This window comes from Pelobates fuscus, chromosome 3 (genome assembly GCF_036172605.1).
Source record: "Pelobates fuscus isolate aPelFus1 chromosome 3, aPelFus1.pri, whole genome shotgun sequence".
NCBI lineage: Eukaryota > Metazoa > Chordata > Amphibia > Anura > Pelobatidae > Pelobates > Pelobates fuscus.
Window position 1 is genome coordinate 235,082,039 of NC_086319.1, and position 72,089 is coordinate 235,154,127.

The window sequence follows — 72,089 nt, forward strand, 5'->3', positions numbered from 1 at the left end:
TATGGTATTATCAGTGGTTATGATGTTTTCAGTGATTATGGTGTTTTCAGTGATTATGGTGTTTTCAGTGGTTATGGTGTTTTGTAATTGCTGAGAATTATCTGATTTCAGTGGATTCAGTTACTGTTATTAAGAATTCTCCTCACAATTTTGACTGCTAATAATAAAACTGAATACAAAGAACCAGTTGGGGGGGTAGGTAGGCACAGAAATAGGAGGGGACAGGCATCTGAGAGCCAGAGACAATTAGAGCACAGGGGAACATACCAGCTGCACCAGTTTTTGCTAAAGAATTTAGTTGAGGGATGGTCAGATGGGTCAGATTCCATTGGGGATGGACAGACCAGTTTTGATAACCATCTAGTAACACAAACTGTGTTAACAGTCAAAAACTGGTCATTCTCTACTACATAAGGTAGTCCCCAAAATCACACACATTATATCCCTTTTTAAAGTTATTTAGCATACATTCTAAGGGATCAACAATCTTTAAATCGGCGCTGCCATACTTAGCAACGGAGCGTCTAATTCAAAGAAACACAACAAACACACCTACAACAGTCACATTTGTTTCCCTGGCAACAGCACCATGTGGCACAGTTACTAGGTCAAACTCATACAACAAAACATACAGGGAATTCCCGTACACACACAGCTGTTACACCAGTCACTAAGTAACTAATACTGTGCCCTTTGGCGAAACTATACAGTCACCCACGCTATAATTCTCTATATATGAATTACCTGTCTATAACACACGCCAGTAACATCGTCTTTTACAAATAGCGGTTACAGTACGGTTAGCATAAGTCAAAGCACAATTTAAGGTCACAATACAATTATTAGTGGTTATGGTGTTAAACATGCATTAGACGACAATGATTAGTACTTATATACAATGTCAGTAAATATACAGGGTTATGGTACCGTGCACTATGATACAGCAACACACTATTAACACTCTCGCTAGACGGCTGAGCTCGCGCTATCTAACAAGATATACACTTTACTAAACAATCTTTAACACATTTACAATCCCAACTAAACTATTGGCCAGTACCTTGAATGGACTACCTAAAACTATATACATCCGTTTTGGTTAGCCACACTGCCCAAGCACCACATATAGCGAGCTAGAGGACCGAATTTACACAGACGCCTCTTAGTCGATTACTATCAAAAATCTAGTGGGTTCCAAATTTACACGCCTTCCCACTTAGCCAAGATAGGTTGAGAGCTAGCGAACCGAATTTACACAGACGCCGCTTAGTCTCCCGGTCCCTCCGACCTAGCGAACGTAATATACACCCTAGAACGCTAGTCTAGACAAGACACCGGTGTCCGGCTAGGGCTATTTACACCAGAACCCCGCCTGACTAACCAAATCAAACGGTCTTACTAAAGAGCGTTCAATTGAGCGGTGCGCCTTCGCTCCTTCCCTCCGACAGAGGGGGCAGATTCCATACACAGATTTAAACCCCTTTTGGGCCTACCGCACAATCGGTATACCCCTAGTGGGTCTGCCGTCTAAAACAGCAGTTGTCTTACCTCCTCGTTCCTGAACCTGGGTTCACACTCATCGACGGGGACACCCCAGCACTTACTACGTAGAGGCCGATGATCTCCTGGACAAAAGACCAGTGGCGCCGAGACGAAGGGAGGTCCACGCAGAAGTTCAGGGGTGCAGCCGTAGAGAACGTGGGCAAAGATAGACCGTCTCACGCCTCTGCTTCTCAGCTACCGTTGAACGATGAGCTTCCCGGCCCAATGCACCAAATGATACCGGAGAAACTGACGGAAGCCAAGCACAGAGAGATGGACACAGGTTTCTTCAGGAAGGAAGAGATTCTTTATTCGATTCACCGACCGGGGCTCAGAGGGACTTATGTCACCAAAATACAACAAGATCTGAGCCCAGAACTGACTGTGTAAATGCATGATATAGACATATAGCTCCTTCTATAGTTAACTCTACCCCCATATACTCTTTACACAATCAGCTGAACAAAGCCTAACTTCCCTTACCTATTAGACCACATGGCTCACCCAGAACAATGGAGGAGGGGAAGTGTTTTCAGTTTCTGCATTCCTGCATTTGCTCAATATGGTGTTGATTGTATCTTAGCTACGTGTAACTAACTAACTGATACAACATTTACACATATGCCACATGGCAATCTTGTCCTAGTAAATTTATTTTTACTGAGATTCCACCACAATATTACTCAATCATATGGGGTGGCAAGACATAGCCTTACATATTACATGCGACAATATATGGCGCAATGACTTATGGGGCTGGCATAGATTTTTTTTTCCAGGGCTGCTTTGTATCCCAAGTCCGGCCCTGGGTGATATTCAGTGTTTTATTCAGCATTGTAATTTCCAGATAGGTGATGGTCTACAACTTAACATGTACTGTAGTTCCATAGCTTTGCTTACACCCTCTCTACATACAGCAACCATTAGGGCTATTTACTAAACTCCGAATTGTAGTGAATTTTAATCCAAATGGCAAACTGATCCTAAAACACGCAGGCTGTGACCAGAGCTGAGTATTATTAAACCCATTATGTAATACTCTGATAACCATCGTGCTGCCCCGCTCTATTATGTAATATATGGGCTATGTCTCGCTATCTCTCCTCCACTGTGCGGCGGACTTTGCTCGGGGCGGCGCCTTGAGAGGAGGGTCTTACAGCGGGAGAGTGTAATAAGGCTGACAGGCTGCAGCCAGGTTCGCCCAGTGTCGGTGTAACCGGAGCGTCACTGTATGAGCGCCATGCAGACCCGCAGCACCTTCCCCGGGGGCCCCGGAAGACTGGCCGTCCTACAGCGGCACCTCGTATCCTTTACACTGCGCGCGGGGCATGCTGGAAGCGGCGACCTCTGTGTTCTGAGCCCAGAGTGCTGCTTGTAGATAGGACATGGGGAGATAGGAGGTGGGGGGATATAAATAACACTGTATAGCAGCTGCTGCATGGGGGGGGGGGGGGTATAAATAACACTGTATAGCTGCTGCATGGGGGGGGGGGGGATATAAATAACACTGTATATCTGCTGCATGGGGGGTATAAATAACACTGTATAGCTGCTGCATGGGGGGGGGGGGGGGGGGGGTATAAATAACACTGTATAGCTGCTGTATGTCAAGGTGATGTTTTTACCCCATGGTAAATATAGAGTCAGTGATTGTAGTAAATGGTTTCCCAGCAATAAGCACATTTTAGCTGGGTCTGCCAGCTGGCCAGGCATTGTTTACATTAGATATTGAGGAATACCCCTCCATTGGCGGCCTGTTACTGGAAAGCAGTCTGTTTGCAGTACTATTCGGAGCTATTTTTATGAAGGTAGCTATATTTGAAATGTACTTTATATCATGTCTGTAGTAAACAATCCTGTGCAGAGCATCTATGGCTGAGATCACTAGCTTCTGTTTAAGCACCATGGGAGCTGTAGTTTTACAGTATTTGGGGAATCTTTTTGGATACCCCCAATTAGACAGTCATCTCCCCCCAAATACACCACAGAAAGATCACTTTAGAGATCGGAGGGTTTTTTCTTTTTTTTTTTTTCTGATCTTTGAAAAGTATTAGATTTTGTTCCAGACTATCAGTCAGGGTGATTTATTCCTGAATGCTGGTGTGTCTGTGCAGGTTGTTATAATTTCTGTCAATTGCATTACAGCTACCAAACCAGGAAGTAACCAGCAAATATGTACATCTATACAGAAATATACATTGCTTTAATTTAGGGCCATCTGGTTTTTTTTTTCCAGATACCAATTTCAGAGTCCGAAATTAAAATAACTTTTGTTGTTTTTATAACATAATAAACTTTCTCTGTGGTGTGTATAATGGGGGTTATTAGTTTAGGTATAGAAAAATGCAAATTGATACACCGTATGTAGGTGAAAGGACAACCATGACAAGTGTTACAAAGGGCAGCAACACTGGGTGACTGTTAGGAGTCAGTTATAGGAGAAAGGAAATTGTTGTGTTTGACCTTAATGTAAACCGTATGAAATCCAGTCTCTTACCTTGTACTTGATTTTTATACAGGTGGCTGGCTCATGGACTTGGTACCCGATTTATTTTCTAGATAACATGAAGACTCTCATACACAACAAAGTTTCTCTATCTGCGTCATACATCTGAGTTCTGTGATCATTTAGAACCTGATTTCAGAAATTCATAAACAGATACTGTTAGAGGCATTTGTTGAGAATAAAGGTTCCTAGTCAGAGAATTCAGCTGCAAATAGTCAGTTTGAGTTGCAAAAAGGTTTATAAAATACTAAGGTGCATATGTAGAACAGTTCATGGCCTAAATGAGATTCTGAAGTTGGAAGAGGGACATGAAACTGAAATAGTAATTAAACGTTAATCAAGGGAGCAAAAAGCTTTGGTTGTGTGTATATGGGGCATATAGGCGTAGGCAAGTATGCTAAAGGGACAAGAAAAAATAGCACACACTCAGAAATGTACAGCTGTAACAAACAGATGCACAGAACTGAGTATGACTGGAAAGATTAAAGTAGTCTCACGTGAAATGAAAAATACTGAATAATGCTGGATATTATGATAAAAAATAGAGAATATCTAAAGCCCCTATTTAAATATAATGACCAAATCTATACATATAGTACAAAGACAGTCCAAACAAAGCTTTAATAAATCAGGCTAGATACTGTCATAGATATATACAGTAGGTATACCCAGTATAGAAAGGTAAAAGGAGCAAGTGACAGATGTGTATATATACAATCTAACTCTACCACAAAAAAAAAAAAAAAAAAAAAAATAGAACAAAGAGTCAAACACATATATATCACCAGCAATATTCCTAGTGAATATATGGACAAATATAGTAATCTCAAAATGTCCATATAAACAAAAAATATTAAATAGAGGAATGTGGTGAAATATGTATAAAGAATACTCGTATACAGACGTAAAAATCATGAGAAACGAATAATGGATATCGTGGAGCTTAGAATGCCCACGGCATATCTGTAAACATGGATAGTATACAGAGTAGATAGAAGGAAACAATACACACATGTGGGCACAGCTGTTAGAATGAATGCTGCCTAAAGACCACAATGTATCCAGTAAGTAAATATACTCAGTAAACTACCTATACTGAGTATATTTACTTACTGGATACATTGTGGTCTTTAGGCAGCATTCATTCTAACAGCTGTGCCACATTTATGTATTGTTTCCTTCTATCTACTCTGTATACTATCCTGTTTATAGATATGCCGTGGGCATTCTAAGCTCCACGATATCTATTATTCGTTTTTCATCTTTCTTTACCTCTGTATATGAGTATTCTTTATGCATATTTCACCACATTCCGATATTTAATATTTTTTGTTTATATGGACATTTTGAGATTACTATATTTGTCCATATATTCACTAGGAATATTGCTGGTGATCTATATGTGTTTGACTCTTTGTTCTATTTTTTGTTTTTTGTGGTAGTTAGATTGTGTGTATATATACACATGTCACTTGCCCCTTTAACCTTTCCATACTGGGTATACCTACTGTATATATCTATGACAGTATCTAGCCTGATTTATTAAAGCTTTGTTTGGACTGTCTTTGTACTATATGTATAGATTTGGCCGTTATATTTAAATAGGGGCTTTAGATATTCTCTATTTTTTATCATAATATCCAGCATTATTCAGTATTTTTCATTTCACGTGAGACTACTTTAATCTTTCCTGTCATACTCAGTTCTGTGCATCTGCTTGTTACAGCTGTACATTTCTGAGTGTGTGCTATTTTTTCTTGTTTGTTTATACTATTTGGGGTTAGGCCCCTGGAGACTCCACTAGGTACTGGGTAGGTTTGGACCCGGTCATTGATGCCTATTTATTTGGGCGTTATATGTTAGAGGCTTGCCTCCCCTGTTCACTGTTTTTTCTCAAGTATGCTAAAGGGGATCGATTTACTTAAGGGAAGGGAGGTGAATTGTTAAGGAAATTGCAATATTTATGCCAATGTAACGACCTGGAAAAAGTAGTTAGATATTTTTTTTTTTTGGTCCAGTTTGGCTATACACCCTGTTCCAAGTTATTATGCAAATTCTATTTAACCTCCCTGGCGGTATGATTATGTCAGGAATTTTGTACCAAAAGCGTTACCATTTTTTTGCATGGAAATTTGGTGTTATGTATTGTAGGCCAGTAATTACTTTCTTAAACCTGACCAAAAGTACTCTCAGATGTGATAAAGTTCGAAACATAAAATCATGAATTATAATCTAATAAATAATATAATTTTATTCAATAATGTAATAAATAATGAAATTTGTCAAACAAAGAAAATTCAGTAAACATCCTGGGTGTGGTAAATTTTGAAACATGGGACTGCACATAGACCGACATCACAATCAGGGCAATGGAATCTGGTTTCCTTTCGGATTTTTTTTCCATTGCTATCTCGCTTTGAGCAGCAAACTACGCACATCCTTGTAGGTGCTGCCTTTTTTGCGGTTGGCGGGATGTAATCCATAAAGTGACGACCAGTCAGGCGTTCTGGGTTGACAACGTCAACAGCACGACGTCCAGATCTGTTCACGGCCACTGATGCCGTTTGGTAGTTCACAAAAATCTGCTCCGCCACCTTCCAGATAAAGTCAGAATGAACAAGAGGCTTGTCACTCTTTCCTCTGTGCAGTATATAGGCATTCCAGAGGCATTGTTCCAGTAGATGCCTGAAGATTTTTTTGTAATATTTTTTTTGTTGATTCCGCATAGCCGGATAAAATGTCATCGCCTGATCAGCTCTATCGACTCCTCCCATGGTGTTGTTGTAGTCAATCACAAGTTGTGGCTTCATGACATCTTTCCCACCTCTTGTGTGGACCATGGCAGTGGAGGTGTTATGCACTGTACTCATTAGGCATACGTCTTTTTTGTCACGCCAACGCATTGCCATCATCTTTCCTTTCTGCCAGGCAACCATTTCTCCTGTTTTCAGTTTTTTCTTGGCAAACATAGATGGCAGGTCACGTCGGTTGGCCCTAACGGTTCCATATCCATCAGTCTTGTGTTTTATCAGAAACTCGTACAGCTCAGGCGATGTGTAAAAGTTGTCCGTTGTCACACAATACCCCTGATTCAGCAATGGCTCAAGCAGTGTAAGGACTGATGACGTTGCCATCCCATAGCCGCTGTACTTGGGGTTGAATTGTGTTCCTTTACCGGTGTATATGACGGAATTCCATATATAGCCAGTGGCAGACTCGCAGAGCATATAGGATTTTATTCCAATCCGTGCTCTCTTGGATGCGATGTATTGAATCCAGCTGAGGCGTCCCTTGTAAGCCATCAGACTTTCATCAATGCTGATGTCTCTATCTGGCACATAGGCCTGCTGGAAATTTTTTAGGATCATTTGGTATACGTCCCAGATCTTCTTGAGTTTTGGCGCTGGATGTGTGGCTTCGTCAAATTCCTCGTTGTTGGTGAAGTGCAAATTCTTCATTATGAGGGAAAATCGGTACTCTGACATGATGGTGCCAAAAAATGGGGTTGCCAGCCATTTATTGGTAGTCCAGTACCATTTCTGCATGGGTTTCCCCACCACCCCCTGAAGAAGTATTAGCCCCAGAAACTTCCAGATGTCCTCTTTAGTCACCGGTTCCCATTTTCTGTTCCTGGAAAACTTGCTATGCAGAGTAGCTGATTGCTGCTCGTTGTAGCGATTTGTCTCCGTGACAATCTTTTCAATGACGTCATCTGTGAGAAATAATTTTAGGTATGCCAAAGGATCATTGTGCTCAACGTCTACCTTCATCCCAGGTGATCCAGTAAACGGAAATCTTGGCGGCGGTACCTCATCCATACCGCAATCAATAAGGCACCAAGTGCGCACATCACTGAGCTCGGGTGCAGAATCGTCGCTGTCGCCACTTCTCTGGTCACTGTCAGAGTCGGATGACGAATCTTGCCACGAATCGCTATCGCAGTCGCTCAATTCTGCGAGGGGCTCTGTGTCGCTGCCGATGTCACTCATCTGATCCAAACCCGCTTTGGAGATGCTAAAGTGACGCTTTGATGCCATGGTAAAAAATGTATTTTATGGGCAGAAATTACAGCAAAAAGGGCAGGCAGTGTAGGGTGATCAAATTTCAAATCTGAGGTGATACTGTGTCAAATCTGAGGTGATACAATGTAATCTGACAGGATTTCACTGTATCACCTAACTTTATGTGTGTGTGTCACTTTTATGCTTGAAACATTTGAATTACCCGCCCAGTTCCGCCCCCATGAGCCTCTGCGGCTCACAGAGACGGAACCAGGAAGTCAGATGGAGGCATCCGCCGGGGCTCTCACCGGCAATCACAGCGTGGGGACATCGCTGGATCGCAAGGAGAAGGTAAGGAGACTCCGCTGCCAGCTCTGTTATCTACCCCGAGCATGACTCGGGGTTACCGCTTCTGGCAGCGAAAATTAACCCCGAGTCACGCTCGGGAATACCGCTAGCCTGGTTAAGTGCCACAAAGATTAAATATTTTGTTTTTCAGTTTAACTCATGGATGGCATTGTGTCTCAGGGCTCTTTTGATCACGGAAAACAATCTTGGACACCTGTGATAATTTGATTGCCAGGTAAGCCCAATTTAACCCCTTAAGGACCAAACTTCTGGAATAAAAAGGAATCATGACATGTCATGTGTCCTTAAGGGGTTAAGGAAAAACTGCTAAAGGAGGGTGTTCCACGTTATTAAGCAGAGCACCGTTTTCATGCAATATGGGGAAGAAAAAGGACCTCTCTGCTGCCGAAAAGAGTGAAATAGTTCAATGCCTTGGATGAGGTATGAACACATTAGATATTTCACAAAAACTTAAGCGTGATCATTACACTATTAAGAGATTTGTGGCGGATTCAGAGCACAGACGGGTTCGTGCAGATAAAGGCACATTGAGGAAGATCTCTGCCAGATCCATGCATCGGATCAAGAGAGCAGCTGCTAAAATACCATTACATAGCAGCAAACAGATATTTGAAGCTGCTGGTGCCTCTGGAGTCCCATCGACATCAAGGTGTAGAGTCCTCCAGAGTCTTGCAACTGTGCATAAACCTTCTATTCGGCCACCACTAACCAATGCTCACAAGCAGAAACGGCTGCATTGGGCAGAAAAATACATGAAGACTAATTTTCAAACAGTCCCGTTCACTGATGAGTGCCATGCAACCCTGGATGGTCCAGATGGATGGAGTAGTAGATGGTTGGTGGATGGCCACTCTGTTCCAACAAGGCTGCGACGTCAGCAAGGCGGTGGTGGAGTCATTTTTTGTGCCAGAATCATGGGAAGAGAGCTGGTCGTCCCCTTTAGGGTCCCCAAAGGTGTAAAGATGACCTCTGCAAAGTATGTGGAGTTTCTGACTGACCACTTTCTTCCCTGGTACAGAAGGAAGAACTATGCTTTCCGTAATAAAATCATCTTCATGCCTGACAATGCACCATCTCATGCTGCAAAGAATACCTCTGCATCAATGGCTGCTATGGGGATAAAAGGAGAGAGTCATGGTGTGGCCTCCATTCTTCCCTGACCTCAATCCTATTGAGAACCTTTGGAGCATCCTCAAGCAGAAGATCTATGAGGGTGGGAGGCAGTTTACATCCAAACAGCAGCTCTGGGAGGCTATTCTGACATCTTGCAAACAAACAACATAGTTGATAACATGAGAATTATGCTGACTGTTATTTACATCAATTATTTAGGTAAATGAGAAAAATATTATTTGCATAATAATTCGGAACAGGGTGTATGGGCCTAGAAATTTGCAACTTGTGGGCTTATTCACAAATGTCAGAATAGTTGTGAATTTAAACTAGATTTCAAATTTAAGGCTAAAATAGCCAAACTGGAAATATTCTCCAAATTGGCTGTGCTGCATTTTGCTACTTTCTCAATGCAGTGCCCCTCTAGGGCAACGCATGCACAGAGCAGGCCGGACTGGCCATCGGGCAAACTGGGAAAATGCCTGGTGGGCCGCGTTGACCATGCGCCGAGGCCATCATGGGAGATCACAGGATCTCCCCTGCAGGGCCAGTGCTATTCATGCGCCGGCCCTGCTGTGTGTCTTCGTGGTCCTGTAGGGAGATCAGGGATCTCCCTCACTGGCCCACAGACATTAAAATGGGCAGCCAGCAACACGGGAGGGAAAGGAGAGAGAGAGAGAGGACCCAGTGGAGCTGTAGCCTGCAGCTCCTCCCGGTTCTCCTTTTGCAAGGTCGGAGTGTTGCCGTGGTTACCGTGGTAACGTTCCGATTCCGAGAGTGAATTCTAGCCAGAGGAGCCACCGGTTAGAGTTCACTCCCCAGTAGGACCACAAGGGCCTCACCACCGGACCACCAGAGATTACAAGCAATATCCCCCCTCCCTGAGCAAAGGTAAGAAGGGAGGTGGGATATAAACTATATTTTTTAATTAAAATAAAAAATACACATGTATATGCTTTAATCTCACCACACTGTAACCTAAACACACATACACTGCACCCAATCACACACTGCAATCCGTCCTCCCAAACACACACCTCACACACACACACTTACGGCACCCCCCCCCCCTCCCCACAGAGCCCTTCACACATCACATTCCAGACACGCATTACACCCCTTATAGACACACTAAATCCTGTACAAAACTCTGGATCCTCTATACACACACACACACACACACACACACACTCTCACTACACACCGAGACTGACATTTACACAAAACGTTACACCACCATCAACTCACTCTACACACACAATCCCACAAGCAGGTTCCAAACAGACATTATAATTTCCTGATCCTCTTGTCCTCTGGTATCCCACTTATGGAGACACCAGAAACAAGTCACAAGCAAACACAGCGCAAGCATGTTAATAAACTTGCTTGCGCTGCGCAGAACAAATACAGGGCCCTTTTCTCATGCAACAGCTCTTCACCAGGGCTACTGCGCATGGGCTGCCCTTGAAAAGCATTGACCCAACATGTCCACTTTGAGAGGGGGGAATGCTTGTCATTGGTGATGAAAAAAACAAGCTCTCTGGCCAAATTCTTTTTCCAGTCCGGCCCTGGCACAGAGCCCTTGTGTAAAGCTTTTACATGGGGGAAAAAATGCTTGTGGTATGTGGTATGCTGTTTGTGGTATAGTGTGCTTGAAGAGTTGTTTGTGCAGGAGGGTAATAGGGCTGTAGTGTGTGTGTGTGGCAACTAGTCGCTGCAGAATGTGTGCCATGTTGTGGATACAGGCTGTTATGTATTTTTGTGTGGAACTGGGGCTGTAGTGTGTTAGAGGAAGGTAAGGGTTGCAGTGTGGGGAGATAGATGTATTATGTTCACATACTTTATCCTCCCTTGCTTTCCAGGGAGAGTATACATTGAAATTTAGTGTTCCAGTGTAGTGATGTCGCGAACATAAAATTTTCCGTTCGCGAACAGCGAACGCGAACTTCTGCAAATGTTCGCGAACCGCCATAGACTTCAATAGGCAGGCGAATTTTAAAACCCACAAGGACTCTTTCTGGCCACAATAGTGATGGAAAAGTTGTTTCAAGGGGATTAACACCTGGACTGTGGCATGCCGGAGGGGGATCCATGGCAAAACTCCCATGGAAAATTACATAGTTGATGCAGAGTCTGGTTTTAATCCATAAAGGGCATAAATCACCTAACATTCCTAAATTGTTTGGAATAACGTGCTTTAACCCCTTCAGGACGGAGTCAATAGTACACGTTCTGATCAAAACAAAACGTAAACAAAAACTGGAATTTGCGCTATATGTCTGTTCAACCGTAATTCACCTCTTTCATATTAAATGCACCCACACTTATTATATATCATTTTGTTCAGGAGAAACAGGGCTTTAATTTCATATAAAATATTTGTATATGAAACAATTTATTATGAATAAAATAAAATAAAAACTGAGAAATTTAAAAAAAAAAAATTTAAATTTGTCGTTCCGCCTCACATTTTAGCTGTAAATGTCATAATACTGTTAGGTTTTACTGCAACAAAATGCACATATTTGTAATCAGCTATGTCTCACAAGTACAACAGTACCCCCCATTAACAGGTTTTATGGTGTTTTGGAAAGTTACAGGATCAAATATAGAACGTTCCATTTTCAAATTGAAATTTGCCAGATTAGTAATGTTACCTTTGAGACGGTGTGGTAGCCCAGGAATGAGAATTACCCCCATAATGGCATACCATTTGAAAATGTAGACAACCCAAGGTATTGAACGTGGGGTATGTTTAGTCTTTTTTAGTAGCCACTTAGTCACAAACACTGGCCAAAGTTAGCGTTCATATTTGTTTTTGTGTGAAAAAAGCAAAAAACTAATATTTGGCCAGTGTTTGTGACTAAGTGGCTACTAAAAATGACTGGACATACCCCGTTTGCAATACCTTGGGTTGTGGGCTTATTGTTTGATTGTTTAGCATCCAGAGCAAACCATATGTTGCACCTGCTGGAGGAGCTGACTGATGGCCAGTAAGCTGGCATCTGTGACAGTCTGTCTCCTACGCCCGCAGGGTACCGCTCACACACCTGTTGACCATTACCACTCTTAGTCCACCTTGCAACGCTCCTATGTATGTAATTGCATACTTTTGGGCCTAGCCACAACCCATTGAGGGTTATTCACTAAACTGAAAACTGAAGGATTGGCATGGAAATTCTCTTGTCAATTCTCTGCAGTTGTTTTGTGAATGATATTGCCATATTCTGCTGTTATTTCTTCAATAAAAGAAGAAAATTGTTTCAGTATTTATTACATTTGTAAATACTGCTTCCATGTAACATTCCTGATAATGAGGGACCAGGGAGTACTTTAGGTAACATATATACCAAGGATATAGTCCACTTGGTTCCCTGGCATCGGCGCGTCTGAGCCGGCATGACTCTCTTGGTTCGTATTCCTCTCATATTATTGAGGTGTGTAGGTATATATAATCAAGTGTTTTGACCAAGGACACTTACTGGTCTGACGAGGATGCAAACCTGGATTTCCCAGTTCTACGGCAGTGACATTACCAACTGAATCTCTGCTCCCAGATGGAGTAACAGCAGATATAAGCAAGATGATCATAAAAAGCTAGCAGTCTTTGACCACCGGACAAGATTACCAATTATCACCCAGACAGTATGCTAGCAGTGGTTAATGAGGTGCTGTCCACAATCCCAACCAACACCATCAATGAGTCAAACAAGCTCACATATGCCACAGCATTGGTAGCCCTGCAACTGCTTGACTAGATCAGGGTGAAGGAAAAACAATGCTGTAAACCAATCCAGTACTGGAAGAAAGAAGCCTCCCAAAACAAAGAGGTCCAGTGGCTACGAGACCTGAAAGCAGACCACTGCATGCTACTAGAACAGGAACCAGTCACCATCACAGTGGGGGATATTCAACAATGAGTATCCCATACAAAGAGCCCCAGGACCTGACGTGATCCATACCTACTGGATAAGCAATGATCTTCACTTCACCTGTCAGTGTTTTTAATGTTGTGGCTGATCAGTGTAGAGTTAAGATAGAGATAGATTGATCTATCTATATATATTTACACGTGATACTCGAAAAATTTGAATATCGTGCAAAAGTTCATTTATTTCAGTAATGCAACGTAAAAGGGGAAACTAATATATGAGATAGATGCATTACATGCAAAGCAAGATAGTTCAAGCCATGATTTGTCATAAGTGCGATGGTTATGGCTTACAGCTCATGAAAACCCCAAATCCGCAATTTAAATAAATTAGAATATTGTGAAAAGGTGCAATATTCTAGGCTCACAGTGTCCCTAATCAGCTAAGTAAGCCATAAAACCTGCAAAGGGTTTCTGAGCCTTTAAATGGTCTCTCAGTCTGGTTCAGTAGGAATCACAATCATGCTGACCTGACAGTTGTGCAGAAGACCATAATTGACACCCTCCATAAGGAGGGAAAGCCTCAAAAGGTAATTGCGAAGGAAGTTGGATGTTCCCAAAGTTCTGTCTCAAAGGACATTAAAAGAAAGTTATGTGTAAGGCAAAAGTGTGGAAGAAAAAGGTGCACAAGCAGCAGGGATAACCGCAGCCTGCAGAGGATTGCCAGGAAAAGGCCATTCAAAAGTGTTGGGGACTTTCACAAGGAGTGGACTGAGGCTGGAGTCAGTGCATCAAGAGCCACCACACACAGACTGATCCTGGACATGGGCTTCGGATGTCTTATTCCTCTTGTCAAGCCGCTCCTGAACAACAAACAACATCAGAAGCGTCTTACCTGGGCTAAAGAAAAACAGACCTGGTCTGTTGCTCAGTGGTCCAAAGTCCTCTTTTCTGATGAGAGCAACTTTTGCATCTCATTTGGAAACCAAGGACCCAGAGTCTGGAGGAAGAATGGAGAGGCACACACTGCATGATTCTTGAAGTCCAGTGTGAAGTTTCCACAGTCTGTGTTGATTTGGGGAGCCATGTCATCTGCTGATGTTGGTCTACTGTGCTTCATTAAGTCCAGGGTTAACGCAGCCATCTACCAGAAGATTTTGGAGCACTTCATGCTTCCTTCTGCTGGCGAGCTTTATGGAGATGCTGACTTAATTTTCCATCAGGAACCTTGGCACCTGCCCACACTGCCAAAAGCACGAAAGCCTGGTTCAATGACTGTGGCATTACTGTGCTTGATTGGCCAGCAAACTTGCCTGACCTGAACCCAATAGAGAATCTATGGGGCATTGCCAAGAGAAAGATGAGACATGAGACTGAACAATGCAGAAGAGCTGAAGTCCGCTAGTGAAGCATCCTGGTCTTCCATAACACAGGCTGATAGCTTCCATGCCACGCCGCATTGAGGCAGTAATTGATGCAAAAGCGGCCCAAACCAAGTACTGAATCCATATGCATGCTTATACTTTTCAGAGGTCCGATATTGTTCTATCTACACTCCTTGTTTTATTGATTGCATGTAATATTCTAATTTACTGAGATTGTGGATTTGGGGTTTTCAAGAGCTGTAAGCCATAATCATTGCACTTATGACAAATCACGGCTTGAACTATCTTGCTTTGCATGTAATGCGTCTATCTCATATATTAGTTTCCCCTTTTAAATTGCATTACTGAAATAAATGAACTTTTGCTAGATATTCTAATTTTTCAAGTATCACCTGTGTGTGTGTGTGTGTGTGTGTATAGCATAAAGTTTACAATTCAGTTTATTTCTATACAGTTGGCGGTCTAGCGAATGTTTTTTGTAAGTAGGCCATTACCCCCTCTCCTCACCCTATTAAAGTTATTTTCACAAGGCATTACAACTTACTGATTGGCTTTCATACCCTGCTACTATAGTTGATGTTAAATTAAAATAAAGAAGCCCATGCAGTTCTGGTTTGTTTGTTTTTCCCTTTAAGATTTATAATCTGTATCACAAAAAAATTCAATAACCTTGTTATTAGTACTTAATTGACCTTAATTAATACCTCAGGTTGCTGTCCCAGTTTCTGGTCAAGTCTCAACTGCCATCTACCCAACTGACTTTCAGTAAGTATGTCCCATGTCTTACCAGTGTGTATGACTCTTGCCACGCATGCGCATTCAGCTGATGACGGAAAAAGGAGGAGGAGGAGAGTCCCCAGCGCTGAGGGAGCCCGGCGCTGGAAAAAAGGTAAGGGATTAACCCCTTCCTCACCCTAGAGCCCGGCGGGAGGGGGGCCCAGAGGGTGAGGGGGACCCAAGGACCCTATAGAGCCAGGAAAACTAGTATGTTTTCCTGGCACTATAGTGGTCCTTTATCAGGGAGTCAGAAAAAAAACGCCTTCCCAGCAACTTGAGCAGATGCCGTGTTAGCCTCGTGTCATGGGGGCCCGAGTGCTGGGCGACTGGCTACCCTAGGGCCCATCCCCAAAGGCAGCCGGCTGCGCCCATTGTGGGCGGGCAGCGAGGGAGCGCTTTTCTCTTTGCTCTTCTTGCTCTGCTACCTTGCAGCAGCAAGATAAGAGCAAACCCACACTAGACGCCTGGGAAACAACCCACTCCAGCTCTTCCAAGGTAGAGAGGCCTGATGGACTGTCAGAGTGTGTCAAATCAGTTAGGATGTGTGTGTATGCCAGTGAAAGTATGTGTTGGTTAAACACTGTGCGCCAATGACTTTGTGTCTGTCAGTGAGTGTATGTCTGTGTATGTATCATCAGTGTGGGCATGTGTCTGTCAACGTTTGTGTTGGTATTAAACAGGAAGGGGTGGGGCAACTTTAGGTTAATGGGTGCCTGAGTTTAGTCATGCCTAGGGCAGCACAAAACCAAAATAAACTACTGAACACACTGTTGTGTTTAATTATTCTGACACATAAAAGTAAATCGCAATAATGATAGAATACAGTCCTTATGTGGTAAAAATGTTCATAACGTAGCAAGACTGACTAATACTGAGATAGAATACTCTCTGGGCCTGTCACATTTGTATTTCGAACACGGTAGTGTACCTTAAGTGCTTTTTTTTTTCCAGATAGTAAAATTTTAAAAGTTTACTTTCACTTCAGCTCATCAAGGTAATTTTGGTAATCTTTTTGGATTTTTAGGATTTATGTGGCTTCTAATTATTAGAAGATTGAGATTGGGAATTACAGTAAAAATAATCGTGACCGCAATTGTAGTTTGTACTTTCTACCATAATTTTGATCTGTGCTCTGAATAATCTCTCACCAGATACACGTTGAATAATAATGTCCTGACTTTGGAACAGAGACAGTTCTATGAAGAGAATGGTTTTCTAGTCATAAAAAACCTGGTTTCACAAGAGGATCTTGCGCGTTTCAGGTACAGATTTATATTTCATAATTTTGTTTTCAATTTGATGCTCTAAAATCATGTAAATTATAGGAAACCAGGCTGACCGCAACTTGAGGAGCTTTCGCTGTGAGAACCAAGTCAAACTCTATTATCACAGCTAAATTCCTATAGGAGCGCAGTGTTGCGTTGCATGTTCTTTTAGTCCTCAAAGTTCCTCTATGAGGAGTATCGGATTGGACTTTAAGAAGCTTTGGCGTGACATTATATATATATATATATATATATATATGATCTCTGTCTTTTGACAGTTCTTTTCTGCTCCCTATGGCTCAGTATCTAGCCTGCTCAGTGCATCCACCTGAGAGCTAACACTCATTGACTATTTATACACAGACACTAATTGCAATTTAAAAAGCCACAAGTCTGGGAAATTAACCTTTAATTGCCATTTTAACCCGTGCGTCATCTTGTGTGTCTGTAACAAGGCCAAACATTCAAGGTTATGTAAACTTTTGATCAGGGCCATTTGGGTGATTTCTTTTATCATTATGATTTAAAAAGGTGCCAAATAACTGTGCTAATAAATGACTTCATATGATCACTATCCTTCAAGAAAATGCATTGTTTTGCATGATCAGTAATAGTTTTAAAATCAATGCCAAAATTTCACAATTTCTGCCAGGGTATGCAAACTTTTGAGCACAACTGTACCATTCACTGTCCTCTGCACCAGAAGGGAAAATGCAAAGATGGCCCACGGTGACAGAGGCTCTTTAACCCCTTAAGGACGGCGGGCATTCTATGCCGTCCTTAGGGAACCGGCTCTAAACGCCAGAGGGCAGCATAGAACGCCCAAGCCATCCTTTCTACTTACCCTGTCGCTGGTGATCCCACCGGCGATCGCGGTATGGGTACTCACCTGGGATCCCAGGGAGGCCTTTCTCCGTCCTCTTCGGCCCCCCTGGGCCATGTGATCGCGAGGTCCTTGCGAGGACCTCACGATCACATGGACGGCATAGCCAATGACAGGTAATGACAGGTACTCCCCCTGCTGCCTGGAAATAAAATGAAATAACGTTAAAACAGTGTAAAAATAAATATATATACATATATATACATACACTGTCTAAGTGTATTTTAATATTAATATATATATATATATATATATATATATATATATATATATATAACATATGAAAAAAGCTAGCACTAAAGGACTTCAATAGGTAAAAAGTAAAAAAACTTTTATTCCAGTGTGTCAAAAAAGCAGGGTCGACGTTTCAGTCCACCGTTGTGAACTTTCTTCAGGACATAAAATACATTGTACAATGTTCAGTTTAAATAAGGAAACTAACTTACCCAAGCACCTTCACCTGTGTGCTGGCGTGAACCGCTCCCCTCTGCGCATGCGTGGCTATCTGCTCATCCCCTTCCGGTATCAAAGTGCATATGAATCCGTCACCATGGAAACGGGTAAATTGATCGAAAAAAACAGTGGTCTATTTAAACTTGCCCTTATATTGACTTGGCAATTAGTCAGTATCAATACTGCAGCTAGATATTAGTAGCTGCAGAGACCTAGTAACACCCGGTGAAGCTATGAATAACTTACAAAACCAATCGTGATGTACGAAAACAAATAGAAAAATGTGTGTGAAGGCATATTAGTAGCCTGTCGTGTGTCACGATCCATGTAAATAGCTATATTATACACACCTATGACTGTATTGGTGGTAAGGTGTAACATGCTGAACACAGGGGTAACTGTAAATTTACCCAGAGATATATAAAGGCAAACGTGCTAAACAGTGCTCATAATGTGAAAGCCTTAATGTTGTGGTAACTTCTTAAAGTGACGTGCAAAAAAACAAGCTTATATATATTTTTTCTATGTATGTATATACAAACAGAAGTAGCGATTCAAAGTGACTTATGCATGAAAAACAAACATAATCTATATTCTATCTAATCAATATATTATAGAAGGGGAGGCATATGGCTACCGAGGGGTGGTATGGCCAGACAATGTGACAAAGCAAACTACCTCTAAACATATAAGTAATGGTAACTCTATATTCAAAAACAAATGGTTGCCTAACACACATCCATGTGAGTCCAAAAGTCCTAGATACTAGTCAAAGTCCTAATTACTATATAAGCAATGCGGACTAATGTATCCACATATAGGAACTGTATTGGACAAATAATTATTCAATACATATCTAAATGAAAACCTAGGTTATGGTCAGCATCCTATTTATTAACTGGGATTATAGTGTAAATTCACTTATCCCCATAACTGGGATAATGGTACAAACTCGCATACCCCCAGGGGCTGATTTATTCATTCGAGGGGACTATATATATTTTAGTTACCAGGACTCAAAAATTGAACAATTTATCAACTAATGATCCCCTACATGGTAATTCACATAAGATCCTAGATGGATACTCACTCTAAAAGACGTGTGTAAAAAAATAAGCAAACCATAGTAGAAAAAAAATAAAGAATAACAAAATAACTGATGAAGAAAATAAGAAGAAAAAAAGTAGAAAAAAAATAATAATAATAATAAAAATAAAAGAAAATATAAAAAAATGACTTATCCAAACCATTAAGTACTTAAATAAAAGATATAAATGTATCTCTCTCTCTCTATATATATATCTATCTATCTATCTATCGTCTACGTGTATTTTAATATTAATATATATATCAAAATACACGTACAATGATATTGATTAAATATATACCCAGGAAATCTCAATGTATCTTTCCTGGTAAAATATTTTATAAATAAATAATATATATCATTTATATATATATATAATAATAATAATAATAAAAAATATGTAAATACGTAAAAAAATAAATGTGTAAATTCGTTCTATTTTAAAATGTTATAGATATATCTCTATATAGATATATATATATAGATATAGATATATTTATAATAATTCTACGGATTTTATTAATTACAACTAGCGGGACCTGCCTGACAACCCAGGCCAAAAGTCCAGGGAATTTAATTTGCTAGCACTATAGTTAACCCTGTAACTTTCCAAGACACCATAAAACCTGTACATGGGGGGTACTGTTTTACTCTGAAGACAAATATTAGTGTTTCAAAACAGTAAAATGTATTACAACGACGATATTGTCAGTGAAAGTAAAACATTTTGCATTTTTCACACACAAATGGCACTTACATGGACAATATAATTGTTGTGATACATTTTACAGTTTTAAAACCCTAATGTTTGTGTTGAGCGAAGTCTCCCGAGTATAACAGTACCCCTCATGTACAGGTTTTATGGTGTTTTCAAAAGTTACAGAGTCAAAGATAAGGCTTGCGTTTCAGTTTTTTCACATTGAAATTCGCCAGGTTGGTTATGTTGCCTTTGAGACCGTACGGTAGCCCAGGAATGAAAATTACCCCCATGATGGCATACCATTTGCAAAAGTAGACAACCCAAGGTATTGCAAATGGGGTATGTCCAGTCTTTTTAAGTAGTCACACTCGCCAAAATTGGCGTTCAAATTCGTTTTTGGCATTTTTCACACACACACAAATATTAACACTAACTTTGGCCAGTGTTTGTGACCAAGTGGCTACTAAAAAAGACTGGACATACCCCATTTACAATACCTTGGGTTGTCTACTTTTGCAAATGGTATGCCATCATTGGGGTAATTCTCATTCCTGGGCTACCATACGGTTTCAAAGGCAATGTAACCAATCTGGCGAATTTCAATGTGACAAAACTGAAAAATTTAACATGGTATATTTGACCCTGTAACTTCTCAAAACACCATAAAACCTGTACATAGGGGGTACTGTTTTACATGTGAGACATTGCTTAATAAAAATATGTGTATTTTATTGCAGTAAAAGCAAACAGTATTATGACACTCACAGTTAGAATGTCACGTAGAACTAAAACATTTTTTTAAAATTCTTATTTTTTCCCATTTTTGTTCATATTTTATTCATATTAAATTGTTTCATACCTAAATATTTGATGTTAAATGAAAGCCCTGTTTCCCCTGAATAAAATGTATAATAAGTGTGGGTGCACATAATATGAAAGAGGTGAATTAAGCCTGAACAGACATATAGCGCAAATTCCAGTTTTTGTTTACGTTTTGTTTTGATCACAACGTGTACATTTGGCTCAGTCCTTAAGGGGTTAAAGTGGTACTGCCATGTGTTTGTTTCCTACCTTTCTTATATATATTATATCTTAATGATTATTACCCATCCCCGCCATTTTTATATTTATAATAAATGTTTCCTTGCATTGGTTCTCAATATCCAAGTACTGCTGTTTGTTCTTCTCAAACTGCAGACAATGATCTCTGCAGTTTGCCCTTCTGTGTGATTCTTTTGACCAAAAGAGCTTAGTAACTGAAATGGAACGTGGCTTATGCTTGGGCCAATTGACAAAAAATGACAGAGAGATCACATTCCCCATAAGAAAAAGTAGTCCCTACTAAAAAGCAAAGATGAATTAATATAACTAAAACCAAGGGGAATTAGAGGGACAAATTTAAAGCCGCTCTGAAATGACCTGACCGTCATATTCTCATGTATGTAATGTAATGCAATATGGTCCTCAGAGGAAGAACAGAATAATAATTGACAATTGAAGATTATGTTAGCTTTAGTGTACTAATAATCTTAATTGTAGTAATGACAGGAGGCGAATATTTGCATATCTTTCTTTACTGAAAACTCCAGCAGCATAGTAACAGTAACAACCAATGAGAAAAAAGATATGCTGCCCATAAAAGGGTCTGTCTATGACATCATTTCCTCTTTCTTTGAGGCGAAAAAATAACAGTAAACATATAAACAGATCAAGTTAACAATTCAATAACATGGTAGTAGAATAAACTTTGGAAGATCCATGGTATGGCTGTGTTGAAGGTGATTCTTTATCCCGCAGTAGAGATTTTCACGCTGAAAGGAAAAGAAAAAAGTGAAAGGTTTCTGGCGTGGCATTATGTCCGCATATCAAAACATTATTCTGAACACTAATGGCTATAGGATGGCTAGTATACAGTTAGACATAGTACTGTATAATACAACGTAAACCAATATGACAAACCCGTCATCTACCTGATGAAATCTGATAGGTTATACAATTCATACATGGTTAATAACTAGTGTCTAGATCAGACCACATATATCGACAATCGTCAGTATGCTTACCTGAGCACTAATCCCTGATCCCGTCAGATCCGAGGATAACCTGGGTGGGGTACTATAGGGTGGGAAATATTCGCCTCCTGTCATTACTAAAATTAAGATTATTAGTACACTAAAGCTAACATAATCTTCAATTTTACCACATGACAGGAGGCTTCATATTTGCATTTTTAAAGCTTAGAACTAATTAGTGTGAAGGAAGCATGAGATGCATGACGGAAGTAGAAAGTCCTGAAAGTGCTTTCTCGTGACCAGTCTGCGCAGCGCATGATGTCGGTTAGGGAGGCGCCCGCCGTGAAGGCTTGGGATGCAGCCGCCCCTCTGACCGAGTGTGCGCCGAAATGAGCATCAACCCCTGCCAGCGCTAGTAGCCAGCGGACCCATCTAGCCAGTGTGGTCGGAGACACCGGTCCGTGAGGTCGTACGTAGGAAATCAGCAGTTGGCCCTTCGAATTGTTTCGGAGGGGGGCTGTGCTTTCCGTATATCTCATCAGCGTCCTAACTACGCATAGTTTGGGATCCGATCCGAAGTACGGGTATGATACGGAGGTGGAGTCCGATTTCGTCCGTCTTGTAATGGAGAAGGTAACCCCTTCTGGAGTGAGGGAGAAGCCGTCTACGTCGAATGCTCTAACGTCCGATACTCGTCGGAACGAGACGAGGCATAGCAACAGGGTCAGCTTGGCTGAAAGTTGTTTCAGTGACAGATAATGGTTATCTGGCCAAGTCCTAAGGAAATCCAGCACCACGTTTACCTGCCAGAAATTAGAGTATTTGGGTGCTGGTGGTCTCGTTAGTTTAGCGCCCCGTAGTAATCGGCATATTAGTGGATCCTGGCCCACTGGTCTGCCTTGTACCGGGACGTGAGCCGCTGAAATGGCTGATCTGATCACGTTGAGGGATCGGTAAGATCGCCCTAGCGTGAATAGATGGGCTAGGTAATTAAGGATCAGCGTGATAGGGGCATTAAAGGGATCGGAGTCCCGTTGCATACACCAATCACTCCAGGCTGTCCAAGCGGATATATAGGATTTCCTGGTGCCTGGAGCCCATGAGTCCCATAGGAGATCTTTAGTCGATTGTGATAGGCCGTGTACTGCCCAGGAACCCCTGAAATCGTCCAGGCCACCAGTTCTAGTTGTCCGTCCAGGATGAGGGGGTGTGGTTCTCCCCGAGGCCCTGTCAGAAGTAGTGGGAAGACAGGGAGTAGTAGGGGGTGTCCGTGGGACATCTCCAGGAGATCTGGAAACCACGGTTGGCTCTGCCAAAGGGGGGTTATCAATATGAGAGAGATCCTGTGGGTGCGTACGTATCGTATTACTCGTGGTATCATGGAGAATGGTGGGAAGGCGTAGGCTCCTAGGGTGGGCCAGGTCTGTAGGAATGCGTCTGCGGCTTCGCCCTTCGGGTCTGGAAGCCAGCTGTAGTATCTCGGTAGTTGATGATTGGTCCTGGAGGCAAATAAGTCTATTGTTAGCGGGTATGCCCTTTGTTGTAGCTCTTGGAATATCTCCTTGTTGAGTTTCCAATCGCTGGTGTCTCGCCAGTGGCGTGAGAACCAATCCGCCGTCAGGTTGGAGATTCCTGGTAGGTATTCCGCCTGTAGTGTGATGTTCCGTCGTAGGCAGAAGCTGTAGATGTCCTTTGTGGCTTCTGTCAATGCTCGAGACTTCGCTCCTCCCAGGCGATTGATGTATTGCACCGCAGAGATGTTGTCCATGCGGAGCAGGATACAGCAATTCGACTTGTCCTTGGCCAGGCTGCGGATGGCGAAGGACCCTGCAATCAGTTCCAGACAGTTGATATGAAGGTTGGTCTCCTCCTCTTGCCATGGGCCTCCCGTGGAGGCGTCTGTGCAGTGGGCTCCCCATCCCCACAAGCTGGCGTCCGATTCCACGATGAAATCCGGGGACGAGCCGAAGATCGCCTTGCCATTCCAGGCTTGTATGTGCAGCAACCACCACCGAAGTTCCGTCCTTACTTCCGACGACAATGGGATCCAGTGGTCGTATGAGTGTCCGGTGCGGAGGTACGCCGCCTTCAGCCGTTGCATGGCCCTGTAGTGTAGCGGGCCTGGGAAAATCGCCTGTATGGAGGAAGAGAGTAGCCCCACAATCCGGGCGAGCATCCTGAGTGGTAGTGTGTCCATCCTCAGAACCCGTCTGATCTCTTTCCTTATCGAGGCTATCTTTGCCGAGGGGAGGCGTAGGACACAGTCTTTCGAGTCTATGTCGAAGCCGAGGAATTGAATTGACTGGGAAGGAGAGAGCGCCGATTTTTGTCTGTTCACTATGAAACCCAAAGATTCCAGCAAGTGAACGACAAATTTCGTCTGCAATCGTAGTCTGGAGGCCGATTCGCAAAAGATTAGTAAATCGTCCAGATATACGAGACATCGTATGCCTTGGGTTCGGATGTGAGCCATCACCGGTCTCAGGAGCTTCGTGAAGCACCACGGGGCCGGACTGAGACCGAATGGCAGACATGTGAACTGGCACGTCCGTCCTCTCCACAAGAAGCGGAGGAAACGTCGGTAGTGTACGTCTACTGGCACGGACAGGTACGCGTCCTTGAGGTCCAGACGTGTAAACCAATCGTCCTTGATGAGGAGGTCCTGTAGCAGATGGATTCCCTCCATCTTGAAGTGTCTGTATACTACAAACGAGTTTAGTTGCCGGAGGTTGATAACCGGTCTGTAGTCTCCAGTTTTCTTTTTGACCAGGAAAATGTTGCTTATGAAGCCTCCTCCCCCTGGCGCGTATTGTACTGCGCCTTTCCTGAAGAGCGTGCGGATCTCTTCGTCTACCAAGTGTTCTTGTTCCTTTGACATGTGGATCGGAGGAGGGGTTCCGATTTGAACGGGATCTTCGAAGAAGTCTATGACGAAACCTCGTACTGTCTGCAGTACCCAGGGGTCCTTGGTAATCAACTCCCAGTTCTGAAAGAAAAGGGACAGGCTGCCTGCAATAAAATGTGAAACATTTTGGGATGTATGTGAACTCACCATTGGAGAAGCGGCCGCGTCCTCGGCCTCGAAATCCTCTAGATCTCCCAGTTCCTCGGAACGCATAGGGTCTCTGCGTCGTAGATGGGAAGAAACTTTGGGATTGTGTGAATGGTCTGGAACCTGAGGACCAAAATCGGCTGGTGGCACGGTTCCGCTGTCGACCAGCCCTTCCAAAAACACCTCTTGTCGTTGGTGTATGAAAAACTTGTTTGAGAGATGTTTGGGCTTTATTCAAAGTGGTGAATAGGTTTACGTGTTTTTTCAATTCTGCGATGAAGGCATCGCCAAACAGTTGTCCTTGGGCTTTCGGCCTGAATTCCTTCGCTCCGAGGTCCAGGAGCTTGTTGTCGATGCGGATTAAAGCCGATTTGCGCCTTTCTGTGCATAATGCGGCGTTAGCGTTGCCCAGTAGGCAGACCGATCTCTGAGCCCATTCCCGTATGATATGGGGATCTAGTTGGGAGCCCTGGCTGAGGGCTAGGTCTGCGAAATAGAGTATTTTTGCGATGGGGCCGAGTAAGTCCAGTAATTTATCTTGTGCCGCCTTCATTCCTTTCTCCACCCCTTTACGGGGGTCTCGGCCTGAGCGGGACATGAAGACCATCACTGTATTGTCGAATTCAGGCGTAAGTGCCACCTTATCGGGCAACAGAGGTCTTGGGCATTCGGCCCGGAGGCGTGCTCGCACTTCTCGTTCTAGCGGTCTGCGTAGCCAGAAGTGGATGAACCTAGTCAGGTGTTCAGGTAGGTTCCACTCGGAGGACCGCGGGTGTCGGATGGTACGTGGGTCAAAGAGTGGATTCCCTTGGTCGTCCATAAACACCCCGTCCCCGGCCAGATCGGTGAGGGTATCGTTATCCTTGCCACCGTCGGTGGTGTCTAGGAAGGTCTCTTTAACATATCTCGAGGAGGTGGGAGGTAGGTCCTGCCACTCCTCTTCCTCGGAAATTGAATCATCCCCTTGCCACTCGTCAATCACATCTAGGGTGCGCGGTACGTATGATTCCTCTTCGTCAGAGGATTGGAGTGGTTGGGGTGCGGGCAGTTGCTGGCCCGTGTTCTTGCTCCGTTTAACTGGTATTTTGCTCCTAGTCTTAGTGGACGGGGGGCTCGCAGTCTTGCGATGTCGTTTCGACTTGGGTAACTCCGAGCCCGAAGTTTCCATCCGTTCTGGGGGACTCATGTCGCCCTGACTTAGGGGTCTAGCCTTCAAGAGGGCTTTTTCCACGGATGCCGCTACTGCAGCATTAATCATGGCTTGAAAATCCTGGCCGGATTGTGTATCCTCCATGATGTTTAGATTGATTCTCGTTCTGTTGGGCGATAATAACAAAAAATCAGTGGAGGTAGTGGAGAAGAGTCAGTACGTGTAGTGACAGACTCTAGGTACAACTGGGGGCCGCCCAGTTTTAGTGAAATGTTTAGAGAGGCGTATATGTATGGGCTGTCGCCTGGTAAGAGGCCGCCTTCAGTATGAGCTCAGTGGTGGTGTATAGGTGGGTTCGCCACAGTTGTACACCAGAGCTGTATGCACTTATGTAAATAATCAGGTCTGGATGTCAGTGCAGTAATTTCACGTGCATATATTCGGGGTTTACCCCGGGTGGTGTGCCGTGTCAAACAGAGGACACCCACGTTAGATAATGGTCAGTGACCTTGCATGCGTATCTGGGGGGTCACCCCAGGTGGCGTGCCATGGAAAAAAGCCCAGAGGACACCCACATAAATTTGTACAATCAAGTACAGTGATATACAGTGACCCTTGATGGGTGTTATAATGTAATATGCCCTTGGAGGGAGTAGTGATACAATATGACCCTGTGCAGGGTATGAAAGTATTATGCCTCTTATGGTATTATGATTAGTAGCATGCCATATGTATATCCTTGTGAAGTGTACAGAAGGTGACATCCGTTTAAAACAAAGTAATTCCAGGAAAAAAACTTTATATTTAATATAATTGTGCAAAGAGGTCCTTTGGAGGGTCCTAATAAGGATGATGATGAGGGAGAGAGCGGAGATCGGGTGATTCCCGATCCGCTGTACTGAATGGAGAGGCGGCCGTCGAGGATCTCGCGATTTGCGAGGTCCAAGATGGCCGCCGGCCGCGTGAGCCGCCGACCGCGCTAAACTGCTTGCGGTCGCGGGAAGAGGAACGCGGTGGTGACAAACAGGTACAAACAAACATAAGACACTACCCGGTCTCCCCTACCCGTCCCTATATAATACCCCGTGTGTAGGTAGAATCGGTCCGCGCGGTGAGCGCAGCACGGGCAGCCGTGCCGCCCGCGGACCGTCAGACAAAATGAGCAGGAGATTTATAATGACAAAAACTAAAATACAGAAGTAGTACGAAATTATAAAATAATGAGGGGGGTCAGGGGACAGGAAAAGAGAGCCAGGAGTGGAAAGGTTATGAATAAAAGTATAATGTAGATTAAATAGTACATATAAAATGACAGAGGGAAAAAGGGTACTCTGACCTGTAGGCTGGAGCAGCAAAGAAAGAGGAAATGATGTCATAGACAGACCCTTTTATGGGCAGCATATCTTTTTTCTCATTGGTTGTTACTGTTACTATGCTGCTGGAGTTTTCAGTAAAGAAAAATATGCAAATATGAAGCCTCCTGTCATGTGGTAAAATTGGCATCAGTGGGGAAATGCTAACCAACCAGAAACGGCTGTATGAGGTTTCCAGTACCTTTTGTAAAACATCTAAACAGAAATGCAGAAAAAAATCACCAGAGCTAAAAGGCTGTTTTTAATAAATAAAAAAAGTAATTCTCTTTATAAAAAAAAAAGTCACCGGCTTTTAACTCACTAATGTATGCTATTCTCACAAGATGTCCCCCCCCCCCCCCTCCCCTCTCTATTAAGTAATTTCAGTTTTTTTTATTTTTTATAATTTATATATTGGAAGATCACTGGCTAAACTAAACGTATAACCATTTTCAGAATTCGCAATGAGAATGTATTTGATTACTTTTACAGAAATGAGTTTGAAAGGATTTGCAAAAAGGAGGTGTCTGCACCTGGACTAGTGGTCATGAGAGATGTGGCTATTGCCAAATCTGAATATGTTCCAGATCAAAAAGCTATCACTAAAGTCCAGGACTTTCAAGAAGTTCCCGAACTTTTCAGATACTGTAGCTTACCCCAGGTAATATATGTGTGAAGCAAAGAATATTTTTGTTTATTATTATGGAAGTGCTTTTTTTTTTTTCTGGTTTGTCTATCTGTTAAACCTAAAAAAAGTGAATTTTCTTTTTGTATGTGTGTGTGTGTATATATATATATATATATATATATATATATATATAATATATATACCGTATATACTCGAGTATAAGTCGAGACCCCTAATTTTACCCCCCCAAAAATGGGAAAACTTATTGACTCGAGTATAAGACTATGGTGGGAAATGAAGCAGCTACTTGTAAATTTCTAAATAAAATTATATCCCCCCAAAATTATATTAATTGAATATTTATTTACAGTGTGTGTATATAATGAATGCAGAGTGTGTGTGTGATGCAGAGCCTTGGTGGGGGGTGGGCATTTTTATTATTTTATTTTATTATTATTATTTTAATATTGTTTTTTTTAATATTATTATTTAAATTTGTATTTATTTAGATTTTTTTTTGTCCCCCCTCCCTGCTTGATACATGGCAGGGAGGGGGGCTCTCACTCCCTGGTGGTCCAGTGGATGGGCTGTGTAGGAGGGGGTTGGCAGAGAGCTGTTGCTTACCTTCACAGCAGCTCCTGTCAGCTCCCTTCTCTCTCCTCCGGTCAGCTCCACTGTAAGTCTCGCGGTGTGAGAGCCGCGCGGAGCGTAACCCGTGGCAACGCTCTGACCCCGCAGCTCTCGCGAGACTTGCAGTGGGGAGCTGAACGGACCGGAGGAGAGAGAAGGGATCTGACAGGAGCTGCAGGAAAGGTAAGTTACAGCTCTCTGCCAGCCCTCAACAGGACCGCCGGGCTTGTAATAAGCCCAGCGGTCCTTGTCTGTATTATGGCAATGTAAGTTGCCATAATACAGACACTCACTCGAGTATAAGACGAGTGGGGTTTTTTCAGCACAAAAAATGTGCTGAAAAATTCGTCTTATACTCGAGTATATACGTATATTGAATATAAACGTGAAGAAATGCGGTTTCCCATAGAAATGCATTGAAAAACAATTTAATCTATTCTGGAGGTCAGAATTTGAGTCAAAATGAGCTGGCATGGAAACCAACCCACAATGCAGAACACACAATAAAATGCATGCAAACGACAAAGCTCAGCTCCCTACCTTTCCACAGCTTGAGAAATGCACCAAAAAGTCCCAAAACAACTGCAAACAATTTCCAGAATGGCTCCAAAACTCGATGCAAAATCCGCTCCAACACCTCCACACTCAACGCCACGTGCTACCCACAGGCTCCAGCATGCAGGGGGAGGTTCTATAAACCTCCCAGGTGCAATGCATCCAGGGGAAACTTGCTTTGTATTGCGAAACAAATTTGTAAACTGAGGCATTATTTTCAATGGATTTTCATTTGTAAACCGAAAATTTTGTTAACCGAGGTGTTATGTTAACCACTGTAAAATTACATCACCCAAGAAGTTAAATTATGCTGCCCTTTAGTGCAGAACACCCAAAAGGGAGTGAAAAGTATAACTGATTGTACTTCAACCCCTTTGTTTGGAACTGCTTAATGAAGTTGTTAGGGTGCCAGGAGGTCCCTAGAGGCACTTTTACCTTAAGTAATTAAACCATTCCCTAATGTACTTTTTCCAAGCCAGTTTTGTGAATGTGGAGTTACTGACTGGCTCAGAACATCAGCTGGCCGCTCTCAGTGGCGCCCCTACCTGGCGCCACTCAGCGCTTGCTGAAACAGTCAGAAGCCAGATGCCACCGGGGGGGAGCGGACATCGCCATTCGGGTTTAACCGTTCGAGAATGGTTTAATTCCTTGAGGTAAGAGTGCCCGTAGGGGCCTCCTGGCAACATAACAACTTAATTTAGATTACAAGTGTCCCTTCAAATAAATAAGTTGTACCTAAAACAAACATGGACATTTTTCCAAATCTGATATTTTTGTCTAAATTTCATAATTGGGAATTCGTTATTTTACAATTCTGTTTAGTGAATAAATTACTATAGCATAGATAAAAACATTCAAAAGATATATTCATGTAAAATCTGACATCTATATAATATAGTTAATCATCTTTATAATAGTTTTAGACGGTGTTGTTACCATTCAGCATAAATTTCCATTGTGTATCTTTAGGCTATATTGAGGTGACATTTGTCTATTGAGATTTCTTTCTTTCACCATAACATTTGAGCTGTTTGTTCTTTAGGACCCACATAATTTCCAGAGGATATATCATGTGCCATCAGCTGCAGTTTAGATTTCCTTTTTATGAAAGTAAAAAAAAATAATTGTATATACAATCCTAGGAATGTTCAGAGAGTATTTCTATACATGAATAATAGGTATTATCAACGTTTCAGTTTTCTGCCAAGACTTTTTTATCAAGAAAGTCAGAAGTATCTGCAAAAAGCTTGTAGTGTCACAGAGACCTGTTATTTAAAGACATTCTAAGTACCAAAGTCACAATATGTTAAGGTAGTTTTGGTGCATAGATTCTGTCCCTTTCTTACACAACAGCAATGTTTACATTTGTCCAAGAACATGCCTCTATTGGCTGTCAGCCACACAGCCACTAAAGGCACTTCTACCTTAGATTTTTGAAAGTCTTCATGTCCAGTGTCCTCACTCAATGTATGATGATGCCGAATGCCATTAATGGTTCTCCTAGAGAAGCATTGGAATAAACATGCCTTGCATGTGCAGTAGATCAGCAATACTTCTCTACGAAAAGCATTCCCTGATAATGCTGATCATGATTTTCTATTTGTGAGTGACGCAGATGATGTGAGGAGATTGTCCTGGAACCAGGTTTTATTATTATTATTTTTTTAAACAATGGGGGAGGGGGCTGAATCTAAACAAGTAAAAAGAACACTCTAAAGGGACACTATAGTCACCTGAACAACTTTAGCTTAATGAAGCAGTTTTGGTGTATAGAACAGGCCCCTGCAGCCTCACTGCTCAATCCTCTGCCATTTAGGAGTTAAATCCCTTTGTTTATGAACCCTAGTCACACCTCCCTGCATGTGACTTGCACAGCCTTCCATAAACACTTCCTGTAAAGAGAGCCCTATTTAGGCTTTCTTTATTGCAAGTTCTGTTTAATTAAGATTTTCTTATCCCCTGCTATGTTAATAGCTTGCTAGACCCTGCAAGAGCCTCCTGTATGTGATTAAAGTTCAATTTAGAGATTTAGATACAATTATTTAAGGTAAATTAAATCTATTTGAAAGTGAAACCAGTTTTTTTTTTCATGCAGGCTCTGTCAATCATAACCAGAGGAGGTGTGGCTAGGGCTGCATAAACAGAAACAAAGTGATTTAACTCCTAAATGACAGTGAATTGAGCAGTGAAATTGCAGGGGAATGATCTATACACTAAAACTGCTTTATTTAGCTAAAGTAATTTAGGTGACTATAGTGTTCCTTTAAAAATACATTTATTTATAACATTTGTGTCCCTGCATTGGGGATAGGCATAGTAGGCAGGTAATTATTATTTGATGTTTTAGTATATATTCAATGTAAATTTGGTGGTTCAATATATAGATGTTTATATATAATTATTAATTTTTTTTAACCTAGATTATTAAGTATGTTGAGTGCTTCACGGGTCCCAACATAATGGCTATGCATACCATGCTTATCAACAAGCCCCCTGATGCAGGTATGTATATATATATTTGTATATATTGTGTCTATTTTTTGTAGTAACCTACACTAGTCCTTGGCAGCTCCAGATCTGTGTTGGATTCATTGTTCTTTGTGAACTCTTCTCTAACACATTATGATAGACTACTATTTTTATGGGAAATAATGTAAAAATATTGCATCAATAAGGTCTCTGACCTAGGTATGTGAAATGAAAAGCCTTATCATGCACAATATTGTTTTTCTTGACAAGGTAAAAAGACTTCTCGTCACCCAATGCATCAGGACCTCCACTACTTCCCATTCCGTCCAGCAGAGCATGTGGTCTGTGCTTGGACAGCCATGGAGAGGATTGACCGAAGCAATGGATGTCTGGTGGTGCTTCCTGGGACACACAAGGATACACTTAAACAACATGACTACCCAGAGTGGGAGGTAACATATATAGTAGATAACTGTATGCAATGCCATTACAGATTGTGCAGCTGTAGTCCCATAAACAAAAACAAGCTTGATTTAAAAAACCCACACATGTCAAAGGTAGATTACTCAAAATGACTAAGGAATAATTCCTTATAACAGGGGTTCTCGACCCAGTCCTCAAGGACCCCCTACCAGTCCAGGAATTAGGGATTACCTGGGCGTGTCTAAGGTTTTTTGAGAGAAAAAAAAAAAAAACCTTAGACACACCCAGGTAATCCCTAAATCCTGGACTGGTAGGGGGTCCTTGAGGACTGGGTTGAGAACTCCTGCTTTATAATGTACGCAGTTATTCAAGCTGCTTTGAAAAACACATGGCAGGTGAATGTAGAACATTCAGATTGTGAAATATTTTCCATGACTTCCTGTTTGTAAAAGTAACAAACAATTTTGATATAAATATACTTTCCAAACATTCCAGAATTATAAATAAAAACCTTCAATATTAAAATGAAAAAGTTATCTTCTAGAAAATTCAGATAGTTGATGATGAACAAATCAATGGTAAGTGTTTTTTTGTGGATTTTTGTTTTTCTTTCTTTGATTTCTGTTAAAAATGTAGAGAGAGAAAAAAAAAAAAGATAGATAGATAGATAGATGGAGCACTACAGGTCTGAAATCCATTCAGGTCAAAACATCGATTTATATTTTGCACAGCTATTTGTTGAAAATACAATAAACACCATTATTGCAAGGATTTAAGACATGGAGTGCTCCCTATACTTTAATTTTATATATATATATATATATATATATATATATATATATATATATATATATATATATATATACGCAGGATTGCACCTAGGCACAGTAAATATATATATTTTTTTGTATTTGGGAGGAGTGCCAAGCATTTTGTAATTGGTGTGTGTGTGTGTGTATATGTATGTATATATATATATATATATATATATATATATATATATATATATATATATATATATATATAGTTTAGAAGAACAGATACACTGCTCAATCAATTAGTCATTTGTTAAATTATAGTATAGAACAAACAAAACGCTATTGATAAATGTGAAATGCTACTACCTGTTGAACTGAATTTCCTCCTAATAACTAATAATCCAACAAGTGCAATTAACCAGTACAGTAAAGTGTCAATGTCCTCAGACATTTGGCATAGTCCACTATTATATAGCCCGGCTATTCTATATAGTGCCACTCACAAGGAATTTGTTGGTCTCAGTGTGTGCGTCTGGACAAGTTCTTCTGTAATTTGCAGGGTACATGCTCAGTTTGTGAACTGTTGCTGCTCAATTCAATTTGTCTATACTGATAGACTTCCCCTAGTGTTATGTGGGTAACCAATTGTCTCTATAACATATAGGGTTATTTACTAACCTAAAAAGTGTTGGGAATTCAAATTAAATTAACATTTTAAGGCCAAGATGGTTGAACTGGAAGGATAGCTGGCTTGGATAATTGTTCCATTTTAATTTCTTGGCCATTATCACTTTAGTACATAACCCTTTTAGTGTTTCTAATTATCTGTAAGTGGCTCCTCCTGTTGACCAGTGGTGACCTCAACCTGTCCGATTTTAACTACTTTTGGAGATAGTAAGCCTGAGACTGCCTATTTGTGCCTGTCCTGTTAACATTGCATGTTTTAAATGTGGGCAGTGTGTTTTCTCTGAGCTGGATACTGGACAACCTTTGGTCTGATCTACAGCAAGATTTAATATTTGCATATCTAGGCTAGATAGCATTTTAGATCACAAAATATTTTTGGATGTATTGCTTTTGTAATACATTTTTATGGAAATTCTTGCTAATCATTTCCTTAAAGGAACCAAAAAAACTTGAGTTTTATTCTAGGGATCATGCAGTCTCGCTGCTCAATTCTTTGCCATTCAAGAGTTTAATTACTTTGTTTATGCAGCCCTAATCATACTTCCCCTGGCAGTGACCCACCCACCTCCCTATATACTTCCTGAAAAAAAGTCTACATTTTTTTAGCTGCAATCATTGCATAGTGCGTTTCATTGAGAATTTCTTATCTCCTACTCTGTTAATTGACTGCTATTGCCTTTTGTACCTGTTCAATGAACAGAGCCGAAGTAAACTTCTAATTTAAACTCAATGTGCTCAGATCTATTTGAAAATTATGTTTTAGGGATGCACCAAAATTTTCGGCCCAAAATCGGCTTATCCCATTTCGGCTGAAAATGGGTCAAATCTGCCAAAAATAGAGATACGCAATTCCTATCACGAGACGCCAGGACATGCAGTCCTGGGCGCCGGGCAGGTAGTTTTTTTTCTAGTTTCAGCCCTACCGCGGGCTAGTAGCACAGTGACGTAGGGCAGAGTGGCTTGTCAGGTCCTCGTGTCATGACCAAGGACCCGACATTAGGAGGGGGCCGGCGGCTTGCCCCATGTGCCGCCGGGTGAGAGGCCCCTCTCGTCTGCCCGGGGAGAGAACCAGCACAGTCTGCAGCTCCGCCGTGTGAGCTGCAGACTGTGCTGTATCTCACGATCTTTGGCCAATCAGAGCGTTGACGCAGGTTACCACGGCAACGCTCTTACTTCTGGAGCTTGCAAGATACAGCAGTCTGCAGCTCACACCCGGCGGAGCTGCAGACTGGAGAGACAGCCCAACCGGACCACCAGGAAGCCAGGACACTGGACCACCAGGGAAACAAAACAAAAAAGTATTTCTAACCTCCCTCAGTCACTGTCACCAGTCACCACCTCCCTCAGTCACTGTCACCACCTCCCTCAGTCACTGTCACCACCTCCCTCAGTCACTGTCACCCCCTCCCTCAGTCACTGTCACCCCCTCCCGCAGTCACTCTGCCACCAGTCACCCCCTCCCGCAGTCACTCTGCCACCAGTCACCCCCTCCCGCAGTCACTCTGCCACCAGTCACCCCCTCCCGCAGTCACTCTGCCACCAGTCACCCCCTCCCGCAGTCACTCTGCCACCAGTCACCCCCTCCCGCAGTCACTCTGCCACCAGTCACCCCCTCCCGCAGTCACTCTGCCACCAGTCACCCCCTCCCGCAGTCACTCTGCCACCAGTCACCCCCTCCCGCAGTCACTCTGCCACCAGTCACCCCCTCCCGCAGTCACTCTGCCACCAGTCACCCCCTCCCGCAGTCACTCTGCCACCAGTCACCCCCTCCCGCAGTCACTCTGCCACCAGTCACCCCCTCCCGCAGTCACTCTGCCACCAGTCACCCCCTCCCGCAGTCACTCTGCCACCAGTCACCCCCTCCCGCAGTCACTCTGCCACCAGTCACCCCCTCCCGCAGTCACTCTGCCACCAGTCACCCCCTCCCGCAGTCACTCTGCCACCAGTCACCCCCTCCCGCAGTCACTCTGCCACCAGTCACCCCCTCCCGCAGTCACTCTGCCACCAGTCACCCCCTCCCGCAGTCACTCTGCCACCAGTCACCCCCTCCCGCAGTCACTCTGCCACCAGTCACCCCCTCCCGCAGTCACTCTGCCACCAGTCACCCCCTCCCGCAGTCACTCTGCCACCCCACACCAAGTGTCCTACCCATATTACATCCCTAGCCCACCCCACACCAAGTGTCCTACCCATATTACATCCCTAGCCCACCCCACACCAAGTGTCCTACCCATATTACATCCCTAGCCCACCCCACACCAAGTGTCCTACCCATATTACATCCCTAGCCCACCCCACACCAAGTGTCCTACCCATATTACATCCCTAGCCCACCCCACACCAAGTGTCCTACCCATATTACATCCCTAGCCCACCCCACACCAAGTGTCCTACCCATATTACATCCCTAGCCCACCCCACACCAAGTGTCCTACCCATATTACATCCCTAGCCCACCCCACACCAAGTGTCCTACCCATATTACATCCCTAGCCCACCCCACACCAAGTGTCCTACCCATATTACATCCCTAGCCCACCCCACACCAAGTGTCCTACCCATATTACATCCCTAGCCCACCCCACACCAAGTGTCCTACCCATATTACATCCCTAGCCCACCCCACACCAAGTGTCCTACCCATATTACATCCCTAGCCCACCCCACACCAAGTGTCCTACCCATATTACATCCCTAGCCCACCCCACACCAAGTGTCCTACCCATATTACATCCCTAGCCCACCCCACACCAAGTGTCCTACCCATATTACATCCCTAGCCCACCCCACACCAAGTGTCCTACCCATATTACATCCCTAGCCCACCCCACACCAAGTGTCCTACCCATATTACATCCCTAGCCCACCCCACACCAAGTGTCCTACCCATATTACATCCCTAGCCCACCCCACACCAAGTGTCCTACCCATATTACATCCCTAGCCCACCCCACACCAAGTGTCCTACCCATATTACATCCCTAGCCCACCCCACACCAAGTGTCCTACCCATATTACATCCCTAGCCCACCCCACACCAAGTGTCCTACCCATATTACATCCCTAGCCCACCCCACACCAAGTGTCCTACCCATATTACATCCCTAGCCCACCCCACACCAAGTGTCCTACCCATATTACATCCCTAGCCCACCCCACACCAAGTGTCCTACCCATATTACATCCCTAGCCCACCCCACACCAAGTGTCCTACCCATATTACATCCCTAGCCCACCCCACACCAAGTGTCCTACCCATATTACATCCCTAGCCCACCCCACACCAAGTGTCCTACCCATATTACATCCCTAGCCCACCCCACACCAAGTGTCCTACCCATATTACATCCCTAGCCCACCCCACACCAAGTGTCCTACCCATATTACATCCCTAGCCCACCCCACACCAAGTGTCCTACCCATATTACATCCCTAGCCCACCCCACACCAAGTGTCCTACCCATATTACATCCCTAGCCCACCCCACACCAAGTGTCCTACCCATATTACATCCCTAGCCCACCCCACACCAAGTGTCCTACCCATATTACATCCCTAGCCCACCCCACACCAAGTGTCCTACCCATATTACATCCCTAGCCCACCCCACACCAAGTGTCCTACCCATATTACATCCCTAGCCCACCCCACACCAAGTGTCCTACCCATATTACATCCCTAGCCCACCCCACACCAAGTGTCCTACCCATATTACATCCCTAGCCCACCCCACACCAAGTGTCCTACCCATATTACATCCCTAGCCCACCCCACACCAAGTGTCCTACCCATATTACATCCCTAGCCCACCCCACACCAAGTGTCCTACCCATATTACATCCCTAGCCCACCCCACACCAAGTGTCCTACCCATATTACATCCCTAGCCCACCCCACACCAAGTGTCCTACCCATATTACATCCCTAGCCCACCCCACACCAAGTGTCCTACCCATATTACATCCCTAGCCCACCCCACACCAAGTGTCCTACCCATATTACATCCCTAGCCCACCCCACACCAAGTGTCCTACCCATATTACATCCCTAGCCCACCCCACACCAAGTGTCCTACCCATATTACATCCCTAGCCCACCCCACACCAAGTGTCCTACCCATATTACATCCCTAGCCCACCCCACACCAAGTGTCCTACCCATATTACATCCCTAGCCCACCCCACACCAAGTGTCCTACCCATATTACATCCCTAGCCCACCCCACACCAAGTGTCCTACCCATATTACATCCCTAGCCCACCCCACACCAAGTGTCCTACCCATATTACATCCCTAGCCCACCCCACACCAAGTGTCCTACCCATATTACATCCCTAGCCCACCCCACACCAAGTGTCCTACCCATATTACATCCCTAGCCCACCCCACACCAAGTGTCCTACCCATATTACATCCCTAGCCCACCCCACACCAAGTGTCCTACCCATATTACATCCCTAGCCCACCCCACACCAAGTGTCCTACCCATATTACATCCCTAGCCCACCCCACACCAAGTGTCCTACCCATATTACATCCCTAGCCCACCCCACACCAAGTGTCCTACCCATATTACATCCCTAGCCCACCCCACACCAAGTGTCCTACCCATATTACATCCCTAGCCCACCCCACACCAAGTGTCCTACCCATATTACATCCCTAGCCCACCCCACACCAAGTGTCCTACCCATATTACATCCCTAGCCCACCCCACACCAAGTGTCCTACCCATATTACATCCCTAGCCCACCCCACACCAAGTGTCCTACCCATATTACATCCCTAGCCCACCCCACACCAAGTGTCCTACCCATATTACATCCCTAGCCCACCCCACACCAAGTGTCCTACCCATATTACATCCCTAGCCCACCCCACACCAAGTGTCCTACCCATATTACATCCCTAGCCCACCCCACACCAAGTGTCCTACCCATATTACATCCCTAGCCCACCCCACACCAAGTGTCCTACCCATATTACATCCCTAGCCCACCCCACACCAAGTGTCCTACCCATATTACATCCCTAGCCCACCCCACACCAAGTGTCCTACCCATATTACATCCCTAGCCCACCCCACACCAAGTGTCCTACCCATATTACATCCCTAGCCCACCCCACACCAAGTGTCCTACCCATATTACATCCCTAGCCCACCCCACACCAAGTGTCCTACCCATATTACATCCCTAGCCCACCCCACACCAAGTGTCCTACCCACACTACATCCCTAGCCCACCCCACACCAAGTGTCCTACCCACACTACATCCCTAGCCCACCCCACACCAAGTGTCCTACACACACTAAATCCCTAGCCCACCCCACACCATGTGCCTTACACACACTAAATCCCTAGCCCACCCCACACCATGTGCCTTACACACACTAAATCCCTAGCCCACCCCACACCATGTGCCTTACACACACTAAATCCCTAGCCCACCCCACACCATGTGCCTTACACACACTAAATCCCTAGCCCACCCCACACCATGTGCCTTACACACACTAAATCCCTAGCCCACCCCACACCATGTGCCTTACACACACTAAATCCCTAGCCCACCCCACACCATGTGCCTTACACACACTAAATCCCTAGCCCACCCCACACCATGTGCCTTACACACACTAAATCCCTAGCCCACCCCACACCATGTGCCTTACACACACTAAATCCCTAGCCCACCCCACACCATGTGCCTTACACACACTAAATCCCTAGCCCACCCCACACCATGTGCCTTACACACACTAAATCCCTAGCCCACCCCACACCATGTGCCTTACACACACTAAATCCCTAGCCCACCCCACACCATGTGCCTTACACACACTAAATCCCTAGCCCACCCCACACCATGTGCCTTACACACACTAAATCCCTAGCCCACCCCACACCATGTGCCTTACACACACTAAATCCCTAGCCCACCCCACACCATGTGCCTTACACACACTAAATCCCTAGCCCACCCCACACCATGTGCCTTACACACACTAAATCCCTAGCCCACCCCACACCATGTGCCTTACACACACTAAATCCCTAGCCCACCCCACACCATGTGCCTTACACACACTAAATCCCTAGCCCACCCCACACCATGTGCCTTACACACACTAAATCCCTAGCCCACCCCACACCATGTGCCTTACACACACTAAATCCCTAGCCCACCCCACACCATGTGCCTTACACACACTAAATCCCTAGCCCACCCCACACCATGTGCCTTACACACACTAAATCCCTAGCCCACCCCACACCATGTGCCTTACACACACTAAATCCCTAGCCCACCCCACACCATGTGCCTTACACACACTAAATCCCTAGCCCACCCCACACCATGTGCCTTACACACACTAAATCCCTAGCCCACCCCACACCATGTGCCTTACACACACTAAATCCCTAGCCCACCCCACACCATGTGCCTTACACACACTAAATCCCTAGCCCACCCCACACCATGTGCCTTACACACACTAAATCCCTAGCCCACCCCACACCATGTGCCTTACACACACTAAATCCCTAGCCCACCCCACACCATGTGCCTTACACACACTAAATCCCTAGCCCACCCCACACCATGTGCCTTACACACACTAAATCCCTAGCCCACCCCACACCATGTGCCTTACACACATACACACTATATCCCTTTCCCGCACCTCACTATATTCCATACACACACTACTAAACCTACACAAATCATTTGGGGGGAAAAGTCATTTTCGGTTTCTGGCCAAGGGCATCCTGAATTTTCGGTTTCAGCCCAGAATTTGCATTTCGGTGGATACGTAATATATTTTTTTCCCCATGAGTGTTGTGTGAGTAACAACCAGGGAAGACCCGGATATGGCTGTAATAACAGAAAATTACTGAGAATTGAGCATGTAGATTGCAGGGGCATCAAATGTACTTATTAAGCAATAGTTTAGCTGCTTGGAGTGTCCCTTTATTCACCCAACATTATCCTTAATATCTAAATATTACCTTTCTTTGCATCACTGAAGGGAGGTGTGAATAAGATGTACCACGGGATACGGGACTATGATCCGAACAACCCTAGAGTGCACCTCGTCATGGAGAAAGGGGACACAGTGTTCTTCCACCCTCTTCTCATCCACGGGTCTGGAATGAACAGAACTGCTGGCTTCAGGAAGGTAAAATGTAAAAAAGAATATAATTAGTAATAATAAAGTCCTTCTGTCATTCTGTGTTCGCCATAATGAAGATCTTACATCTTCTCCCACATGACCATCTGACCTTTCCCCACCATGTACATAGACATTACATTGCATTGTTCATTATATTAGTGTAACCGTAACTAGTTAGAAATGACTGAGGAAACACTACAACTCTTCATCTCTGTGATGCTCTTACAGTTGGATACCACTATTATCATAAACACATTTTAAAACATTGACTACTATACATAAATAAATGTAACATTTTTATTTAGGTAGTAACATAGAAATTACATGTCTCATGTACATGGTGATAAACTTATACTTTTCATAAAACTCCTGTTTAACCCCTTAAGGACCAAACTTCTGGAATAAAAAGGAATCATGACGTGTCACACACGTCATGTGTCCTTAAGGGGTTAAAGTCAGTTTACCTACTGATTTAACCCCTTAAGGACACATGTCATGATTCCCTTTTATTCCAGAAGTTTGGTCCTTAAGGGGTTAAGGAAATTGGGCAAAATATTAACTTTTTATATATATAAAATTTTTCTTTTTTTTTACTTTTACTTTGCAGGCAATTTCATGCCACTATGCTAGTGCAGACTGCCATTATATAGATGTGAAGGGCACAACTCAGGAGAACATTGAAAAGGAAGTGGCAGAAATAGCATTCAAGCGTTATGGACTGGAGACTGCAATTGATTTAAAGGTAAGGTAGAACTTTGATCCCCACAGGAAGCCAATTTGGTGCCAAAGAGATCATGTAAAAATTCCTATACTTCTGACTTAACTAATTTTCAAGGAACACTGGTATCATTTGATTGCATAGATTAAAACCCTGTATGCACTCGGAAAAAAATAAGGTACTATAGTGCTAGGAATACAATTTTGTATTCCTAGTCTATAGTTTCCTTTTAAATAGGGCCCTGGAACGAGGGACCTGTGGCAGGGAGGGGAGCAAAGCCAAGGGAGTGGGCCTGGACTCCCAAATGTATTTGCATATGCAATCAAGAGTACAGCACGCACACATACACACACATACACACATATATACATAAAAACACAATGTGCACTATATCAATAGCAGGTCATGTTGTCAAATCCCATAGATATTAAAAACAATTCATAAAATATTAACTTCCATAATACACACCATTTTTGTGTACTTACATTTTTTTAATCTGCCTGCTGAAAAAATGAGCGAGCGCGTGCCTGCACACACACACACGCCCCTCACTCCAAGACACCTTTTTTAAAAAGTCTTCAGGCATCTAATAAAGTATAGCAGCTCTGCATCAAGCTGGTTTATCATGTGCAGCTCAGTGTGTAGATTCTATTTAATTTGGTCATGGTAGGAAACCAAGAGGGCTGCACTCACCTGAACATGCGTACATTATATTTTAGGAACCTTATCTTAGTCTCTCCCATCTTCCCCTCTCCTCACTGTCTGACTATATTGTATAAAATAATGATGTCTCCTTCTGAAAGCAGCGTATTAGAATATGACATTAGAAAAGGCACAGTTCTCCACTTTCTTACAATCCATTTAAGGACAGAAGATATGTATCTCATTGACATCCACCGGTCCCTTCCTTACTACCAGAGAGATATAGTTACTGGTGGTATTTTATTGTTGCCCAGATTGTGGCGAGACCTGTTCCACAGTGGATGCTGGTTGCTGCTATTCAATGTAGTCTATACCCAAAGACACTAAAGATAAATACGTACGTGGAATGAGGCAGAACAAGAGAACATGTTCACTTTCATCTAGTCTGCTTACACTATTTATTAATAATCTTGTGTTCTTTTTTTTTTTTTTCTTCATAGGATGCCTGGATGGCCAAAGGGCGTATTGTTAAAGGCGTTCGAACAAGCCTTTAAATGATAATCTTGTAAAAGAGAGAAAGCATCCCCTATAAGGATTCAAACTGTGTAATGACATATACTTAATTTGCTACTGACAAAATGACAACCTGAAATTCACATTTAATTGGATCTTCAACTGTTGCAATAGTTAACTGTAAATTAACTTAAAATAAAAACTGAACATGCATTCTAGGTTATCTGTTTAATAAATGATGTATATTTTTTCTATTGTTTTCGTTGGTTTCAAATTTCCAAAATAGCTTAGCACAATAAAACATGTTGCTTGGCTGTTCTCAAGTCTGGAATTGGCCAAACCATTTTGTCAAATAAATATTTTTCTAATTACATAGTTTATTTTTTTTTTTCTCTTTCACATTATAAATTAAGTAAAATGTTTTTGGTATTCATGAATCCAATGATTTTGAAAAATTGAGAAAGAAATTGCAAAGTAGATATTTTTCCAGCTTGACTAGTCTTGGCCTACAAGTTGCAGTTTTCTTCTCAGTTCTCCACAATATTGTAAGTTAAGTGGACACATATTCCGGGCACAAACACAACAATAAATTTAGTTTTGATATTTTTAAAGGCTCACTTCAAGCACTCGAATGAGTTTGTTCTTAGGGGCTGATGTCATTAGTTAGATTTATATGGCTAGGAAATCGAGAGTGTACTTGATCTTGGATATTGTAAGCTTTTGCTTAAAGCGGCACGGTCATGCCAAACTTACCTTTCCCCGATCGATTCCTCTTCTTTCCTTCTGTCAGGATATGTTCATCATTTCTTCCTGTCTGCTCTAGTTTTCTTTAAAACATAAGACAAGGTAGGGACTACTTTGTCTTATGGAGGTTTCCTACGCCTGACCATCTATGACCAGCGGAGGAGAAAAGTTTACTTTGTTTCCGGCGATTAAAGCAATTTCCCCACAATTGTCACCTTTGATCCGTGATCTTGCGATTCTTCTTGTCCGTTTTCCCAAACGTCCTGTCACTTAGACAAAACTCCGGCAAAACTACCGAATTTCGTCCTAACAGAATGACAACAGTTTGTCGGATCGGAATTTCATTCATATGAATAAAACTCCAATCCTATTCGTGCTGTGGCTGCATCTTGCGGCGGCTTAGTAGATAGCTCCCTAATTCCCACAGTATCAGGGAGCTATCTACCAAAAGGCTATCCTCCCCTGCGGACCCCACCCCTGAGCAGCAGGTGGTGTCCCTAAATAAGTAAGGGGGGGATCTATTGTCCTCCCCTGCAGCCCCCATCCTTGAGCAGCTGGTGGGGGCCCTAGATAACAGTAAGGGGGGGACCTTTTGTCCTCCCTCCTGGCCCCACCCCTGAGCGGCAGGAACAAGTATTATAGATCCATAGAATAGTAATTCCAGCAGGCAAAATAATCCAACAATATCCCAACAGTATTCCCAATAACTGGACGACACACAGCATCAGGAGCAGAACTGAAATCTTTAATCACACAACCTTCTTATAAAGGGTTCTCCCTTGCAAGGGAGGGATTTACAGTAACTAGTACATTATCCAATAGTACAGTACAGCCTCCCATACCTCTCCTCCCCTCAGTGTGACACATAATCCACTTATAACACATACTTTTACTCCGATTCTGGATGTACCCCAAAACAGCCTGGTACAGTTATTTAAATGGTATCCCCTGGTAGCCCTGATCTGGGTGACCAACATATCCAAAATTCACCCAGATCGGACCAGGGGTTCGGGAGATAGGTGGAGGGTGTAATTTGACCGACCGCAGGTGGTATCCGGAAAGGGTTCCATGCATTTTGGCCCTGCGATCGGTCTTCGTTCGGGAGATAAAATACATAGAAAATACTGCCATCCACGTTTAACTTTCCCTTTATACGAATCCCCTCGTTCGGTACCTTAAAACTACCGAACGGGGTTTAGATTAAACTTCCCGTTCGGGAGTTATGGAGCTCTGGAGGTCTCAGCAGTGTTCGGGTAATCGAGTGTCCGATTTGAGTTCCAGACACTCGACGACCAAACACCGCTGAGATTTTCATGCGTAAGATGGCCGCCGCCACGTGTACGCATACCGAATGTCTGCCACCCAGATACATCCATAAAGGGCCTATTAGCTTGCGGTCAGAGGTGTGAGCACTTAGTAGCCGACACACTTCTCTGAGGGGTGGTCCATTAGTTCGGTAGTTTCCATTTGTATAGAGTACAGATGGAAACTACCGAATAACAAAGGATTAATGCATATAAGTACCATAGCAATGGGAAAAGGCCACATGAATACAATAACAAATACAGTCACATATGAATATTACAGGACAGGCTTAATACATTCCGCTACACTGCTCCCCCTTGCCCACAAGGCGGCATACACAGTCTGGTCCCACACGGATCGGCTTGGGGATGTCCAGGGTGCTCACTGATCATTTCTCCAAATCAGTTTGTCGTGACAACCCGTCAGCGTTTCCATTTTGCTTACCCGGGCGGACTGAATGTTAAAGTCAAAAGGCTGCAGCGCCAAACTCCAGCGCAGCAGCCTGGCATTGTCCCCAGCCACCCGGTTCAGCCAGACTAACAGGTTGTGATCCGTGAGCAGGGAAAAAGCCTGTCCATATAAATACGGCTGTAACTTCTTTAGGGCCCACACCACAGCCAGGCATTCCTTCTTGATGGCGGCGTAGCTTACTTCCCTGGGTAACAACTTTCGACTGATGTAAGCCACGTGGTGTTCTCCGCCATCGGCCCCGACTTGGCTCAGTACTGCCCCCAATCCAAACATAGAAGCGTCTGTGTGTACAAGAAAACGTTTAGTTGGATTGGGAGCTACCAAGACAGGGGCATTAACAAGTGCATTTTTCATTTGTTGGAATGCCTGCTCACACTCCGGGGTCCAGGTTACTTGGCGGGGAAGGTTTTTTTACGGGTCAGGTCCGTGAGGGGTTTGGCTAGTGCGCTGTAATTCGCGACAAACTTCCTATAGTACCCCGCTGTACTATAAAAAATGAAAGTGTAGGTACACTGGAAACAGATATGGGTCTGTTAGTTAATGAAGACGAGAAAAAGGCAGGAATTTTAAATAACTATTTTTCTTCAGTATATATTAATGAGGCTCCTATGGCAAGAGATAGGCAAATGATTGCTGCAAAAAACTTGCAGATAACTTGTGATTGGATAACTCAAGACAAGGTGCTACAGCTGTTAAAGAAAATTAATGTAAATAAAGCTCCGGGGCCTGATGGTATTCACCCGCGAGTACTTAAGGAGCTAAGTGGGGAAATAAGTGAACCTCTTATTTAGTTTTTCAAGATTCTTTTGTTTCAGGTATTGTACCAGAGGATTGGAGGAAGGCAGATGTCGTTCCTATATTTAAAAAGGGTTCAAAATCCTTAGAACAGCAGAAAGTTAACTGTTAATACTAAATAGCACACAGTACCTAAGGTTTATAAGTGTCCCTTATAAACACTCAAAAACAACTGTGACAAGAAAAAGAGAAAAAACCAAAGGTACAAAATAATGTCAAGGATACAAAAAGTAATGTGAATCACCAAAAGTGATATGTAAATAAATATAATACCAGCTGGGGATATGTAGAAGTGTAAAAACTCAAAATGGTATCTGCAAAAATATATATAAACAGCACATAGGGTAATATTGTTAGAGACCACTGAGCAGTATGTGTGGTAGAAAACTCACAAAAGTAAGATGGATTCAGGCATGTCTCCCTCTGTATTTAGGGAACTGGATGATATGAAAAACCTCCAGCGATGAAATTCAATAGAGGATGATGGCAAATCTTCTAATATACTCCAAACAGAGAAGAGAAAATAGTGCAGATTGTATAAAAATAACAAATTTATTTGTATATATTGCACTTACAGTGTATCAAAGTAAAAACAGCATGTCTCCACACTGGGTGGTATAGGTAAGCAGCAACTGGACCAATCAGGGTACAGGATACAAGATCAGGAACCGCAGTAGCAGCACCAATCAAATTACAAACAAAAGTTTGGATTAAAAACGAAAATAAAACAATTCCAACGCGTTTCGTCCTTCTCTGGACTTCCTCAGGGATGTGTAGCTGTGGTAGGAGTGGGAGTCTTCTTAAATATCCGTCTGATAATTCTCCAAATGACCGCCGGTGTTGGCGTGCGTTCCACTGTGGAACGCATGTTACTTCCGCATGACGTCACTTCCGGTTTGACGAATACATCGAAAAAAATATTTCTTTTGAAAATGATAGCTTGAATAGCAGCAATAGTATTGCATAAAGACATGGGACCAGTATAGGTCCTATTTATCCATCAAAATGACCTTATATATAACAGAGTTTATACAATAACAGAATAGATTGGACATTGGGCATATTTGATATATGTATCTATATATTCATTATTACATACAATATAGTACTATCTGTAAATAAAATAAATTCATGTAAGAATTAGTGTAAAAAATTTAATTCGATTAATTAAATATGATAGAAAAATTATTATCTTTAAAGATACAATTGATATCCAAAGATATATTTAAAGGTATATGTACTACATATTACAAATATGAAAACCCATCAAGTTTATTAAAAGATGGGGATATTTTTGAATGTAAAGGAGGATTTGAAAAATTTGAAAATGGAAAAATTGGAATATGAAGAAAAATTTGAATATGAAGTAAATTATGAAAAAATAATATTTGATATTTAATATTTAAAGGTACATACAGATGATATAAATCACTTCAAAGTTGCTCAAAGTCTTACAATTTAAACCAAATGTAATAAAGCCTCATCCAATAAATAGGAAATATTTCTGAAATGAGAAACCACAATTAATCATCCAATATAGACAATATACACATATGAAGAACGAGGGTAATGAGAATACGTAAGAGAGAGATATTTAAAAATAGTAGAGAATATGTAATTACATATTCTCTACTATTTTTAAATATCTCTCTCTTCTCTCTCTTACGTATTCTCATTACCCTCGTTCTTCATATGTGTATATTGACTCCGACCGCCACAGACGGACTTCACCTACCGAAATTCCTCACCCCCAGCAACTGACCCACCTGTAAATTAGGTCTCCCTCACACGACCTAGGGCTATAGTTGCCTATTGTTCTGACGACCTTGACGGGCTACAAGAACAGCACCCAAACTACCCCCCCTCATCCTACCCCCCCTCCCTCACCCATCCCCCCGGACTCCCCCTCTCTCACCCTCTCTTACATTCCTCCCCTTCCCAGAGGCCCGAGGCCTGGCTCCCCCCCCGGATAGCCATGGCGACCACCTTCTCGCCTGCACCTTTGCCCCTACACTCACACAATGTACGCGGCCTTAACGCCCCTGAAAAAAGGCGACACCTGCTGAGATCCCTATGGTCTCAGAAGATCTTGATAGCATTTCTGCAGGAGACACACCTTAAAGGGGACGATGCCCCCCAGGTACGGGACAGACGGTTTCCCCTGAGATTTTTTTTTTTTGTGTCAATCAGTTTTTATTTAGTTTTCAAAGGTAACAATAAGAGGTACAGTAGATACAATGCTTGTTCTGTACAGTGGTGACATTGGTAAACAGTTAAACTTGAGGCTGGCAATCTGTACACATTAGTGGGGTAAGTTTAATGACGTGCAGGTTCACTTAGTAAATCGTTTCTGAAGGTAGGTCGAGCTCTGACAGGCAAGTACACGGTACATTGAAGAGTAACCCTCCAGACCTGGTTTCAACCCATCTCCCCATGCGTCAGGTTTTGTGTGGGCTCAAAGATTAGAAACCGTAAAGGTATAAGTGTTCCTATGCTGATGTTCTAGTGAGTGTGTGTGGCACAATTTTAAGGTAGGATTCTCCTAAGGCAGCTTTCGGTTTAGCTCTGGTTGTGGTTTGTTCATACATGTGGACAAACGCCTGAGATTGTTATCCCGTGTTCTGCCCAGTCTCCGTCCCTATAGTAGTTAGCTTAATCCCCACATCGGTCTGGGTATTTTGTCTCTTGGTTTGTCCGTGTCCGGTGTCTATGAGGGTTAGCCTGACTTCTATCAGGACCGTGTCTCGACCCTCCTCCCCCATGGGGCCTATCGAACCTATCGGTACATTAAGTGTCAGGGTCAGTCCTGTCGGTGGGAGGTGGTAGCCTAGGCGTTCCTTGCTGCGGTCGTGTCCATCTCCCTGGTCGGATTCCAACCTGTCGGGTTGTTCCGTCTCTCGTCTGGTATGTCGGGGGGAGGGGGGGTGTCCAGTAGGAGGAGGTTCTAGCGGGGTAGGGGGTTGGGGGGGAAGGGCAGGGGTCAATGTAGCCTTAGGCCAACAGCCCTGTTGAGGTCCCCATGGGCGTGCACTAGTCTCATGTTCGGACAGCGTACGGTCGTGGCCACACGTCTATTCGTACTGGGTCCAGTCACCCGAGCCCGGCATGCCCCTGTGCCCTTATGCTCTTCCCGTAGAAATGTAATGCCTCCACGGGTACCATTGTAGGGCGCACTTGTCCGAGCGCCCCTGCAGGGAAGCAGTCAGTATTTCCATCTCATAAATTGATTCTACTTTGTCAACCCATTGGCTGAAGGTGGGTACCGAAGCCCTATTCCAATACAAGGGGATCAGCGCTTTCGCGGCATTCAGCATATGGATGGTCAGTGAGTGTTTATATTTCCTGGTGGGGACTGAAGTGTGGTGTAGGAGCATCGTCATGGGTAGTAGGGGAAGATCGCTTCCAGTGATTTCCTTAATTTTCGTGTTAATCTGCAGCCAGTATGGCGCTAGTCGGGGGCATGACCACCATATGTGCAAGGTCGTTCCCATAGCCGAGTTGCATCTCCAGCATGATCCCGCGCTGTTGTCGGCGAAGTGTCTCAGGATATCGGGCGTGCGGTACCAATGGGACAACAATTTATAGCCGGTCTCCTGGACCTTCGAACTAATGGAGCATTTATGGGTGAGTAGTACAATCTTGTCCCATTCTTGTTCTGTGAGTTGTGTACCGGTTTCCCGTTCCCATTTGCCTCTGTAGCCTACGGGGCTGTTGTCTATGGTCCCTCGAAGAGTCTTGTATAGGAGTGATACCCCGTGGTCTATGTGAGCTCGGTTTGTGCATAACCGTTCAAAGCTTGTGAGTTGTCTGTGGAGGTGGTTCTGACCCGCAATTCTAGTAACATACGTCCGCACCTGGTGGTAGCGGAATTCGTCCAGCTGTGTGGGTCGTGTATCTCCCAGTAAGTCGGGCAGTGGTCTGAGTGTTCTCCCTGTGCACCACCATCCACGTAAATCCAATCGGGTTGCTGGAAGCCCTGGAAAGCTGCTGGGGGTAAACCTCCCGCCAACTCCGGGTTGTGGGTGATAGGGGTCAGGGGGTTCGGTGAGGTAGTTAGTTGCTGAGTGTGGCGGGTTTTGCACCAGGTCTTAAGGGTCGCGTCAATCATGGGGTTGTCTATGCGTAGCTCCGGGAAGGTGACTCGTCCCATTCCCCTGGGATTTTACGCCAACAACCCCGACGCCAAACGCACAGGTGTTGCTATCATATTTGCCAATACAGTCCCGATTGAGAGTACTACCTCGCTGGCCGACCCCTCTGGAAGGTTTTTATTTGTGAAAGGCACAATCGCAGAACATAAGTACACTTTTTCCACGATCTATTGCCCCAATAAGGGACAACACCGATTCCTAGCGAAAACCCTGACACAATTAGAGAGGTTCCGGGAGGGCACCCTGGTACTAGCGGGCAACCTCAACATCCCACTGGACCCCCGGATGGATACATCCACGGGCACCAGCACCATCCCTACACACTGTATCCGACAAGCCAAGCAAGCTTTGGTTAAAGCGGGCCTGATCGACTGCTGGAGAGTGGCGCATCCCGAGGCTAAAGACTACCCATGCTATTCCGCGGTTCATAACAGATATAGTCGGATAGATTACATTTTCCTCGCCCAAGAATACCTCCCCTTCCTCATCACATCCACTATAGGGATACAACACGACTCGGACCACGCCCCAGTACACGTCACGCTCACAGCGCCGCTTTTCAAGCCCCGAGAGCGCCAATGGAGGCTAAATGAAAGTGTATTGACTGACCCCGATTTCACCGCCCAAATTGCACAGACTCTGACTCACTATTTCACTGATAACAGCAACACCGACGTATCCCCTCTTACGGTTTGGGAGGCACACAAATGTGTGATTCGGGGTCAATTTATCAAACTCTGCACCCAACGGAAAAAAAGACCATGCCGCACAGATTCAAGCACTGATACGTGCAATAGCAGACTTAGAGACTCGACATAAACAGGACCAAGCAGACAATACCTATCGCCTACTCACTGACCAGCGCAGACAGCTTAGGGACTTACTCGCCCAGAAAATGTTGCACACCATCCGAAAGTCCAACAGACATTTCTATGAATTCTCCAATAAATGCGGGAGACTGCTCGCCCGTACTTTGACACAGAGGCAGAGACAACACCATGTACATCAGATCGTAGGGAGGGACGGGACAACGAAAAGGGCCCCACCAGACATTCTAACAGCTTTTAGGCTCTTCTACTCAGATCTCTACAACATCGACGCTAACGCACGACGCACGGAATCGCCACTACACCTACAGAAGATAGAGACCTTCCTCTCGGAATACGTAGGGCGCAAGGTCCCTGAAGACCTGGCCGAGGAACTGGACCAGCCTATTACTGAAGAGGAACTCGCCGCCGCCCTCAAGCTGTCTAAATCTAACAGGCGGCCTACCGATTGCGTACCTGCGTAAATTCAAAGACACATTGTTGCCGCACTTATTGCAGGGCCTTAATTCTCTATTGGAGGGTGGTAGGTTCCCAGTAGACTCCCTACACGCGACAGTGACGGTCATACCTAAGGAGGGGAAGGACCCTACCAACTGCGGGAGTTACAGGCCGATATCACTCCTCAACGCGGATCTCAAGATATTCGCCAAGACCATGGCCCTTAGACTCGCCCGCGTGCTCCCCGCTCTGGTCCACCCAGACCAGTTGGGATTCATCCCTGGTAGGGAGGCTCGGGATAATACCATACGAGCCCTAAACATGATCCACTCCACCCGGTCGACAGACAAAGACTTGGTCCTGGTCTCCACAGACGCTGAGAAGGCCTTCGACCGGGTGAATTGGCAATATCTCGAGGCCACCCTACGTCATATGCAATTCGGACCCCACATCCGCTCCTGGATCCTAGCCCTATATACAACCCCCACGGGCCGTATCCGGATCAATGGCGCACTCTCAGCCCCGTTCTCCATCCGCAATGGTACTAGGCAGGGCTGTCCTCTGTCCCCCCTCCTGTTTGCCCTGACCCTGGAACCTTTCCTGGAGGCGGTCAGACGGGACGGGGGTATCACGGGGTACAGACTGCACCGCGTGGAACACAAGGTTGCCGCCTACGCGGATGACATGTTATTCTTTATAAACAACCCCGCAATCTCATTTCCCAACCTCCTACGGGCCTTTTGGGACTTTGGTGAAATCTCCAACCTCAAGCTGAACACGAGTAAATCAGAAGCTCTGTCTATTTCACTCGATGCCGAGAGAACCGCACACCTCCGTACACAATTCCGTTTCTCGTGGTGCACTACCAAACTAAGATACCTCGGGATCTGGCTCCCCACCGACCTGAACCTCCTATATCAACTGAACTTTCTCCCCATACTCTCGGCCTTACAGCTCGACCTCCGGCGATGGAAAGGTCTCTATGTCTCTTGGTTCGGCCGAATAAACGCCGTAAAAATGAATGTTCTACCACGTCTCTTGTTCTTGTTCCATCTCCTTACCCAGAACCTTCTTCCGCTCCATATCCGCGGCTGTACGACACTTCGTGTGGAACGGGAAAGCAAGCAGGGTGAGCAGGGCGATACTAGAACGACCTAAAACCAGAGGTGGCGCAGGGCTCCCATCCTTCTTGAGATACTACCAGGCGGCCCACCTACTGAGAACGGTAGACTGGCACGCACGCCCAACGACCAAACTATGGGTTCCCATGGAACTCGCACAAGCGGGAGGCACGCTCCCCTCTCACCTCTGGTTAAGCTCTCTGACGCAGGGATCCCTATGAACTGGCAACCCAATGATAGATGCCACACTGCGAGTCTGGTGCACGCTGCGATACTCGCACCAACTTACGACCACGGATAGTCCCCTCACGCCCATAACACACAACCCTGAGATTGGCGGGGAACTAACGCCCGCTGACCTACGCGCATACACCGACTCAGACTGGCTCAGCTTCCGACAACTCATACAAGGGAACAGACTTAAGCACCTAGCCGATCTCATTGGAGACAAAACTCCCTCGGGCATAGACAACTTCCATTACCTACAAATTCAGGCATATTACATGACCTTCTCGGCCAAACAACGCCTACACAGAGACTCCACACAGTTCGAAACACTCTGCACAGCCCGGACCCACCCCGATAAGGGGGTCTCCAGGCTCTATGCACTTCTCCTAACGAGTGAAAACCAAACACACCCAAGATTCGTATCCAGGTGGGAGAGGGAGACGGGGACCACACTCACAGACCAGGAGTGGGAAAAGATCTTTACCCTAACACACAAATGCTCCATCAGCTCCAAATACCAAGAGACAAACTTTAAAATCCTAACTCACTGGTACCGAACCCCAGACACTCTGCACCGAATGGACGCAGAGACACCCGGAGACTGTTGGAGATGCGGAGCCGCCGATGGCTCATACCTCCATATCTGGTGGTCCTGCCCCGGTATTATCCCCTTCTGGACCACGATCAGAGATTCCATCCGACAAATCACTGATATTACCCTACCGTTCCAACCCCTATCCATGCTACTACACCACACAGACATGCCACTCTCTACTTATAAAAAGTCCCTGCTAAAACACTTGCTGACAGCAGCCACCTCGTTGATCCCCACAAAGTGGAAGAGGCGGGATGCTCCCACGCTCCAGCAGTGGTTAGACAAAGTGGGAGAAATATACACCATGGAATCCCTTACGGCAACGCTACAGGATAGACAGGAGAAATGTACCCGTACCTGGACGCCCTGGCTGTGGTACCTCTCGGTAGCCGGGGAGGTGGGCCGGAGTGCACCTACAGACTTTACCCACCTATCTACCGGTGTCTAGGTCGCAGGTCATGCTAGCCCCACCACAGATGATTTGCAACAAAGCCTGGCATCTCAGTATGCCATCCTGTGACCCTCTCATCAACACCTAGTTAACCATTAGCCTAGCCTGATATCGCATTTTACCCCCAACTTCCTACCGAAGATGATATCACTACCGGTGCTTACACTGCTGTTGCCTCTGATTATACCGTCTAATGTTTTCTGTGTGCCACATAACATCACTTGAATTGTAATATCGCAACAACACTACCCGATATTGTTACTGCAGTTCTGATCCATGTCCCGCAAAATGTTGATTGATAGAATAGTTACTCACATTTCAAGATATTATACACTGATTTAGACTGCCTACTTTCTCTTTTACTGTACCAGGTTGGCTATTTATTGGAGCGCTTAATTAACATTTAAAAAAAAAAAGTTTTCGCTCAAAGGAGCTGTGACAACGTGTTAGCATGTTCCCAGCCTGTAAACAAACTTCATGTCCCTTCTTCTTTATTCTGTACCCATTTCAATGCTTGCTTCAATAAAGAATGATTGACTAAAAAAAAATAATAATAATATTCACCAATTAATTGCGAAGAACTTTGTTATTAGCAATAATCAGCATGATTTTATGAAACCCAGGTCATGTCAAACTAACCTAATTGCACTCTACGAAGAAGTAAGTAGAAGTATAGATCAGGGTGTTGCAGTGGATGTGATCTACTTGGATTTTGCCAAGACATTTGAGCCTCACAATAGGTTAGTCTTTAAACTAAAAGAAATTGGTCTAGCTGATTATTCTTGTTCGTGGGTAGAACATTGGCTTTAGGATAGAGTACAACAAGTTGTCATTAATGGTACATTTTCAGGCTGGACAAAAGTGGTAAGTGGTGTCCCTCAGGGTTCTGTTTTGGGACAACTTCTATTTAACATATTTATAAATGATCTTGAAATAGGTATTGAAAGTCATGTTTCAGTGTTTGCAGATGACACAAAACATTGTAAAGTAATAAAATGTGAGCAGGATATTGCTTTGCTGCAGAGGTATTTGGATAGATTGGGGGACTGGACACTAAAATGGCAGATTAAATTTAACGTAGAGAAATGCAAAGTTATGCACTTCGGGGTCAAGAATGCACAAGCAACTTACACCATAAATGGTAGTGAATTAGGGATAACCACACACGAGAAGGATTGTTATAGACAACAAATTAGGCAGCAATATGCAATGTCAATCTGCAGTTGTTAAGCCCAGTAAGCTTTTGTCATGTAAAAATTGGGGCATAAATTCTCGTGATGAATATATAATTTTGCCTCTTTATAAATTGCTGGTTTAGACCACACCTTGAATATGCTGTGCGATTTTGGGCACCTGTTCTAAAGAAGGATATCATGGTACTAGAAAAAGTGCAGAGACAAGCTACAAAATTGATAAAAGGAATGGATCATTTTAGTTATGAAGAAAGGTAAAAAAAATGTAAATCTCTTTAGTTTGAAAAAACGGCGCCTCAGAGGGGATATGATAACATTATACAAATATATTCAGGGTCAGTACAAACCATTATCTTGAAATCTATTCATAAAAAGGGCTATACAGGCTGAACGGTCGCACAGCAAAAGAGCTCCGGCTTTTTCGGGCCACAAACAGCCCTATTACCATTATTACCAGCATCTTGGGCTCCCCAACGAGATAAAAAGCAACAAGTAAGACGATGGGACGAAAAAACAAAAAAATCAAGCAGGACAGACCGGGCAGAATCAAATATTGTGGATCTCCTGCAGCAGCCACGTGTAACCGCCAGGCCCAAGATGGCCGTCTACATGGACAACTATTCAGAGATGTCGGACGACGGTGGACCTCACCCCGGTGCAAAAGCAGAAATCGGCCACCCCGACAGCGGATGCCTCTCCGGTGACTACGGCGGTACTGAAGACGCTCATTGCGGACCTTCAGAAAACCATCCAAGCCGACGTCGCTACGATCCGCAATGAAATACAAGGCCTGACAGGCCGCATGGGAGCGTTAGAGATTACCACTGGCGCCTGCTCCGACCAACTGACCTCTCTCCAGCAAGTGGTCCAGGAGCTTCAACGGCAGAATGAGGCACACAAACTCCGCTTCACGGCTCTGGAAGACGCACGCCGGGCCAACAATGTAAAGATTAGGGGTATCCCGGAGGCCACTCAACAGGCCGAGATACCGCACCTGCTCAGACGCCTTCTGACAGCCCTGCTACCGACAAGGCAAACTAAAGCAGTTGCCCTAGATGGCTTCTTTAGAGTTCCGAAACCAGCCTCGGCGCCCACCACAGCACCACGAGACCTAATTGTGAGGTTCCAGCATCATTCGACCAAAACCGCAGTACTAGCGGCGACCAGGGACTGCTCCCCGTATACATTTGAAGAGATGGAACTGTCTTTCTATACTGACCTCACTGGGGGCACCTTGGCATGGCGGAGGTCGCTCCGACCTTTCACAACGCTGCTACAGAAACGAGGAGTCACCTACAAATGGCACCAAACCCGCACACTGAGGATACTGCACGGAGAGACTGAACACAAGGTACGAGACCTTCAGGAAGCCAAAGCCTTGTTGCCAACACTGGGACTCTCACTGGACACTCTGACTACTGAGGAGCCCCAAGGAGCGAGCAAGCTGCAGAACAGATGGAACCCAGACAGGGTAACATCCTTTGTTCCCCGAAGACATGCTGTAACATGACTGGAACTGAGCCCACCTGAAGCCCCCAGATTGCCCCATTGCTTCACCGCAATATAACAGAACTCCTTAGCACCAAGTTACCTGTTTAACGGTTCAAAAGTTAGAGCATATCTCAAGTTGCATGCTATTCTCCGCAGGAAGCGTCAATTGACCATACTACTCCCCCCCCCCCCCCCCCCCTCACTAGCCTCCCAATGTGCCTTGACCTAACCCAGACACGCTCAGGCGTGCCCACTAACGGCACTGAATATACCTAGCCCTACCCAGTAAGCCTGGGGGTATCGCGCGGCAAAAGATATAAAACCCCCATTAAGCCGTTTGTATTTTTCCTAGCAATATAATCAGAAATATATTAATTTTTAATTTTAACTCATATTAGTCAGCAAAGAACACAGACCGAGGCAATGCATATTGTGACTAGAGTATGACATGTTCAAACTGTGCGGAACATCTTTTCTACGCATGACTACATGATATATAACGCTTTGATAATTAATCTTGATAGCACGACACTCGTTTTAATTGCAAATGTTAGCAATGATGTTTTACGTGTTATGTTTTATATATTTTTATGTTATCTCATGCTACACTAGAACACCCGCCTTGTACGGTCTACACATACGCCGAACACCTCAGTAGCGTTATGCTTAGCGGTACAACCATCCTAGCAAGCAACATGCGACACAGCGACACAAATCACAATGACTTATATTGTACCCTAACACCCATTGCAGCGATCACACGCCACACTCCACATAAATCTTTTGCAAGCATGGAACTAAATTCACAGGCATCACCTTTATTAAACAGCGCAGAACAAACCTGTAAATATCGATGTTATAAGTATCCAATACTGACTCTAGATATGTGCAAGTTTTTCTACATAAAAATTGTGCATTGTTTCAACGCCATAACTGTATCATAACGATGATATGCTTAGGCTTACAAACGCTGTTGTGGCGCGGTAAGCTGTCTTGTAACCTTCATGCACGCAAAAATAAAGAATTCCAAAAAAAAAAGGGCTATACATAGGACACAAGGTCACACATTTAGGCTGGAAGAAAGGAGATTTCATCTAAGGCAAAGAAAAGGTTTTTTTTACAGTAAGAGCAATAAGGATATGGAATTCTCTGCCTGAAGAGGTGGTTTTATCAGAGTCCATACAGATGTTCAAACTGAAATTGGATAAATACTTGCAGAAACATAACATACAGGGATATAATTTCTAATTAGTGGGGTAATAGCTGCTTGATCCAAGGAGAAATCTGACTGCTATTTTGGGGTCAAGAAGGAATTTTTTCCTAGTTTGTTGCAAAATTGCAAGTGCTTCAGACTAGGTTTTTTTTTTGCCTTCTTTTGGATCAACAGCAAAAACATATGTGAGGAAGGCTGTACTTGATGGATGCAAGTCTCTTTTCAGCTATGTAACTATGTCTTCTTTTTTTCCTTTTCTTTTTTTTTAATTCTTTATTTTTCGTTGTGCAAGTGATAACAATGCATCTTACACTGCCACAACGGCATATGCAAGTACAGTTTTGACACAATTGTACATATATATGACAGTTTGGTCTCGGCACAATTTTTATATTATAAAGATAGTCAAGCTATTATAACACGTTTGATGCGGGTTTCGACAATTTTAGCATTCAGTAACTATGTCTTCTTTTTTTAGCCCCAAAAAAGGCCAAATAACAATCCATAATTCCTGTTGGACTCTGAAAAAAAAACCAAAAAACGACAAAAAGAAAAAAAAAAAACAACGTTAAAAAAAGAATCAATCTTCACCCATGGAGGGCACTGTGCAGACTGAGCTTATAAAGCCTTCCCACACCCTGCAATTAGGCTCAGAGAGTTCTGATTGGTTGGTTTTAGCCAACGAATCAGAGTGCTCTGACACGTAAATGAGGAGACTGACAGGTAAATCTCTAAATTTACCTGTCACTGCACTCTGATTGGTAAATCCAACCAATCAGAATGCTATGTGTCATTTTACACAGCGTGGGAAAGTTTTTGGGAATTTTTCCATGCTGTGTAATTTGACTCATAACAACACTCTGATTGGTTGTTTCTTAAAAGAACCAATCAGAGAGTTATGAGTCAAATTACACAGCATGGCAAAATTCCAAAGAACTTTCCCACGCTGTATAAAATGACACAGAGCACTCTGATTGATTGGATTTCAAGCCAACCAATCAGTTTGCTGTGACAGGTAAATTTAGAGACTTACCTGCAGCCACATATATAGCCGTATAGCGAGTAGGGGCAGAATTGACTAACACTAAGTAATCTTTACTTAGTATTAGTTAAGTTGGTTCAAAGACCAATTTAGGTCTTTCAGCCTTTTGGTAGATAACTCCCTGATACCGTGGGAATTAGGGAGCTACCTACTAAGCGGCTGCAAGATGCACATGCGGCACGAATAGGATCTGCGTGTTATTCATATGAATGAAATTCCGATCCGAACAAAGTCCTGAATTGCATCCGAAATAGGATCGGAGTTTCCTTCAATTGCGTCCTAACACAAAAGGAGAAACTGTTCTCATTCTGTTAGACAGAACACCAACAAAACTACCGAATTTCGTCCTAAGTGACAGGACATTCGAGAATACTGACAGGAAGCATCAGGAGATCACGGATCAAAGGTGAGAATTGTGGGAAAATTGCTCTGACCGCTGGTCATAGATGGTCAGGCGTAGGAAACCTTCATAAGACAAAGTAACCCCTACTTTGTCTTATGTTTTAAAGAAAACTGGAGCAGACAGGAAGAAATGAAGAACAGATCCTGACAGAGGGAGAGAAGAGGAATCGATTGGATAAAGGTAAGTTCGGGATGACAGTGCCACTTTAAGCATATTGCAAAGGCTGAGTTAATCATCCTCCTGTACTGCAGGGATTCAGCAGCAGGGCCGCCATCAGGGCATGACAACCATAACAGTTGTCATGGGCCCGGCGGCCCGGGCCCCACATGTGGGGCCCATCGGGTGGCCCACACACTTAGGGCCACCCGATGAGCCCCCTCCTTCAGGGGCCCGGTCAGCGCTATGGCCGTTGTATAGCGCGACCGGGCCCCTTTAAAAAAAAAAAAAAAAGCAGCCGCAAGTGCTGCTGTTCCTCCCAGCTCACTCCGCGCGGGAGGAGCGCGCCCGCCCGCCCAGCCGTAAAGAGGGAGAGCCCGGCAATGAAGAGGGAGCAGCGCCGACTCCCATCATCCCCAGCCACCCTCCTGCAAAGAAAAGGTAAGAGACAGGAGGGTGGCTGGAAAATGAGCTGTGTGTGTGCATGTATGTATGTATGTCTGTGTCTGTCTGTATGCATGTATGTCTGTCTGTATGCATGTATGTGTATGTCTGTGTCTGTCTGTATGCATGTATGTGTATGTATGTGTGTGTGTCTGTATGTATGTCTGTGTGTCTGTGTGCATGTATGTGTATGTGTGTCTGTCTGTATGCATGTATGTGTATGTATGTGTGTCTGTATGCATGTCTGTGTATGTATGTCTGTCTGAATGTATGTCTGTGTGTCTGTATGCATGTCTGTGTGTCTGTATGCATGTATGTGTATGTCTGTATGTATGTGTGTCTGTATGCATGTCTGTGTATGTATGTCTGTCTGAATGTATGTCTGTATGTATGCATGTATGTCTATGTATGTATGTCTGTCTGGATGCATGCATGTCTGTCTGTATGTCTATGTCTGTCTGTATGCGTGTATGTCTGTGTGTCTGGATGCATGTATGTGTATGTATGTATGTATGTCTGTCTGTATGCATGTATGTCTGTGTGTCTGGATGCATGTATGTGTATGTATGTCTGTCTGTGTATGTATGTCTGTCTGTCTGCATGCATGTATGTCTGTCCATATGTCTATGTGTGTATGTCTGTATGTATGTATGTCTGGATGCATGTCTGTGTGTATGTCTATGTCTGTCTGACTGCATGCATGCATGTCTACGTATTTATGTCTGTCTATGTATGTTTGTGTATGTCTGTATGCATACATGTATGTCTGTATGCATGTATGTCTGTATGTATGTCTATGTATGTGTATATGTATGTCATTATATATGTATATATGTATGTCTGTATGTCAGTATGAATGTATGTCTGCATATTATTATGAACGTAGGTCTGTGTGTATGGATGTCTGTATGCATGTATGTCTGTCAGTATGTCTGTATATATGCATGTATGTCAGTCTGTATGCCTGTGTGTATGTGTCAGTATGTATGCCTGTATGCGTGTATGTCTGTTTCAGTATGTGTGTCTGTTAGTATGTATCAGTGTGTGCGTTTGTGTCTGTGTGTGGACCCAGTGAGCGGTATTTGGAGGCGGGCCCCAGGGGGCCCAGACCCTGAGCTGAGTTAGGGGCCCCAAAATTTCTGGTGGCGGCCCTGTTCAGCAGCCTTAGAACATGCACTGCATGCAAAAGACTGTGTACTACAAAGTAATGTCATGTAATGCCAGCCCTTGAGTACGTTTCCAGACTGCCTCTAGCTGTCAGACATAACAAGTGGTATACGTTTTAACCATGTTTATACTTGTATTTAGAGAGAACATACCTGAATACTCTATTTGTAACTTTGCAATTAGTTAGTTTGAAGTAGCAGTGCTATATAAATCGTGCTATATTGAAGGGACACTATAGTCACCAGAACAACTACAGCGTAATGTAGTTGTTCTGGTGAGTATAATAGCTCCCATTGTTTGTGTTTGTTTTTTTAGTGGCTGTAAGATATTGGGATTTCTGCTCTTGGAATAATGCACTTGTTCGTTGTTCCTCCAAATTCCCTCACCCCTTCAAGTTTTTTATGGTGTGCTGGTGTTTTCTTTAGACAAGTCTATAGGTTTTACAAATTATTCAATCCTGTTACAAAAGTTCCCCAGTGATTTATCTACAAAAGTTACTATTAACGGCTGTGAGCATTTTGGTAGATAAATTATTTAGCAGGTTTTTGAACAGTATTTAAAAATTTGGAAATCACGGCCTAACTGTTCAATAAAGTTTACTATTTTATATCACTTAATAGGCAATTCCTTATTGTTTCCCATGTATGGGATCACGATTCCTTAAAATATTGCAGTGATGGGAGGACACGGTGTTTATAGCATCACAGTTGGAGAACTTCTTAAGGGACCACTAAAGGCACCCATGAACTGGCACCCAGCATCTCACACTCTGCACCCTGAAGGTTCCCCATAGAGATGCACTGTTTCAATTTGTACTTGGAATAACCCTTTAACAGCTTGCCCTAATTCAGAGCTGCAACCAAATCCTCTAAGGCAGCATTGCCAAAAAACACAAATGTTGAACTGTGAGGTCATTCATTTTGCCAATTTTAAAATCAAGAAAAAGGTCAAGGGGTGGTGTCCACAGTGACCTTGGTAGTCAGACAATGCAATGCTTACAAATTGTCTCATCTTTTATTTAAAAATAAATAAAATCCACCTTTAGACACAAACTAACTGCTCATTGTAAATCACCTGTGTTGTGTTTACTGGTTAATTCATTGTATATAAATATATATATATATATATTTTTTTAGTGAGGGGTTATCAAATAAGAATCTTATTTAGAAAGAAGATGTGTAAGCTTTATAAATGAAGTATAATATTAAAGTATTTAGCAAGGAAGGACATATAGGTCCTTGGGTCTAGAGGTTATTATGTGATGACGTCCTGTTAGAACTTTAAATCAGACAATGAATTTTGCTGCTGTACTAACACGATGTTTGCAGAAATCCATTGGTAATGGGGAGGTTGACAAGTGAAGAGAGCAATGGGAAGAAGGGATCACTGTGTTACTTTGTCTGCCCACAGTATATCGGATGTTTGTCTTTCTGTAATGCTAGGACTTGTGGAAATGTTCCAGACCACAAGGACATCATTGCTTTTGGAACAAAGTCAGGTTACTCTGAAAGCAACTACAGTAAAACTTACAGTTTCCAGAGCAAACTTAAAGGGACACTATAGTCACCAGAACAACTACAGCTTAATGTAGTTGTTCTGGTGAGTATAAAAGCTCCCTTCAGGCATTTTCATGCAAGCAGTGTTTACATTACCCCCCAAGGACACCTCAAGTAGCCACTCCTTAGATGACCACTGGAGGTGCTTTCTGGGGCAGTGATGGACTGTAGGCATAATTTTATAACATGACAGGAGGCATCATATTTTGCTTAAGTCTCTCTTTACTTAACCCCTTAAGGACCAAACTTCTGGAATAAAAGGGAATCATGACATGTCACACATGTCATGTGTCCTTAAGGGGTTAAACTCCACAGCAGCATATTGTAACATAGTAACAGGATAGACCAATCAGAAAAAAGTAACAGGCTACAAAACTCCCTCCCACTGATGTCACTACTTCTTTCTTTGCTGCTCCACACCAGCACAGGTCCGAGTGCCACGGTCTCCTACTCTCTGTGGGTTTCTGTGGTATTAGATTTATCTATTATTGTTTATTATATTTCAGTTATTACAGCCTATTGTTACTTGTTTGATAGTACTTTCTCCTAGTGTTTTCCAGTTTCTTTCTTGCTCTATTGGGATTTTTGTCACTACATAGACTCTTTAACTTAAATTTTTCTATCTTTTATCTTACTCTGGTATTTCCTTCTGTCAGTTTCTAACTGCATTACTGTCCCTATGTTTTTCTGCTTCTTTCTTTATCCTGTCACCTTTCTTTATCCTCTTACGCTTGCTATCGCTATGGATACAACAAACCAGGAACAAACATGCAAGCTCTCATTAATGCGGCAGTCGCTGCCTCAGTCGAGAAAGCCCTGGTTTGGGTGCTGCCTTTGGAGCCCAAAGAGAAACTCCAGCCTGAACCTCTTCACCCAGCAGAGGATTCAGACTCCTCTAGGGTTGAGCAAGCCAGACCTCACAAACGGTACTGGAAAGGGGACAGACCTGAACCCCTCAACCGTTAAGGGAAAGCACCAGTCAAGTGCCCCAGACGTACGGACGCAAATGAAAAACTCACTGTCCATCCTACCTTATCGGAAGAAGAGGAAGACTCATTTCCTCCTCCTCCTTTACCAGTTGTGGACGAATGGCAAGCAGACCATTCAGCCTCTGACGACAAGCCCGACTGGCAAGATGCTGCCTTCGGAGAGGTGCCCTGCATCAGAGAGGGCATGACTGAGCCCACATTTGAGGAGCAGTATCTGGAGGTTTTATATATTGAAGAACGCTGAAAGTCTGAGCCTGCTAAAAATAGGCTCAGCACCATGTGAGTTAACCCAACATAATTGCACATGTTTTATACAAACTGCACTATGATATGTATCATGTGTTTTATTGCAGACATTTAATGTAATTCACTGTCCAGGACTCTGCAGTGGTAACATTTTACTGTTTTATGTGTCAGCTCTCACCTATTCACTTTTTAATTCTGGTATTTATTTGTGTTGTTTGGGTGACACAACATCGGTTATAGTAGCTACACTAAATTACTTTATTCCGTTACTGTATTTTACTTTGACTTTCCACATTTGAGGATTTAACTTCCCTGCCAATACCATCAGGGGAGGCAGAAGTCTTCACGGACGCATTAGGACAACCACTGTTTTAACCACGCCAAATTTGCCATCCTCTGTCCTCGGAATGGTCCCTTCTGGACGACATTACCCAGTACATCCACTTCTGGATAAGAAGGCCCCTGGATCGTGAGGTCCGCAAATGCTTGAAGGCTGAATGCCCCAGACCTGCCCTGCCGGACAAGGTCGCGATGACCCCAGAGTTCGATGCAATGCTTTATACATACCTGGCCAGGACTGACCGTAACCCTCGTAAGGGCATTTAACGCAGCTTACGGCTAACCCAAGACAAGCTGCTAGGACCCCTCGCAAAAATCCTCTTATTGGCCGATGAGGCCCTTTCTCAGAACCTTTAGACCCATCCATGATCAGGGAATGGGCGTTGCATTCCATATGCCTGCTGGGCAATGCAAATGTATCCCTATGTACGGGACGAAGGAAAGCAGTGCTGCTGCGCATGGATGCAAAACTCTCCGAACTGGTCCAAGGAATTAGGCCCACGTGCAAAGGGTCTTTTGTTTGGAGAACCCTACATAAAGGAACTCCACAAGCAGTGGCGTACACACAACCCATGGGGACCCGGTGCGAAAACTGATCCGTGGCCCCCCCCCCCGCGCACTTACCCTGCGCGGGCTGGGGCCGCAACACATGGTGGCGGGCACCTGGTCGCAGGGGTCGCAAGGCTGCGACCCCTGTATGTACGCCAGTGCATGCAGATACACTTAAAGGACCACTACAGACACCCAGATCACATCAGCTCAATGAAGTAGTCTGGGTGCCAGGCAGGGGTCAAGTCCTGGAGGAAAAAGTGTGGGAACTCACCCAAGATTCCCGCCCCTCCCCCTTAAAAAAATTTTTTTTTACACTCCTATGCATATAGTGCAGTGTGTGTATAATGAATGTAGTGTGTTTGTAGTGAATGCAGAGTATGAATAATAAATGTAGTGTGTTTGTAGTGAGTGCTGTGTGTAATAAATGTAGTGTGTTTGTAGTGAGTGCAGAGTGTGTCTAATGAATGTAGTGTTTGTGTTGTGAGTGCAGAGTGTGTCTAATGAATGCAGTGTGTTTGTAGTGAGTGCAGTGTGTGTATAATGAATGCAGTGTGTTTGTAGTGAGTGCAGTGTGTGTATAATGAATGCAGTGTGTTTGTAGTGAGTGCAGTGTGTATAATGAATGCAGTGTGTTTGTAGTGAGTGCAGATTGTGTATAATGAATGCAGTGTGTTTGTAGTGCGTGCAGATTGTGTATAATAAATGTAGTGTGTTTGTAGTGAGTGCAGAGTGTGTATAATGAATGTAGTGTATTTGTAGTGAGTGCAGTGTGTTTGTAGTGAGTGCATAATGTGTATAATGAATGTAGTGTGTGTAGTAAGTGCAGTGTGTATAATGAATGTAGTGTGTTTGCAGTGAGTGCAAAGTGTGTATAGTGAATGTAGTGTGTTTGTAGTGAGTGCAGAGTGTTTATAATGAATGTAGTGTGTTTGTAGTGAGTGCAGAGTGTGTATAATGAATGTAGTGTGTTTGTAGTGAGTGCAGAGTGTGTATAATGAATGCAGTGTGTTTGTAGTGAGTGCATAGTGTGTATAATTAATGTAGTGTGTTTGCAGTGAGTGCAAAGTGTGTATAGTGAATGTAGTGTGTTTGTAGTGAGTGCAGAGTGTGTGTAATGAATGTAGTGTGTTTGTAGTGAGTGCAGAGTGTGTATAATGAATGTAGTGTGTTTGTAGTGAGTGCAGAGTGAGTATAATGAATGCAGTGTGTTTGTAGTGAGTGCATAGTGTGTATAATGAATGTAGTGTGTTTGTAGTGAGTGCAGAGTGTGTATAAGGAATGCAGAGTGTGTATAGTGAATCTAGTGTGTTTGTAATGAGTGCAGAGTGTGTATAATGAATGTAGTGTGTTTGTAATTAGTGCAGATTGTGTATAATGAATGCAGTGTGTGTGCTGGATGATGTGTGTGTGTGTGTGCTGGATGATGTGTGTGTGCGTGTGCTGGATGATGTGTGTGTGTGCTGGATGATGTGTGTGTGTGTGCTGGATGATGTGTGTGTGTGTGTGTGCTGGATGGTGTGTGTGTGTGTGTGTGCTGGATGGTGTGTGTGTGTGTGTGCTGGATGGTGTGTGTGTGTGTGTGTGCTGGATGGTGTGTGTGTGTGTGTGTGCTGGATGGTGTGTGTGTGTGTGTGTGCTGGATGATGTGTGTGTGTGTGCGTGTGCTGGATGGTGTGTGTGTGTGTGTGTGCTGGATGATGTGTGTGTGTGTGTGTGCTGGATGATGTGTGTGTGTGCGTGTGCTGGATGGTGTGTGTGTGTGTGTGTGCTGGATGATGTGTGTGTGTGCGTGTGCTGGATGGTGTGTGTGTGTGTGTGCTGGATGATGTGTGTGTGCGTGTGCTGGATGATGTGTGTGTGCGTGTGCTGGATGATGTGTGTGTGCGTGTGCTGGATGATGTGTGTGTGTGTGCTGGATGATGTGTGTGTGTGTGCTGGATGATGTGTGTGTGTGTGCTGGATGATGTGTGTGTGTGTGTGTGCTGGATGATGTGTGTGTGTGTGCTGGATGATGTGTGTTTGTGTGCGCGTGTGCTGGATGATGTGTGTGTGTGTGTGCGCAGGATGATAGGGGGGGTAGCATTTTTTTTTTAAACTGTATGTGTGTTTATTTTTTTCGTTTATTCCCCCCTCCCTGCTTCTTACCTTGTCAGGGAGGGGGGAGATCGCCTGGTGGTCCGGTGGAGGGAGGCAGCCGCTGCACACATGGGGCCATTACACGCTGTGTTTCCTCTCCAGCTCTAACTCTCGCGAGACTCACCTGTGCGGAGCGTTGCCATGGTAACCCGTGGTCTCGCAAGAGTTAGAGCCGGAGAGGAAACACAGCGTGTGATGGCCCCTGTGTGCAGGTAGCAGGGCAGGTCCTGCAGGACTGGGAACGGGAACGGCGTTCCTGCTTTGGAAAAAGTGCAGGAACGCCGTTCCCATGCGTTCCTGCAGGACTCGAGCCCTGGTGCCAGGTCCCTCTAGTTTTAACCCTGCAGCTGAAAACATAGCAGTTTCAGAAAAACTGCTATGTTTCACTGAGGGTTAATGCAGCCTCTAGTGGCTGTCTCATTGACAGCTGCTAGAGGAGCTTCCGCGATTCTCACTGTGAAAATCACAGTGAGAAGACGCTGAACGTCCATAGGAAAGCATTGAGTAATGCTTTCCTATGGGCGGTTTGAATGCACGCGCAGCTCTTGCCACGCATGCGCATTCGGAGCTGAGAGGCGGATCGGGGCGGAGAGATCCCCAGCACCAAGGGCGTCCGGCGCTGGAGAAAGGTAAGTGCTTAAGACACACACACTCTCACGAACAGACGCATACACACTAGCTAAGAGACACACACATACTCAGTGACAGACATACATACACACTCACTGACAGACACACACTCACTCACAAAACACACACAAACTAACACACTCAGTAACAGACACACACAGTAACACTCACTGACACACTCTAACACTAACACACACACACACACTAACACTAACACATACTCTAACACTAACACACACACACACATACTCTAACACTAACACACACACACACACTAACACTAACACATACTCTAACACTAACACACACACACACATACTCTAACACTAACACACACACACTCTAACACTAACACACACACACACTCTAACACTAACACACATTTTTAAAAAAATTTAATCCCCCAGCCTCCTTACCTTAGGGAGAGCTGATTCCCTGGGGTCCAGTGGTGTCACCCGGCGGGCACACGAGGGAGCACTCTCCCTTGAGTGCTCACTCTTCAGCTCCCTCATGAGCCGCGTACTGATGCCGGAGCCGGAAGATGGGCCCCCCAGGAGCAGAGGCTGGCCACACTGGGTACATACCGGGTCGCAGGGCAGCCGGGCCCCCTGGTGGGCCGGGCCCGGTCGCAGCCGCGATCCCTGTATGTACGCCACTGTCCACAAGCATGTCAACTTATACACCACTTTGAATAAGGTGCAATCATCTATGAGGAGAGTTTTTGTGGTTCACCCGTCCTACGACCAGAGAGGCTCCTCCACGTGTCTGCATGGAATGGCAAGGCAATTTTCGGTCCCACTCCGGACTTCATCGTAGAATCGGGCGTGAGCCTTCAGGGATGAGGAGAGTTTTCCACAAATACCCCACGCAGGTTTTTGGCAGGGCTGGCCGTACAAGGGGTCGTACAGCCAGTCCCTTCTGATTCCCCTCCGCAGGTTGGCCCCGGATTGTAGGCCTCCTTACGGCTTCCATTCAGGCGATCTATCCAGGACCACTTCATTATCAGGCCATGCCTGAAGGAATGATTGTGAAGAAATCACCAAGTTATTTTAGCTATTTCATGTAATTCCATTCGGTAGCTGTAACTACCGAACAGAGACAACCCCCCTGGCTCATTAACTTCAAAGCGAACCATCATTTAAGCCCTCTCCCTGTGCCATCTTGATGGTGCGAGCAAAGGCAGCGGGACTTGGTCGTCGAGTGTCTGGAACTAAAATCGGACACTAGACTTCCCGAACACCGGTCCCAACGTACGAACGCCTGCTTTCTCTTTTTCCTAACAGCTGGGAGAGCGCTGTTCGGCAGTTTGGTTCATACGAATGAGGGGAACAATTGTTGCTAGGAGCCAGGGGGAACCGTTTGGGCATTTATTCGTTTTTGAGACTTTTCAAACTAGAACGGCAAAATCACCAAAACCTGTGGAACTGTTTTGGGCAGGAGCCTCAAGGATAGCCGGTCACCTAAGACCTCCATGGAATTTGAAAACCCTTGAACTGATCTGGGTGATTTTTGGATATGTTGGTCACCCAGATCAGGGCTATCAGGGGATATCTTATGTTTTAGGGTGCGTTTCAAAGTTTGGGTAAATTGTGATTTTTCTGCCTGGAGATAATTAAGTTATTACTTTATCAGCCTTAGTTATCTCCAGGTAGAGAGGAGGGGATTATATGTTTGTACTGGGAGTGTTTAAGTGTTTCCCTGTATTATGATTGGCTGTATGATTTATGTTCCTGTGGGAGGTCCCCTTGCACGGGGACTTGCATAAAAGCCAGTGTGGCATCATTAAACTTGAGTTCTGTACACCCTTCATCTAGACTTTGGCTGATGTTTGGGTACCTGTCTGCTTTACTGGGAGAATCTACTTGGGAAGCTGTTATTTTGTATGGTCAATCGCTTACTTTATTTCCCGAACGACGAGTTATAATCACTTGTACTCTGGCCATTTTGGAGGAAACTACCGAATGGGTATAGGCTATACCTATATAGGGTGAACAATGATTCCTCTGGGTTCACCCGTCCTACGACCAGAGAGGCTCCTCCACGTGTCTGCATGGAATGGCAAGGCAATTTTCGGTCCCACTCCGGACTTCATCGTAGAATCGGGCGTGAGCCTTCGGGGATGGACAACATATCGGCCATCCAGTACATCAACCTGGGTGGGGTCAGATCACGAACCCTTTGGGAGGTGACAAAAGACATCTACAGTTTCCATTTTTAGCACAACATTACACTACGGGCGGAATACCATTCCGAAGAGACAAATGTTACAGCGGATTGGTTCTCCAGTCATTGCAGGGACATCAGCGACTGGCGATTTCACAGATCGATCTTCCTTCACGTCTCCAGACTGAGGGGCCTGTTTGTAGTGGACATGTTTGCATCGCGGACAAACCATCAAGTCCCTCAATTCTTCAGCTGGCTCCCAGACCCAGAGAACTCGGCAGTAGATGCCTTCCTACAGAACTGGCCGAGGCGGGGAGCCTACGCCTTCCCTCCATTTGCGATGGTTCCCAGAGTCCTCCTAGAAGTTCGCAGACTCTGGCAAGAACAGGCATGGTTCCCAGATCTCTTGGACCTCTCTTGCCAAGATCCACTCCACTTACCACCCTCCTTTCAGACCTGCAGGGTTGACCTCACCCAATGATCGAACAAGACCATCTCCACTTAGTGACTTGGACTCTTTCCGGGGAACCTGGAACTTCGAAGACCTATCGCAGAGTTCTAGGGAACTTCTCTAGGATTCCTGGGCCCCTGGAACTAGAAGATGCTACCTCTCAGCCTGGAACCTTTGGTGCAGTTAGTGTCTGGAATGGGACTCCGATCCCCACACAGCCCCTAGACAATTCATCTGGAACTTTCTGTCACTCTGTTTTTTTGTTTCAGTTTAAACTTCCCTCAAGATGTCAAGGCTAGTTCCTGTTCTTCTCAGATTTGAACACATCTCGCCTTCTCTGCTAAAATCTTCTTCCAGATATACTCCGTTTCCTGTTATTGGTTCGTTTCTCAGCCAGAAACAGGAAGTGACATCATTGGGTGGGAGTTTTGTAGCCTGTTACTTTTGTTTTGATTTATCCTGTTACTTTTGGTTTATCCTGTTACTATGTTAAAATATGCTGCTGTGGAGCTTAAGTAAAGAGAGACTTAAGCAAAATATTTGCCTCCTGTCATTAATAAAATTAAGATTATAGGTACACTAAAGCTAGCATAATCTACAATTTGCCTCATAGAGATGCATTGATTCAATGCATCTCTATGACGAGGTGCTGATCGGCCAAAACACGTTTGGCACCGCCCCCATGCCGATTTCAGCCAATCCAATGCATTCCTTGTAAAAATCATACATTCTGATGATGTCACAAAGGAGGCAGACCAGTGTGGCGCTGGAAATAAGGTGACTTTTAACCACTTCTAAGGGTGCTATGGGGGTTCAAGCCATCTAAATGGTGGTGTTAACACTATAGGGTCCTATAGTGTTCCTTTAAGATGTCTAAACAGATCATTTAGTGAGCATTTTTACTAGCATTAGCATTTATACAGTGGTAACATACCATAATCTGTAATGCTGTACTTCCACAGAGGTCCTGTCTCTTACTCCAAATTGCTTAATATTTAATTTTATTGACCCTTCTAAATGTAGAGTTAACATAACTCAGTAATCCACACACCTCTCCCATCTAGACACAGGCACTCCTAGAAGCAGAAAAAAAACAACAATGTGTGTACACCCACCACAGTGTAATAAGTGCTTAATTTATATCAGCAGAAATAAACTTTCCTGTATAGGATAAAATTTCCGGTAATATCCCAGAAGACGTCTTGTCTTTCACACAATATAAACCAAAAAAGGGGGGGATGATCTGCTGAACCAATCACAAATAAAACAACATAGCGTATAACTGTGTATATAGGCAAGGTGTAAAAATTGCATTCACAAAAGGCCACTCACACTTTCACAGAAGTTTGCAAGCCTTGAAATGTTTCTTTCCATAGAAGATTTGGAACTCCTAGAAGCACACTGCTCTTTAATTAAAACAGCACCAGCTACTCTAGAAAATCATATATAATGCAAACAAATGCTCCACCCGCTCCCCTCACCCGCAAAAAAAGTAAATATACTTAAAAATCAGCACCATGGTATATGCATAAAATTCTCCTTTCCCCATGCCATAGAATGGCCTCTAGCCTTTCCTGGTGGTGTACTATCACAACGTCTCTTTGCATGGTCAGGGCCAGGTTTCCTATTAGACAGATTAGGCACCAGCCTACAGACGCCTGCCCTGTAGGAGTAACCTATTTTCAGCACCAATAAGGTGCCTTTTCATTGGAGCTCAAGTAGGCTGATGGGGAGAGATAAGTACCTGGAGCCTTGACCAGTGTACTCGGTAGTACAGATAGCCTCCCATGCTGCAGTAACAGTTTTAGAGGGTTTAAAACTCAGTGCTGCCCCAGCTCCTCCAGTGTCTGTGTGTGGGGCTGGACAGGAAGAGGAAGGTGTCACTTCCTATCTGCCCACTAGTAAACTCTCACACAGGAAATGCTTTGCAGGAAGAGCGGGGACAGCATTGAATGAGGCACACTGTATATCACAGGACAGCAACTTTTATAACAGCTACTGCAGCTCTAATATCAATCATAGGAGGGTGAGTATGTTGCATATAACTCTTCAAACTCCACATGTTCTAAACATC

At 44.1% G+C, this 72,089-nt stretch overlaps 1 protein-coding gene across 1 annotated transcript; it reads left to right on the forward strand.

The window, feature by feature from the left end:
- Positions 1-2,678: 2,678 nt before the first annotated feature.
- PHYH (phytanoyl-CoA 2-hydroxylase) lies at positions 2,679-43,089 on the forward strand. Its single transcript, XM_063448218.1, has 9 exons — positions 2,679-2,845; positions 15,497-15,552; positions 16,716-16,826; positions 28,011-28,179; positions 31,752-31,833; positions 32,071-32,252; positions 40,702-40,851; positions 41,453-41,587; positions 42,706-43,089. The coding sequence occupies exons 1-9, from the start codon at positions 2,774-2,776 to the stop codon at positions 42,757-42,759; spliced, it is 1,011 nt and encodes a 336-aa protein (XP_063304288.1). The 5' UTR covers positions 2,679-2,773; the 3' UTR covers positions 42,760-43,089.
- The last annotated feature ends 29,000 nt before the right edge of the window (positions 43,090-72,089 follow it).

Coding starts and splice junctions, on each gene's coding strand:
- PHYH (XM_063448218.1), top strand. CDS start 2,774: ATGAGCGCCATGCAGACCCGCAGCACCTTCCCCGGGGGCCCCGGAAGA. Junction 16,827..28,010: donor GAGGATCTTGCGCGTTTCAG/GTACAGATTTAT, acceptor TTACTTTTACAG/AAATGAGTTTGAAAGGATTT. Junction 40,852..41,452: donor GAACTGCTGGCTTCAGGAAG/GTAAAATGTAAA, acceptor TTTACTTTGCAG/GCAATTTCATGCCACTATGC.